The sequence below is a fragment of the Heptranchias perlo genome, chromosome 2, assembly GCF_035084215.1.
Source record: "Heptranchias perlo isolate sHepPer1 chromosome 2, sHepPer1.hap1, whole genome shotgun sequence".
NCBI lineage: Eukaryota > Metazoa > Chordata > Chondrichthyes > Hexanchiformes > Hexanchidae > Heptranchias > Heptranchias perlo.
In genome coordinates, this window is record NC_090326.1 from 126,277,791 (window position 1) to 126,349,879 (window position 72,089).

The 72,089-nt window shown below is 42.4% G+C and overlaps 1 long non-coding RNA gene across 1 annotated transcript; it reads left to right on the forward strand.

The window, feature by feature from the left end:
• Nucleotides 1-1,733: 1,733 nt before the first annotated feature.
• Nucleotides 1,734-46,108, forward strand: LOC137343326 (uncharacterized). Its single transcript, XR_010967816.1, has 8 exons — nucleotides 1,734-2,191; nucleotides 13,806-13,899; nucleotides 19,310-19,460; nucleotides 26,805-26,912; nucleotides 31,613-31,767; nucleotides 32,727-33,010; nucleotides 36,437-36,550; nucleotides 44,021-46,108. It is a non-coding gene; the product is annotated as an uncharacterized lncRNA (long non-coding RNA).
• The last annotated feature ends 25,981 nt before the right edge of the window (nucleotides 46,109-72,089 follow it).

A 72,089-nucleotide genomic window follows, 5' to 3' on the forward strand; every position in this document is an offset into this window, starting at 1 on the left:
AGACATTTGTAACTGTATTTGGAGGTCTGCTACACTTGAATACTAGGACATGGGGACATAGCCTAACATTTAGAGCCAGGACGTGCAGGAGTGAAGTTAGGAAATGCTTCTACACACAAAGGGTGGGAAAAGTTTGGAACGCTCACCTGCAAACGGCAGCTGATGCTAGCTCACTTGTGAATTCTAAATCTGAAATTGATAGATTTCTGTGAACCAAGGGTATCGAGGGATATGGGGCTAAGGCAGATATATGGAGTTAAGTCACAGGTCCACCCTGATCTGATCGAATGGCGGAACAGGCTCGAGGGACTAAATGCCACCTCCGCTTGCTGCCTCCTGATATGTGCCAGCTTCTCCTGCAAGAAAGCCGGACGTGTGTCTGGGTGATGTGCCTATCATGGTTGAATAGCTGCCAGTGTGTGTGGCCTGTGAATTGTGGGTGGGCGGCTTGCAATGGTAGTAATGTGTAAGGGTGAGAGGGTTGAGCACTGATGGAGTTTGTTGGTATGTGGGTGATGAGGTGTGGTGTGTGGAGCAGTGGATGCAGCTAATGGTGTAGTTGGTAGGAGACACCACTTGACAGTTGACCTCACTCACCTTGACCGCTTATCAAAGCATTGAACTACTTCCTGTACTGCATCCATGTTTATGATGCTGTGCACCTGGCATTGACTTCATCCCCTACTACCTCCCACTACCTTTTGAGTGTATGTCTGGACGACCTCTTGCTTCCCCGCCCCCCCCCCCCCCACCGACCCTGGTGGATATAAGATGTCCCTCCTTCTGTCCACCTCTTGCACCACCAAGGCCTCCAGTGCATCAGCAGAGAACCTTGGTGCACGGAGTCTCAGATCGGCAGATTGGTGAGGTCTGGCATGCAGATTGGAGGATGTGGGATTTAGTGGTGCGGAACCTTTATTCAATGTTTTAACATATCTCATCAGAATGTAAAAATAGGGATGAGACCTGCATCTGTGCTTTACGTGTGCGATGTCTGATCTCTGTTCAGACTCCATGCAGACAGCAGGCTGTTATATTCAGCAAATAACAGGAACCAGCTACCTTTAAGAGATTTCTAACAGACAGCCTGCCTTTGAGATTGGAGCTCCCCCTGCTGGTCGAAAGTGCAAATCGCATGGAATCCTTGTTCAATGCTGATTTCCAATGCAGATTGCAGGTAAGTCCTCAGGCCTGACGAAAATCTCGTCCTGCTTGCGCAGGGACTATTGGGCGCGGGGTAATAGCAGATCGTGCTACTCCCGCCCAAAAACAGGCCCTATCCAATTTTTCCCCCACAATCTTTACTTTTGATTGCTGAAAAATGCAACCACCATGCATAGGTCATGATGATCCCTTACCATTAGTGCCCACAGAAGTTCACAGTACCATGAATTCTTAATTTGAGAAAAGTGCAGTTTTGAATGAAAGCTAAGGAAATTATAAATTTTCTCTGATGCAAATGTAATTATTTTAGATTGTTCTAAACTATAAATGTGAAGGTTGTTTGGTTGATTTGAGTGGACGTTGTTACATTCTCACAGATGTGTTTACGTGTCAATGGGCTGGATTTTGCTGTGAAAATAATTGAGGCTAACGATGCTCACCGTTATTCATGTGCAAATCGGACAGTAACTGCTGGCGACCGCACACGCACAGCTAAACGCGGAAATTTTGGTAAGTGTGGGAGTTTGGTGAAGTGGGGGAAGGAGGTGCTCTTTTGCTTTGCCTTGCTTTTCCTAGCTTTCTCTGCAGAGTGGCAGTGAACCTGAGCAGCAGCAGACCGAGGCCCGAGAGCGTGGATAAAAGGAGCAGCAGACCGAGGCCCGAGAGCATGGATAAAAGGAGCAGCAGACCGAGGCCCGAGAGCGTGGATAAAAGGAACAGCAGAGCGAGGCCCGAGAGCGTGGATAAAAGGAGCAGCAGACAGAGGCCCGAGAGCGTGGATAAAAGGAGCAGCAGAGCGAGGCCCGAGAGCGTGGATAAAAGGAGCAGCAGAGCGAGGCCCGAGAGCGTGGATAAAAGGAGCAGCAGAGCGAGGCCCGAGAGCGTGGATAAAAGGAGCAGCAGAGCGAGGCCCGAGAGTGTGGATAAAAGGAGCAGCAGAGCGAGGCCCGAGAGTGTGGATAAAAGGAGCAGCAGCAGACCTGCAACAAGAGGAGAAAACTGCAGTGTGACGTCACAGGTGAGGCAGGTAAGTGGTAGTAACTGTGGGCTAAGTTTTAAGTTAACATATAGCATATAACTAAATTTTAAAAAAACAAAACTTAATTTAATTAATAAATTAAACGAGGTAAATAATTTAATTCACACTAAACTAATTAATTAAATAAACAAATACAATAATGGGAGGACAGGAGCGTGTTGCTGCTGCAATATGTGGGAGCTTGTGGACATTTTTGTCCAGGGCGACTACATCTGCAGTAAGTGTCTGCGGCTCAAGGAACTTCGGCTCCGAGTTGAGGAGCTGGAGTCTGAGCTGCGGACATTGCGAGACATCAGGGAGAGAGAAAGCTACCTGGACCTTTTGCTTCAGGAGGCAGCCACACCCCTTAGATTAAATACCTTAGAATTGACACGTAGTCAGGGACAGAAGGGTGTGACTGCGAGTGAGGCAGCTGTGGGGATCCAGGAGGTAGTATTGCAGGAGCCTCAGTCCCTGCACTAGTCCAACAGATTCAAGGTACTTGCAACCCTTGTGGACAAGTGTGGGGACTGTGGGGAGGATGAGCAAACTGACCACGGCACCTTGGTACAAGAAGCCTTTCAAGTGGGGGGAGTATAAAGGAAGGTGGTTGTAGTAGGCGACATTAAGGTTAGGGGGATAGACACTGTTCTCTGCAGCCAGGAGCATGAGTCCCAAAGGCTATGTTGCCCACCCAGTGCCAGGGTTAAGGACATCTCCGGGCTGGAGAAGAACTTGAAGTGGGAGGGGGAGGATCCAGTTCTCGTGGTCCACGTTGGTACCAACGACATAGGTAGGACTAAGAGAAAGGTTCTGCTGAGAGTTTGAGCAGCTAGAGACTAAATTAAAAAGCAGAACCGCAAAGGTGGTAATCTCTGGATTGTTACCTGAGTCACAAACAAATTGGCATAGGCTCAATAGGATCAGAGAGATGAATGAGTGGCTCAAAGATTGGTGTGGGAGAAGTGGGTTTCAATTCATGGGGCACTGGCACCTGTACTGGAGACAGAGAGTTGTTCCATTGGGACGGACTACACCTGAACCATGCTGGAACCAGAGTTCCAGCGAATCGAATAACTAGGAAGGTCGATAGGGCTGTAAACTAAATAGGGGGGAGGGTCCCGGTGGAGAGAAATTTAGAATGCTAAAGACAAGGAAGCAGTGCAGGAAAGTGATTGGGATAAGGATAACCAGATTGTGTCAGGAAGGGACAGAGCGTACAAACAAGAGTGCACTAACAAATAGGGTCCGGGTAAGAAAAAATGGTAATAAGACAAATAGGGCCATAGTACAAAAAATGTTAAGATGTCTAAAAATGATAAGACAAATCTAAAGGCACTGTATCTGAATGCACGAAGCATTCGTAATAAGGTAGACAAATTAACAGTGCAAATAGATGTAAACGGATACGATATAATTGCGATTATGGTGAATATCCAAGGGTATTCGATATTTAGGAAGGACAGGCAAGAAGGAAAAGGAGGTGGGTTGGCGTTGTTAGTAAAGGATGAAATCAGCAATAGTGAGAGGATATTAGCTCAGAAAATCAAGATGTAGAATCAGTCTGGGTGGAGTTAAGAAGCACCAAGGGGCAGAAAACACTGGTGGGAGTTGTCTATAGGCCTCCAAACAATAGTGGTAATGTAGGAGATGGGATCAAACAGGAAATTAGCGATTCCTGTAACAAGGGTACTATATTAATCATGGGTGACTTTAATCTACATATAGACTAGCCAAACCAAATTAGCAATAATACTGTGGAGGATGAATTCCTGGAGTGTGTACGAGATGGTTTTTTAGACCATTACGTTGAGGAGCCAACTAGGGAACAGACTATCCGAGATTGGGTATTGTGCAATGAGAAAGGGTTAATTAATAATCTTGTTGTGCAGGGTCCTTTAGGGGAGAGTGACCATAATATGATAGAATTCTTCATTAAGATGGAAAGTGAAGTAGTCTAATCCGAAACTAGGGTCCTAAATCTAAACAAAGGAAACTACGAAAGTATGAGGAGTGATTTGGCTATGATAGATTGGGAAGCTTCATTCAAAGGCATGATGGTGGATAGGCAATGGCTAACATTTAAGGAACAAATGCATGAATTCCAACAGTTATAGATTCCTTTCTGGCACAAAAACACAAAAGGAAATGCAGCCCAACCATGGCTAACAAAAGAAATTAAGGATAGTATTAGATCCAAAGAGGAGTCATATAAAGTTGCCAGAAAAAGCAGCAAGCCTGAGGATTGGGAGCAGTTTAGAATTCAGCAAAAAAGGACCAAGAGATTGATTAAGAGGGGAAAAATCGAGTAAACTTGCAAGGAACATAAAAGTGGACTGTAAAAGCTTCTATAAGTATGTAAAAAGAAAAAGATTAGTGAAGACAAATGTAGGTCCCTTACAGTCAGAAACAGGAGAATTTATAATGGGGAACAAGGAAATGGCAGAGCAATTAAACAAATACTTTGGTTCTGTCTTCACAGAATGCTAGGGAACCAAGGGTCTAGTGAGAAGGAGGAATTAAAGGAAATTAGTATTAGTAAAAAAAAAAATTAGTCCTGGAGAAATTAATGGGAGCTGAAAGCTGATAAATCCCCAGGGCCTGATGATCTGCATCCCAGAGTACTAAAAGAGGTAGCCATGGAAATAATGGATCCATTGGTTGTCATCTTCCAAAATTCTATAGATTATGGAACAGTTCCTGCAGATTGGAGGGTGGCAAATGTAAACCCACTATTTAAAAAAGGAGGGAGAGAGAAAACTAGTCGGGAAAATGCTAGAGTCTATTATGAAGGATGTGATAACAGGACCCTTAGAAAATATCAATGGGATTAGACAAAGTCAACTTAGATTTATGAAAGGGAAATTGTGTTTGACAAACCTAGGGGAGTTTTTTGAGGATGTAACTGTAAATAAGGGAGAACCAGTGGATGTAGTTTATTTGGATTTTCAGAAGGCCTTTTGATAAAGTCCCACAAGAGTTTAGTGTGCAAAATTAAAGCACATGGAATTGGGGGTAATATACTGGCATGGATTGAAAATTGGTTAACAGACAGGAAACAGAGTGTAGGAATTAAATGGGTCTTTTTTGGGGTGGCAGGCAGTGACTAGTGGGGTACCGCAGGGATCAGTACTTGGGCCCCAGCTATTCACAATATAGATCAATGATTTGGATGAGGGAACCAAATGTAATATTTCCAAGTTGGCTGACGACACAAAACTAGATGGGACCGTGAGTTGTGAGGAGGATGCAAAAAGGCTTCAAGGCGATTTAGACAAGTTGAGTGAGTGGGCAAATACATGGCAGATGCAGTATAACGTGGATAAATGTGAAGTTATCCACTTCGGAAGGAAAAACAGAAAGGCAGAGTATTATTTAAATGGTGATAGATTGGGGAATGTTGATGTACAAAGGGACCTGGGTGCCCTTGTACAAAAGTCATTGAAAGCAAACATGCAGGTGTAGCAAGCAGTTAGGAAGGTAAATGTAGGCCTTCATTGCAAGAGGATTTGAGTACAGGAGCAAGGATGCCTTGGTGAGACCACACCTGGAGTATTGTGTGCAGTTTTGGTCTCCTTACTGAAGAAAGGATATACTTGTCATGGAGGGAGTGCAGCGAAGGTTCAGCAGACTGATCCCTGGGATGGCAGGACTGTCATATGAGGAGAGATTGGGTAGATTAGGCCTGTATTCACTCGAGTTTAGAAGAATGAGAGGGGATCTCATTGAAACATATAAAATTCTGACAGGGTTAGACAGACGGGATGCAGGGAGGATGTTTCCCCTGGCTGGGGGGTCTAGAACGAGGGGTCAATGTCTCAGGATACGGGGTGGAACATTTAGTATAGAGTTGAGGAGAAATTCCTTCACTGAGGGTGGTGAGCCTGTGGAATTCTCTACCACAGAAGGCTGTGGAAGGCAAGTCACTAAATATATTTAAGAAGGAGCTAGATAGATTTCTAGACACAAAAGGCATCAAGGGGTATGGGGAGAAAATGGGAATAAGGTATTGAGATAGAGGATCAGCCATGATCATATTGAATGGTAGAGCAGGCTCAAAGGGCTGAATGGCCTACTCCTGCTCCGATTTTCTATGTTTCTAAATCCAGATGTTGCTGGCTGAGTTGCGAAGTGCCTTCGAAAGCTACGCGAAAATGGCATTTCGCTGTCTGGCTCTCACAATGTGAAGTTCCTTTACTAACGTCATAGATAGAGACTAAACTTGCCAAAAAAAGTTAAGTCATGTCATTTCAAGTCTCAATACCATTTTAACAATGTGATAAATCTTAATTACTGCCAAACAACCTCTCTGCCACTGAAAATTAACTTTCACAAGTGTGGAGTCTCATTCCTTCAGATTTTAATTATTGTTGGATATTTAAAAAAATGTAATACTTTTTTAAAAACTTTTTCTTTCTGTCTCTTTTATCTGTCTCTTAATTGAATCTTTCTTACCCTCTCTTTATTTCGCTTTCAGTACCTGATTTGATATTGAATTCACTATTCTAACATACACTTCCTGGTTCTGAATCTGCACTTTTATTAATGATGCTTCAATCTGAGTGGTTAAGGAGATACACAGCTGCTTCAAAAGCAAAATACTGCAGATGCTGGAAATCTGAAATAAAAACTGAAAATGCTGGAAATCCTCAGCAAGTCAGGCAGCATCTGTGGAGAAAAACAGAGATAATGGGCTTCATTTTAGCACCCGCTATTGGGTGCGTTCCTGGCGGGGGGGCTCCGAAAATCGGGGAATCCCGGAGCGGGTTTGGAGCCCGGCTCCAACCCGCCCACTTCTGGGTTCCCCACAGACGCACTGACGTGCGCGCGCAGCCCCCGCATGTGGGACGCCCGCAGGCAATTAAAGCCAGCGGGGTGCCGCTTAACAATATTTATCTAGCTATTTCAGGTCATTAACAGACCTGATTAAGTGAATATGTCAGGAGGGGTGGGATTTTAGAGCAATCTGGGACTGTTTCCCATTCTGGGGAAAACACTCCCAGTTCAAATGGACGTGTTGCAGCTGTCAGCCTGTGGCAGCTGCAAAGGTCCATTTGACAGGTGGGGGGGGGAGGAGACCCTCACTCATTGCAGGAGGCCACTCTGTCACTTGGAACAAAGTTTGGCCTCCACCACCCTCCTCCTAACAATCAAATTCACCAACTTGCACACTTACCCCGGGGTCCAGACACCTGTACCTACTTTGCGGACCCCCTCAGATGTACATCTTCTGGATGGGGGCCACCGTAGCTGCAGTCATGACCTCCTCAGAGGGTGAACAGCATCACCAGCCTCGCCGGCCACGCCATCCACCTCTGACACATGGAGCTCCACAACAGAGTGCTGTGACACATCCACCTGCACAGCAGGAGGGAGGGCAACCGCAGAGAGAGATGCGTCGCAGAGGGCACTACCCTCGCCACAGGGTCCACAGACCGAGGCTCAGCTTCCTGGACCTCTCTGAGCAGCAGTGCACACGGAGGCTCAGGGTCACTCGACATGTAGTCGTGGACATCTGCAGCCTCCTTCATGCCGAGCTGCTCCCGGTTGGCCAGAGCACCATCTTCTTACCTGTCGCTCTCAAAGTCACCACTGCCCTCAACAACTTCTCCTCCGCATCCTTCCAGGGTGCCACCGGGGACATCGCCGACGTCTCTCAGTCGTCTGCGCAAAAGAGCCCTGCAAATACACCTACACCCACTCTGCAGTGACACAATGGGTGGCATCAGTTGTGGGTCTTCATTGTGATCCTCAGGAAAGGGCATTATTGCACTAACCAGACAAAATTCGCAAAGACGTGGCAGTAGTGGTGCCAATATAATATGTGATGTGAGTTGGTCAGAAATTAAATATAAGTAAAAACCATGACAAACCCTCAAACACCCTTGTGCATCCCCTTCATGCTCACAACACGTTTGCCTTACGCTTCCTACTGCACATATGTGATGCATGCCCTGTGGCTGCAGCACAGGTAGTGGCAGGTTGAGTGAGGCTGACAGTGAAAGAGATGCATGAGAGGGTGAGTATGAGATAGAGCCATGAGATTGTATGAGGATTGGGTTGAGTGGTAGTGGCGGGATGAGTACTGGCGAGGTGAGTAAGTGAAGGTAAGATGAGGATGAGGTTTGAGTGGGTATGAGGGGTGATGTGACAGAGTAGTGTTGGCAGTGCAGAAGATGATGTGGGGTGGGGGTGATGATGTGGCAGACGGAGTATAGGGGAATGAGTAAGTGTACTCACTTTGGCTGACCTACTTAGGTCATTGCAGCGCCTCCTGCACTGTATGCAGGTGGGCGATATGATGGTGGTGCAGGTGACCTCCTCTGCCACCTCGAGCCAGGCCTTCCTGGTGGCAGAGGCAGGCTGCTTCCTCCCACCCGCCGGGGGGGAAGATCTCTGTCCTCCCCCTCCTCCTCACCCCATCCAATGATACCTGTAGTGAGGCATCATTAAACTGGGAGAAGCCTTCCCCCTGGGCTGCTCTATGCTGTAATTTTTGCTATTTTCTGCAGCATCTGTCAGTGGAGGACTGCCCCTTTAAATAGAGCTCCTCCAGCTGACAGAGCTTACTGTGCATGCGCAGCCCGCCCGACGCGCAGATCAGCAGTGGAGAACCCAGAAGACCAGGTAAGTGGATCCAATTAAGCTGTGATCGCAAGGGGGGCAGACTGATTTCGTCGGGCGCGTTACCCATGCGCCCAATAGCCCCCCCCGCCACGAACCCGCAGCCTTGGTAACATCGAGCCCAATGGGGGCTGATTTTTGGATGGCCGAGCGGATGTGTTGGGGACGGGGGGTCTGCTAAAATGGCAGAATCCCGTAGCGGGTTCGGAGCCCGGCTCCAACCTACTGACTTCTGGGTTCCCTAGTGATGCGTTCGGGTGCGTGTGCAGTTCCCACATTTAAAGCCGGTGGGATGCTACTTTACACAGTTATTTAGATACTTGAGGTACTTGACAGACCTCATTGAGTGGAGATTTTGGCAGGGGTGCAATTTTGAAGGATCCTCAGCGTGTTTCCTGTGCTGTGGGAAACACTCCCTGTTGGAGCAGATGTGTTTCAGCCAGCAGCCAATGGGAGATGCAAAGGATTATTTGACAAGTGGGGGGAAAACCTCATTTATTGCAGCAGGGCACTCTGTCACTTCAGACAAAGTTTTGGCTGCAACACCTTTATCTTTCCACTCAAAATTCTTAATTTATACCCTAAACTCTGCTGTGCAAACACATTTAACTACTTTGCGGACCCCCTCAAACTCTCAGTCAGGATGGGGGGGCACCATGGCTGCATTCATCACTTCATCCGAGGATGAGCAACATCATCAGCCTCGCCAGGCACGCCGCCCACCTCTGTCACATGGAGCTCCACAACACAGTGCTGTGCCACAGGCACCTGCACAAAATAGTCGTGCAACTAAACATACACCCACTGTAGAGTGACCCAATGGGTGGCATCAAGTGTCGGTGTTCATGGTGAACCTCATGAAAGGGACTAATTATACAAGCCAGCGAAGAATGGCCAAGACGTGGCAGAAGTGGTGACAATAATAATAAATGTGCCATTAACAAAAATCAAATATAAATAAAAAACATGACAAATCGTCAAACACCCTTGTGCATCCCCTTTGTGCCCACAAAACTTTCGCCTTACGCTTCTGGCTACTCCTACATGGTGCTTCCCCTGTGGCTGCAGCAGAGGTAGTGGCAGGTTGCTCTTGTTCATACCCTGACTGATTTGATGCTTTGGGCCTACGCCCTCTAGGTTTCAGTGCCTGTGAGGGCCCCTCCAAAGACTGCTCCACCTGCACCTGTGCAGGGGCAGACTTGGCCACCTGGAGAGGAGGCAGCATTGCGGGTACTGGTTGAGACGGCGGCAATGGGTGAGACGTGGGAGCACTTTGAGTGGCATCCTCACTTCCATGTCCCCTTTTGCCATCATCCCTCCCCTGGGCCAGGCCCACATCACTCCTACCACCCTGCTGGACAACAGTTTGGAGGACATGTAAGGCCAGTGCCAGTGTATCTGTCTGCCTGTTTAAGGCGGCAAAAAGTTGCTCACCCTGTTGTCAGGGCCTCAGTGGACTCATTGAGCCGTGCTTGAAGCTCGATGGAGGCTAGCCTACCCTCCATCGCAGACGTTCCCGCACTCACCCGCGACACAATCTGAGATGCCCTCACGTCCCTGTGACAGTATCTGAGATTCCCTCCTGTACCTGTGCCACCATACCACTCATGCAGGAGTTGGACTCCTCCATCCTCTGCACGATTATGGAGAGTGCGCGTGGCACCTGTTCCAGCACCTCGCAAATGTGCTGCTGCCCCCCGATCATTCTCCTTTTAAAGGATGGCCCCCAGGGTTCAGCATCCATGTCCAGCTGGGCAGAGCCTGGAGAAGAGTGCTCCCACACAGCTGCCCCTTCCACCAGTCTCTGCTCGTGCTCACTTGTGTGGTGACTCACCAATTGTGACCGCAACTAAGTGAGGACAGGGACCCACCAAGGTGTGTATCTGCGCTGGTGGATGGCTCGCTCAGATATGGTGTCCCCTCAGAGGCTGGCAGGTCCTCTGAAGATTCGCCCTGCTCCGTCACGGTGGTCGCTGAAAGCCCTGTAAGAGAACAGAAAGCAATATTAAGCATGATGACAGATGTTGAAGTGCTGAAGATAACAAGGCACGTTAACATCATTTTCTGTTGTGAGTGCTGAATGTTAAAGTTCTGTCACCAGCCGTTTGTCGGTGCCAGTCTCGGTGTCCCTGACGGACAGGCACTCAAGGGTACGACTTAGTTCAAGAGCATCCTGCTCCTTATCCATGAGGGCGACCAGATGTTGCAGCCCCCCTCCGATCTTCGCCCACTCCCGTGCATTCTGGACTCTCTTCTCCTATAAGGGGAGAAAGTAGAGAGGCGTGAGTGAGGGATGGTGATGTGGCCAACTGCTGAATGCAATGGTTTGGGTGAGGCTGACCGTGAAAGAGATGCATCAGAGGGTGAGTATGAGACAGAGCCATGAGATTGTATGAGGATTGGGTTGAGTGGTAGTGGTGGGATGAGGACTGGGGAGGTGAGTAAATACAGGTAAGTTGAGGATGAGGTTTGAGTGGGTGTGAGGAGTGATTTTGCAGAGTAGTGTTGGCAGTGCAGAAGGAGTTGTGGGGTGGGGACGGTGATGTTGAAGATGGAATGTAGGAGAATGAGTAAGTGTACTCACTTTGGTTGACCTAGTTAGGTCATTGAAGTGTTTCCTGCACTGGATCCATGTGCAGGAGTCGTTGCTGCTGGTGACCTTCTGGTGGCAGAGGCGGGCCACTTCCTCCCTTCCGCTGGGTAGAAAATATCCCTCTTCCTCCTCCTCCTCCTCCTCCACCCCAGCGGGGGGCGACTGGACGCGTGGGTAACCCGCCCAGTAAAATCCGTCCATTCCCCAGGTTTCCAGGTTTCCTGTAGTCAACCTGCGCAGCGGGCGGACTGCGCACCCGTATCACAGGCTGTCAGCTGGAGGAACCCTATTTAAAGGGGCAGTCCTCCAATGCTGCTCCTGCAGCAAAGAACCAAAATTATAGAATGGAGCAGACCAGGGGAAAGGCTGCTTCCAGATTTACCGATGCCTCACTCCAGGTCCAGCTGCCACAGGCTGATAGCTGTAACACATCCCTTTCAACTGGGAGTGTTTCCCCCAGTACGGGAAACAGTCCCAGTTGTTTCTAAAATCCCACCCCTCCAGACATATTCCCTTAATCAGGTCTGTTAATGACCTGAAATAGCAATGTAAATATTGTTAAGTGGCACCCCGCCGGCTTTAATTGCCTACGGGAGTCCCACATGCGGGGGCTATGCGTGCACATCGGCGCGTCTGTGGGTAACCCGGAAGTGGGCGGGTTGGAGCCGGGCTCCCGACCCGCTCTGGGATTCCCCGATTTTCGGAGCCCCCCCGCCAGGAACGCACCCGATAGCGGGTGCTAAAATGGAGCCCATTAACTCTGTTTCTTTCTCCACAGATGCTGCCTGACTTGCTGAGTATTTCCAGCATTTTCTGTTTTTATCACACAGCTGCTTGCCCTGTTCACACAGGTCCCAGATGCCCTTAGAGGGTGGCGCGCTTTTTGGCTCTCTAATTTCCAGGAACTTGACGTGCAAATGCTCATGGTTGGCAAGTGCAAGTCTAACAAACGGCTGGAGCCATTTGCTCACTGCTCAGAGCAAAATCCAGCCCTATGACGACAACAGTCTGCCACCAGTCCCCCACCTACACCATCCAAAGGTTCAAATATAAGGAGTATTTACATAAACCAAGCTTGTATTCCCTGGAATATAGGAGGTTAAGGGGAGGATTTGATTGAAGCTTTTTGGATTTTGAAAGGAATTGATGGGGTAGATAGAGAGAAACTTTTTTCCCTGGTGGGGGAGTCTAGGACAATGGGACATATCCTTAAAATCAGAGCCAGGCCATTCAGGAACGAAGTTAGGAAACACTTATTCATGCAAAGGGTAGTTGAAGTGTGGAACACTCTCCCACAAAAAGCAGCAATTAATAATGTTAAATCTAGCTCAATTAATAATGTTAAATCTGAGATTGATAGATTTTTGCTAGCCAAGATTATTAAGGGATATGATGTCAAGGCAGGTAAATGGAGTTAGGATATTGATCAGCCATGATCTCATTGAATGGCAGAACAGACTCAAGGGGTTGAATGGCCTACTCCTGTTTTGTTTCTATCCTCATCTGTTGCTCCAAGGACCCGCCAGGTTTGATTTTTTTAAAAATTCAAATTAGGAATAGAAATGCAAAGTGCAAGCATTGAAGCATTTTCAAAAGCATTTATCTGAACTCTATCTTTTGAAGACTATAGAGGCAGCCAACCACGTGGAGGCCTCATTTAGCTGCCCATAGTGGAGCTGGGAATAGCCTTTTCATGGTTGGCTAATTATATGTGAGAAAGGAGCTAAGATGAGAAGAACCTTTCAACAATTCACTTGGTTTTGGCATTTAGTTAAGAAAATGTGGTCTATTCAAGTTCTGTGTAAAGCTGCTCAGAATCATTTTACAATATTCAAAATGAGCATAGTTGTGAGGAAATTTAATTTCAGATTTTATATTATGTATTCTTCTTAGCCTAGAGCTGTTTTGTAGAGTGGATATGCAAATAACTTGGGACATATGAGAGGTGCACTGTTGTACACTACATTGCTTGGACTACAGATAAAAGTACAGACTGTGGATGCTGGAAATGCACTGATTGCATCCAAAAGAGAAATATAGATTAACATCTGCGGTATGATTACACAGTTCTGATTAGGGTTCCCACCTGAAATATTAATCTGTTATTTGGACTGCTGTTAATTTATGCAGGACACTTTGTGACAGCTTAATGGGATTGGATACCTGCGCTGGCTGGAATCTACTAGTTGATATAATGAGATGTTAAACTGACCTGAATGGATGGGTTAAAGGACAGATAGATTAGAATTTCCAGTGGTGAGAATTCAGGGTGGTTGTTATCCGTTGGTTAAATATGAATTAGCCTGCACTGGCTGACTCCAAAACTAAAAATGGTTTGTTAATATGCTTTAACAGAGTTCAAAAGTTGTTCTTAATTATAACTCTATTGCTTCCCTTTTTTTCCAGAGTGATCATTTCTTCTGTAAAGGTTGTCTGCATCCCAACCAGTTCCTATTTTTAATTACTGTACTGAATATCCACTAGGAGATGAGGAACCATGGTAAGTACACTGACTGTCAAATATATATCATTGGCTATTCTGAACATTTGAGGGATGGAAGGGAGGAAATATGGCCAAAATTACACAAGAATTAGTATTTAAAATTTCTGTGAAATATTTTAAAAGATCATATTTAATCTACATAAACAATAAAGGGTAGGATGACAAAAGTGAAAATGATGAGTTTAGGAAAGAGGTACAAAGACAATGAGGAAGGCAAAAAGGAAATATGAAATGAAAATATCAAAGAATGCAATAAAATTACCAGGACTCACTGAAACCAGTTGCTTAGAAGACCACAGGCATTACTTCAAAGAAAAGAGAACTCAGTGTGATAGATTTTGACATTTGGGTGGCCGAGAACAGGGTTATTATACCAAGTGGTATTAACAGTGATACTGACTGATCAGCATTGAAGCACAGGGAGGAGGTTCAGGGTCTGGCAACACTGGGATGGGGTCTCAGAGTCTTGCAGCATTTTGAGGAGGGTCCCAGGGTCTGGGAGCACTGGGAGAGAGGTCTTGGGATCTTCGAGCATTGGGGAGGGAAGTCTCAGAGTCTGGAAGCATTGAAGGTTTTTCTGGGATCAGAGAGCACTTGGAGTGAGCTTTGAGAAAAGGGTCTGGGAGTGAGGAAAAGTCTGGGGAAGAAGGGTTCTGAGGTCCAGCAGGTTTGAAAAGGAGGCTTCAGACCATTTAGCGGGCTAGAGTCTGGCAATATTTAGAGATCGCTGGGACCCGGCATTATTAGGTGATCAGGGCTTAACAGCCTGGGACTCGGGAGAATGGGACCCAAACTGCCCAACTATCAGGGTACAAGCCCTCACCTCGTTTCCACCTATTACACCCCTCCCTGACCTGTCTGCACCTGCTTTTGCAGCCCCAGGTAGCACCCCCACCCAATTTCCTGATCATCACTTGGTTCCTGTCATTATGTTCCTGCCTTAAAGCGTTTAAGGGTATATTTTCTGTTGCTTAAAAATTAATAGATGACAAATCACAGGTTAGGGGTGTACAGTTTCCCCATATGCCTCTTGGCATGCGTCAAATGGTGAGGCAAAACATTTATCCTTTAGTGCACCATTAGACTACTGATTTATACACATTTAAAAAAAACATAATTTTTGTTTCTTTATGAAAACCTATCTCACAAAACTCAAAAGTTCATTCTTCACTGTTTTCCAATGCTCTCCTGCCTGTCCTCCCATCTTCCACTCTCCATAAACTTGAACTCATCCAAAATTCTGCTGCTCGTAGCCTAACCCGCACCAAATCCCTCTCAACCGTCATCCCTGTGCTCGCTGACCCACATTGGTTCCAGGTCCACCAATGCCTCAAATTTAAATTCTCATCCTTGTGTTCAAAGCCTGCCTTATCTCAATCTCCTCCAGCCCTACAATCCTTCTTGAAGGTTGTATTCATAGAATCATAGGGTACAGTGCAGAAGGAGGCCATTTGACCCATTGAGCCCATGCCGGCTCTTTGTAAGAGCAATCCAGTTAGTCCCATTGCCCCGCTCTTTCACCGTAGCCCTGCAAATTTTTTCCCTTCAAGTATTTATCCAATTCCTTTTTGAAAGCTACAATTGAATCTGTTTCCAACACCCTTTCAGGCAGCGCATTTCAGATCTTAATTATAGAATCGTAGAATGGTTAGGGCACAGAAGGAGGCCATTCTGCCCATCGAGCATGCGCCAGCTCTCCAAGAGCAATCCAGCTCGTCCCACTCCCCCCCCGCTCTTTCTCCGTAGCCCTGCAAATTTTTCTCCTTCAGGTACCTATCTTATTACTTTTTGAAAGCCACAATTGACCCGGCTTCCATCACCCTTTCAGGCAGTGCATTCCAGATCCTAATCACTTGCTGCGTAAAAAAAAGTTTTTCCTCATGTCGCCTTTGGTTCTTTTGCCAATCACCTAAACCTGTGTCCTCTGGTTCATGACCCTTTCACCAGTGGGAACAGTTTTTCTTTATTTACTTTGTCTGGACCCTTCATGATTTTGAGCACCTCTATCAAATCTCCTCTCAACTGTCTCTGCCCTAAGGAAAACAATCCCAAATTTTCCAGTCTATCCACGTAACTGAGGTCCTTCATCCATGGAACCATTCTAGTAAATCTTTTCTGCACCGTTTCTAAGGCCTTCACATCCTTCCTAAAGTGCAGTGCCCAGAATTGGTTACAATACTCCAATTGGGGCCGAGTGTTTTATAAAGGTTCAACATAACATCCTCGCTTTTGTACTCTCTGCCTCTATTTATAAAGCCCAGGATCCTGTATGCTTTCTTAACCACTTTCTCAACCTGTCCTGCCACCTTCAATGACCTGTGTACATATACCCCCAGGTCTCTCTGTTCCTGCACCCCACTTTAGAGTTGTACCCCTCAATTTATACTGCCTCTCCTCGTTCTTCCTATCAAAATGTATCACTTCTCACTTCTCAGCATTAAATTTCATCTGCCATGTGTCCGCCCATTCCACCAGCCTATCTACATCCTCTTGAAGTAAATCACTATCCTCCTCATTGTTTATTACACTTCCAAGTTTTGTGTCACCTGCAAATTTTGATATTATGCCCTGTACACCCAAGTCCAAGTCGTTAATGTATATTGAGAAAATCAGTGGTCCCAGTACCGAGCCCTGGGGAACACCACTGCATACCTTCCTCCAGTCTGAAAAACAGCCTTTCACCACTACCCTCTGTTTCCTATTGCTTAACCAATTTCATATCCATGTTGCCACTGCCCATTTTATTCCATGGGCTTCAATTTTGTTGACAAGCCTATTATGTGGCACTTTATCAAATGTCTTTTGGAAGTCCATCAACACCACATCAACTATATTACTCTTATCAACCCTCTGTTACCTTATCAAAAAACTCTATCAAGTTAGCCAAACATGATTTGCCTTTAACAAATCCGTGCTGGCTTTCCCTTATTAATCCGGACTTGTCCAAGTGACTGTTAATTCTGTCCCGGATTATTGTTTCTAAAAGCTTACCTACCACCAGGGTTAAACTGACTGGCCTGTAGTTGCTAGCTTTATCTTTACGTCCTTTTTTGAACAAGGGTGTAACATTTGCAATTCTCCAGTCCTCCAGCACCACCCCCGTGTCTAAGGAGGATTGGAAGATTGTGGCCAGTGCATAGGATGCATCCCATCCGAACCTGGTGATTTATCTATTTTAAGTACAGCCAGCCTTTCTTGTACCTCCTCTTTATCAATTTTTATCCCATACAGTATCTCAACTACCTCCTCTTTTACTGTGGCTTTGGCCGTATCGTCTTCCTTTGTAAAGACAGATGCAAAGTACTCATTTAGTACCTCTGCCATGCCCAATGCCTCCGTGTGTATATCTCCTTTTTGGTCCCTAATTGGCCCCACCTCTCCTCTTATTACCAGTTTATTATTTATATGCCTATAGAAGACTTTTGGATTCCTTTTTATGTTAGCTGCCAGTCTATTCCCATACTCTCTCTTTGCCCCTTTCATTTCCTTTTTTGCTTCCCCTCTGAATTTTCGATACTGAGCCTGGCTCTCACTTATATCAACAACCTGACATCTCCCATACGTACCATTTTTCTGCTTCATTTTGATCTTTATCTCTTTCGTCATCCAGGGAGGTCAGGCTTTGGTTGTCTGACCTTTCCCCATTGTGGGAATGTACCTTGACTGTACCTGAACCATCTCTTCTTTAAAGACCACCCATTGTTCAATTACAGTTTTGCCTGCCAATCTTTGAATCCAATTTACCTGGACCAGATCCGTTCTCAACCCACTGAAATTGACCCTCCTCCAATTAAGTATTTTAACTCTAGTTTGCTCTGTGTCCTTTTCCATCGCTACTTGCTGCGTAAAACAGTTTCCCCTCCTGTCACCTTTGATTGTTTTGCCAATCACCTTACATCTGTGTCCTTTGGTTCTCGACCCTTCCTTCAATGTGAACGGTATCTCTTTATTTACTTTATCTAAGCCCTTCATGATTTTGAACACTTCTATCAAATCTCCTCTGAACCCTCTCTGCTCAAAGGAGAACAACCCCAGCTTCTCCAGCCTATCCACATAATTGAAGACCCTCATCCCTGGAACCATTCTGGTAAATCTTTTCTGCACCCTCTCTAAGGCCTCCACATACTTCCTAAAGTGCGATGCCCAGAATTGGACACAATATTCCAGTTGTGGCCGAACCTGTGTTTTGTAAAGGTTCAACATAACTTCTTTGCTTTTGTACTCTAAGCCTTTCTTTATAAAGCCCAGGATCCTGTATGCTTTTTTTAACCACTTTCTCAACCTGTCCTGCCATCTTCAAAGATTTGTGCATATATACCTCCAGGGCTCTCTGCTCCTGCACCCCCTTTAGAATTATACCATTTAGTTTATATTGCCTCTCCTCATTCTTCCTGCCAAAATGTATCACTTTGCACTTCTCTGCTTTAAATTTAATCTGCCATGTGTCTGCCCAGTCCACCAGCCTGTCTATATATGCTATATTACTATCCTCCTCACTGTTTACTACACTTCCAAGTTTTGTGTCATCTGCAAATTTTGAAATTGTGCTATGTACAACCAAGTCATTAATATATATCAAAAAAACTTCCTTCAACTCTGGCCTCTTATGTATTCCCTATTCCCTTTGTCTCACCATTGGTGGCTGTGCCTTCAGCTGTGTAGGCCCGAAGCTCTGGAATTTCCTCCCTAGACTTCTTTGCCTCTCTCACCTCCTTCAAAACTCTCCTTTAAAATATACTTTTTTGATCAAGCATTTAGTCATCCCTCTTAAAGCTCCTTCCTTGGCTCGGTGTCAATTTTTGTCTGATTACACTCCTGTGAAGAGTCTTAAGATGTTTTCCTACATTAAAGGTGGTATATAAATGCACATTGTTGCTCTTTGTTGTTTTACAAATGTCATCACTTGCCAGATGACTTGAAGTAAGAGCTTTAAGGATAGTATTAAAATAAATTAAATTTACTTTGTGAGTTATCTTTTATCATATTATTGTGAAATTTATATTAAAATTTTGTTTAAAATTTTATTTTGGACAATAGACATTTCAGTTACATAGAAACTATGACAATTTATTTTTCAAAAACCATTTTGAGTAATTTGATTGGTTCATCAACAGATTGTTAAGGTAAATTATTGATACTGGTTTTTCAATTCTAAATGTTTATGTGGGCAATTTAAATGTGATATATTGACAAAAAAAGTAAGACTCCAAATTGTGGCATAGGTAGTAAGCTTTGTGGACAGGAAGTTCTCACCATACACAAGATTATTAAGCATATATAGATATATTTGTTATATCCTTCGCTCTCATTTTATCTCTATTTCCTGATGTGATGACCACTATGATAAAAAAGCATTAATAATTGACTTTGCTTCATAAGCTACAAACATTCTCATTTTTCATTCTAGTTTTCCTTTTCCCATTTTATGATGCCGAGGCTGGGAGCCTCGGTTAAACTGAAGATGGGTTTTAATTCTCAGACTATAGTCTTTCAAAACAACAAAGAGCCAGTGGAATGCTGAATATACCAATGGGGGCGATATCCAGGAGGATTACAGGGTAAGCAGAGGAACAAAATAATTGTAAAGTTGAAAGGCATATTGTGCACAAATAGATTTATTTGTTAACCTAGAAGTGGAAAATTGATAAGCAAACACTGTTCAGTCCCCCTGGGAGATTTGCCATTCTAATATACGAAAACATCCCCTGGGTGAGCGTAGGCGACTGTAGACAATTTATTGGTATGCTTTTAATTTTTTTTTTGTTCATTGCTCTCTTTTTGCTGTTGTCTGGTGCATCATCATAAACACTGCAACAGTTGACAATACTGTAGAGTAAATGAGATTCACAATTACTTTTTGGGTAACAGAGTTTATGGGCTCCACAGAATAATTTTCCAAGTGAGGTGCCTTGAGCACCACCAGCATGTATTAGAAAAGCACACGGCAATGCACCCAATCTTCAATTATGCACTGCCTGTGGGTAAGGTAACTCAGCACTGTTGTCAACTTGGAAAATTCAGGCTCATGAGAGAGTTTTTCCAGAAGTTCATAGTTATTCTATATCATATGCCGCCTCTAAATGACAAAAACACATTGTACTCAGAAAAATAATGAGAATTCAATTCAAAGATCAGTTTGTGACATTTCATAGACCTTAAGGCTATAGAAACTAAATATTCAGGTAAATGGCAAGCATAAAATTAAACATTTTATATTTTATACTGAAGCTTTTAGAAATCTCAAAGAAAAGTACTTGATTTCTGGATTGGGATTCAAATATGCCATCTGTGCACACGCTTGTGGGGTTGATTTTAACTTGCCAAAATCGGCGTTCACGGAGTGGTGTCGACATCAAAATGGGGGGACTTACCACCCCATTAATGCCAGTAATCGACCTGCTGCCTGTTTCAGGTGATAGACCTCTTTAACTATGCAAATAGTTGGGATGTCTTGTTGAAGTTGTACAAGACATTAGTAAGGCCACACTTGGAATACTGTGTACAGTTCTGGTCACCCTATTATAGAAAGGATATCATTAAACTAGAAAGAGTGCAGAAAAGATTTACTAGGATGCTACCGGGACTTGATGGTTTGACTTACAGGGAGAGGTTAGATAGACTGGGACTTTTTTCCCTGGAGAGTAGGAGGTTGAGGGGTGATCTTATAGAAGTCTATAAAATAATGAGGGGCATAGATAAGGTAGACAGTCAAAATCTTTTCCCAAAGGTAGGGGAGTCTATAACGAGGGGGCATAGATTTAAAGTGAGAGGGGAGAGATACAAAAGGGTCCAGAGGGGCAATTTTTTCACTCAAAGGGTGGTGAGTGTCTGGAACGAGCTGCCAGAGGCAGTAGTAGAGGCGGGTACAATTTTGTCTTTTAAAAAGCATTTGGACAGTTACATGGGTAAGATGGGTATAGAGGGATATGGGCCAAGTGCAGGCAATTGGGACTAGCTTAGTGGTATAAACTGGGCGACATGGACATGTTGGGCCGAAGGGCCTGTTTCCATGCTGTAAACTTCAATGATTCTATGATTCTATGATTCAAATAGGGGTCCTACGACATACATAAGAACCTGATTGCCATTTTAGGATAGAACTGGTTGGAGTGTGTGTTTTGCTCAGAGATGAAGAGGCCATGGAAAGGTAAGTTTAAAAGCTGCTCCTCCAGGCCCAATAAAAATAATCTGGGCTGCTGCCACCCCAACTACCCTCAGTCCTCCTCCATGTTGAGCACCACTTGGAGGAAGCACTGAGGGTAGCAAGGACACAGAATGTACTCTGGGTGGGGGACTTCAATGTCCATCACCAAGAGTGGCTCGGTAGCACCACTACTGACCGAGCTGGCCGAGTCCTGAAGGACATAGCTGCCAGACTGGGCCTGCAGGAGGTGGTGAGCGAACCAACACGAGAGAAAAACCTACTTGACCTCGTCCTCACCAATCTACCTGTCGCAAATGCATCTGTCCATGACAGAATTGGTAGGAGTGGACCACCGCACAGTCCTCGTGGAGATGAAGTCCCGTCTTCGCACTGAGGAAACTATCCAACGTGTTGTGTGGCACTACCACCGTGCTAAATGGGATAAATTCAGAACAGATCTAGCAGCTCAAAACTGGGCATCCATGAGGCGCTGTGGGCCATCAGCAGCAGCAGAATTGTACTCGAGCACAATCTGTAACCTCATAGCCCGGCATATTCCTCACTCTACCATTACCAACAAGCCAGGGGATCAACCCTGGTTCAATGAGGAGTGTAGAAGAGCATGCCAGGAGCAGCACCAGGCGTACCTAAAAATGAGGTGCCAACCTGGTGAAGCTACAACTCAGAACTACATGCATGCTAAACAGTGGAAGCAACATGCTATAGACAGAGCTAAGCGATTCCACAACCAACGGATCAGATCAAAGCTCTGCAGTCCTACCACATCCAGTTGTGAACGGTGGTGGACAATTAAATAACTAACGGGAGGAGGAGGCTCTGCAAACATCCCCATCCTCAATGACGGCAGAGTACAGCACGTGAGTGCAAAAGACAAGGCTGAAGCGTTTGCAACCATCTTCAGCCAGAAGTGCCGAGTGGATAATCCATCTCGGCCTCCTCCCGATATCCCCACCATCACGGAAGCCAGTCTTCAGCCAATTCGATTCACTCCACGTGATATCAAGAAACGGCTGAGTACACTGGATACAGCAAAGGCTATGGGCCCCGACAACATCCCAGCTGTAGTGCTGAAGACTTGTGCTCCAGAACTAGCTGCGCCTCTAGCCAAGCTGTTCCAGTACAGCTACAACACTGGCATCTACCCGACAATGTGGAAAACTGCCCAGGTATGTCCTGTCCACAAAAAGCAGGACAAATCCAATCTGGACAATTACCGCCCCATCAGTCTACTCTCAATCATCAGCAAAGTGATGGAAGGTGTCGTTGACAGTGCTATCAAGCGGCACTTACTCACCAATAACCTGCTCACCGATGCTCAGTTTGGGTTCCGCCAGGACCACTCGGCTCCAGACCTCATTACAGCCTTGGTCCAAACATGGACAAAAGAGCTGAATTCCAGAGGTGAGGTGAGAGTGACTGCCCTTGACATCAAGGCAGCATTTGACCGAGTGTGGCACCAAGGAGCCCTAGTAAAATTGAAGTCAATGGGAATCAGGGGGAAAACTCTCCAGTGGCTGGAGTCATACCTAGCACAAAGGAAGATGGTAGTGGTTGTTGGAGGCCAATCATCTCAGCCCCAGGACATTGCTGCAGGAGTTCCTCAGGGCAGTGTCCTAGGCTCAACCATCTTCAGCTGCTTCATCAATGACCTTCCCTCCATCATAAGGTTAGAAATGGGGATGTTGGCTGATGACTGCACAGTGTTCAGTTCCATTTGCAACCCCTCAAATAATGAAGCAGTCCGAGCCCGCATGCAGCAAGACCTGGACAACATCCAGGCTCGGGCTCATAAGTGGCAAGTAACATTCGCACCAGATAAGTGCCAGGCAATGACCATCTCCAACAAGAGAGAGTCTAACCACCTCCCCTTGACATTCAACGGCATTACCATCGCTGAATCCCCCACCATCAACATCCTGGGGGTCACCATTGACTAGAAACTTAACTGGACCAGCCATATAAATGCTGTGGCTACGTGAGCAGGTCAGAGGCTGGGTATTTTGCGGCGAGTGACTCACCTCCTGACTCCCCAAAGCCTTTCCACCATCTACAAGGCACAAATCAGGATTGTGATGGAATACTCTCCACTTGCTTGGATGAGTGCAGCTCCAACAACACTCAAGAAGCTCGACACCATCCAAGATAAAGCAGCCCGCTTGATTGGGCTTGTTGAAATACTAGAGAAATCCACAAAGGGAATATTGTTTTATTTTACCTTAGCCATAATTCAATGAGTTCAACTAATAAGTAGATTGTGGATTAGGTGGTACAACTTCTAACAAAAATATGCAGCTTCTAAAATCCTGTGAACCCTTTTGCTACACAAAAATGTGTACATTAAGCATGATTATGCAATTTTACACTGAGTTGCTAATATTTTTTTGACAGAAGTCATTATTGGTACTGTGCTGCCAACATAGTGTAAAATAGTGGAATACTCTCCACTTGCCTGGATGAGTGCAGCTCCAACAAAACTCAAGAAGCTCGACACCATCCAGGACAAAGCAGCCCGCTTGATTGGCACCCCATCCACCACCCTAAACATTCACTCCCTTCACCACTGGCGCACTGTGGCTGCCGTGTGTACCATCCACAGGATGCACTGCAGCAACTCGCCAAGGCTTCTTCGACAGCACCTCCCAAACCCGCGACCTCTACCATCTAGAAGGACAAGAGCAGCAGGCACATGGGAACAACACCACCTGCACGTTCCCCTCCAAGTCACACACCATCCCGACTTGGAAATATATCACCGTTCCTTCATTGTCGCTGGGTCAAAATCCTGGAACTCCCTTCCTAACAGCACTGTGGGAGAACCGTCACCACACGGACTGCAGCGGTTCAAGAAGGCGGCTCACCACCACTTTCTCGAGGGCAATTAGGGATGGGCAATAAATGGAGCCATAGGTTTTAACATGGCACACTAGCATGTACACTGCAAGCCAACAGTTGGTCAACCCCTGCATTATGGGCTCAGTCGCTATTATCCCATGGCATAATTTTAGGGCCCATACTTTAGAATGCCATTCTGGAATGAAGAACCCCATTGTTCATAGTGCAATTATCATCAGGTGTTAATAAATTATGTTAAAGTGCATTACACTAAATTTGATATATTAAATCCATGGTGTCCATTGGCAGCCGTGCCTTCAGCTGCCTAGGCCCTAAGCTCTGGAAGTCCCTCCTTAAACCTCTCCGCCTCTTTCTCCTCCTTAAAACCTACCTCTTTGACCGAGCTAAATCTCTGTGGCTCAGTGCCTAATTTTGTCTGAAGCGCCTTGGGACGTTTTACTACGTTAAAGGCGCTATATAAATGCAAGTTGTTGCCTTAGAAGATCACAATTTTACACCCGAATGATTAGAAACAGGTCTTACACTTTTCCATGGCTAAAGAAGGAGGGGCTGAGAAGCAACAGGCAATAATGAAGGGAAAGGGAATACAGGATGCAGCTATGAGTCTGGAGGCAAGTGGCTGAGGAGCCCAGCACCTGACCCTCTGTTTGATGGCCGTTGAGGTGGAAATGCTGCAGGAAGAAGTGGCTGCAACAAGGGATGCCCTCTGTACCACTTATGGCACCACTCCCATAGACCAGTATTGCAGCACGTCTGCAAGGAGATGCAGCCAAGTTTCAGGCTGCAGCTGACGGTTACTGTGTGTGCCAGCCCTAATTTATATAAATGGATGGAAAATTGAGCAGGCTTCCTTGCAGGTGAGCAACCATCACCACCAGATTGTCCTCACCCAGGTGACATAAGGGGGTCGATATTTACCCCCCCATGATGGGTGGGAGAGGGTCGGGGGTTAAAAATGAAAAATCGCAACCTCAACCCGCCACGTACCAATGCTATTTTAACGTGGCAGGTTGCGAGCCGTGTTTGTGTCCCACTCTCGAGAGGCGGGACACGTCATTGTAATACTTAAATCAGGCTCCCACAGTGCAATTGGAAATTGCACATGATGCAAAATGGGGTGGAGATTACAAGCTAATGGATCTTTGTCCATTTTTCCAATTACATAAGAATTCAAGAAATAGGAACAGGAGTAGGCTGATCTTCGACCTCAGCTCCACTTTCCCGCCCGATCCCCCGAATTGTGATCGAACAATTAATTGCTTGCCAATTGGATGATCCTGATTAGAAAAGACCCCCCCCCCTCCCCTTATATATTTGAGATAAAAGATAGATTATCTACAAAGCATATTTATAAATAGTTGTGACGACCTCTTGTAATTATCTTGTTGTCTTTGTTAGTAATACAGTTGCTCACCTAACTATGCCAGCTGCAGAGTCAAGTTATTTAGTTATTAATAGGCACAATCAGAATCAAACTTTCTGTTTCACTTGGAACTGAGTTCAAATTGACATCACTTAAGTGTGTCTCATTGATTATAGTGGAAATATAACAATGCACAGTAATAAACTCAAACTGAGGTGGTAACTCTGTTCATCGCTCATCAGAAAAAGACTTTAGTTATGCTCAGCTTCAACAGAACATTAAGGGCTTTTCGCTTCCTTTGGTAGTGCATTGCTTAGCACATCCTCGTAAAAATTCTTCTATGTGCTGTTTTAACAGTTATTTCAAATGGGTTAATTGCATTACAATAACTCACAAAGGAATTGTACATGACCGTATTAAGCAGTGTGCTACCAGAGAAAATTATACCTCTTGAAGTCTGAATTAATGATACATATTTATCCATTCTCCATCATTCTCTTAATAGTCAATGATACAGCACAGAAAGAGACCATTGGGCACATTGTGCCTGTGCCGGATAAATGATTTGTTAATAAATGATGAAAATAAAGTCTTGTAATGTAATTGGAGCATACAGTATACCTGCAATCAAATGCAAATCCATCTGTGTAAATTGGAGTAATATCAACATCTTTATTCCCTTGTGTGATTGCCATGCTGCACTACTGACAGCTTACCAAAGCTACATGGAGGAGACTAAAAGAGTGGCACTTCAAAACAACATATATGCAAATGACCTCTGCTTCCATGTACCACTGCTACTAATAATGAGGAATTATTAACTATTAACTTGACTAGATTACAGCACATTTACAAAGCCAACCTCTAGACTTGAGGACATGAGGAAAATTTTTTTTACGCAGTGAGTTGTAATGATCTGGAAGGGTGGTGGAAGCAGATTCAATAGTAACTTCTTCAAAAAGGAATTTGATAAATACCTGAAGGGAAAAAATTTACAGGGCTATGGGGAAAGTGCAGTGGAATGGGACTAAATGGATAGTTCTTTCAAAGAGCTGGCACAGACACAATGGGCCGAATGGCCGCCTCCTGTGGTGTACCTACTGTGAGACTTACAACCATAGCTGTATATGATAAAACTGAAATATGTAATAACACAAAGAAGAATGTTCAGATGTTATAAATAGCAGATAGGAAGGGGTGATTTCCAGTGTAATTTAATTCTAGGGGTTCAGGTGACAAGTATAAAGTCCATTTTTGTTTGTATGGATTGGGCTGTTATCTGAACTTCCCATTTCTATTACACATTAAAATCATGATGCAATCCATTATTCTATATTTATATTTGTTAAACCGAGTTAAATTATTCCTCAGTACTGTGCATATTGTTACATTTGAACAATTACATTGTAAACATCAACAATTCTAATTATTGTAATAATTTTAATAGACAAAGTAGTATCTTAAAAAGTATGAGAATAATGGAAGTGAAATAATTACCATTGATTTTTCTGAAAATTATAGTTTGTGCTTTGCCAAGACTGGAGACAGACAGCTTCCCTTCTGCACCAGATGAAGTAACGGTGGATGATATTTCATTTAAAAACTGTGGCCTCACCTATCAGCCACCAGGTGGGGTACCTGCATTTCTTTGAAGATTTTGGGATAGAAATTGGTCACCATTGTGCCTGTTTACTGGTTGGAAAATGGGGGGCAAATAAAACTGCCATATTGGCCTTGGACGATTTTTAGACTTCCAGGGCGGCTGCCTAAAACATATTTAGACCCCTTGCATATACTAATGAGCCTAATGCCTGTTTGAGGATGCTTCAGGAAAATTGGGCTGCCCTGAGAGCAGCAGGTGTTGGGCCTACTCTGCTCAGGTTTTCCAGGCGTGGATACGGCCTAGCAAGCGACCACCACAAAAAAGGCAAGTTTAAAAAAAAATGATATTAATGTTTTTTAAAAATTCATTCTGTCGCTGCGATCGGTCCTTCTCCTGCTGTCTTCCCCCCCGCCCCGTACTTACCTGAGGGCCACTGCTGGCGAAGCAATCGTCCCGAAATTCATTTTCTGAATTGAGCGAGCTGCTTGTGGAGGCACGACAGGTGCCAGCAGCTCACCAAACTTATTGAAATGAAGGCCAAGTCTCTAGTTGGAGTGCGTGCTGCCCGTGCAATGCTGATTCTGGGCCTGAAAATGTGCACAGACAAATTTCCACCACTGTACATTAAACGAAGACAGGTTTTACTTGATTGTTGAATTTTTACAATTCTATTTGCACCTTCTTTAGGACGTTTATTATTTCCTGTTCTCTTTATTAAAACAACTAATTCACCATTTGTTATACTTAATTTTAAAGGCAAATCTGGATGATGGTGTGTTGGCATAGAGCTATGGGTTGCAGGTTTACAATCCTCACCTAGCAAATTCCAAATCATCACTGGACCACCCTCCCCTGCCCCCACCCCCAAAATAAAAAGGGAACAATTGGAATAACAATTGATACGCTCACTCATCTGCTGTGACTGATGACAGAATAGTATTAACAGAGACCTGCGGCTGCTTGTCCCTGTCATAGTGAATGAGGGCTGGTGAATAGCACAGAGGAATGTATACAGAAGACAAAATAAGGTTTTAAAAAAGAGATTTAAATATTTTTAAAGAAGCTACCTCATTTTAAATGGATACAATTGTCTGTAGATAATCCCGATCCAAGCATAATTCCAATATCACCATAGGATCTCAGCATATTGAATCAATTCCCATTGAATCCTGTTATAGAATTCCCAATCCTTCCTCCTCCCACTTTGGTGTCGCTTAATGTTTCTTCTTGATTGACTTCATCTTCTCTCCTATTCTTTTCAGCTTTGGTGTCCTGCTCCATGGTCCTTCACTGTGGGTTTCTCAATAAAAAAGAACAGTAATCTCATATAAAATCCTGATCCAAGCATAAGTTGTTCTTCAATTATAAGCACTTTCATTGCCCAGCACATTGAATACCATGTATCGTTTTCACAAACATTGAACTTCTGTAAAGATTCTTATTTTCCATAATATATTTCAATTTAAATTCAGTTACAGCATGATTGAATATGATGTGGAGATACAAATCTTGTATTTCAAATTTTCTCTGAGGGATCTATAAGAAAACCTGACCCAAGCATAATCCTGACATAATCGTAAAACATTTTGGCAAGTTAGATATCCATTTATCAGAACTCAGTTGTATGATGCTTTTGAAGAAGTGTAAATTTTAACCATTGGAAGTGTACAAAAACAATATCAGTTTCTTGAACGACAAAAGGTCATTTTAGTTATTAGGTAGAATTTTCTTTAGTGTGAATTGTACCATTTTACTCAATATGGATTGTGTGTTTATTCTAATGTATGATATGTGTTATTCACCACTTGTACATTATGTTACATGTATGGGATATTTGCATAATGTTTACTGGTGTGCTGTACTTTATAGACAATATTTATACCTTGTTTTAGTTCCTCTGAGCTAACAGGTTTTTAGGTTGAGGCACATACCTTACATTCCATTTTTTTCTCAAGATTATTATTCAGTTACAATACCATGTTTACATCCAGGTAATTGTAATTGAACAAAATCACACCATGTATCTATAAAACTGAAAAATCAATGGAATTACTTTGTTTTTGAATTTCTAGTAAAGGCCAATTTGTTTTGATTGGTAACTGTAGTGGATATTCAAACAAAGGGTAGTGAGTTTGAATCCCAGCATTAGCTTTTGAGCCCATGTGCTAGGTCTTTGATTAAGCTGCAATGGTAAAATACCAGCTTTTATGGAGGAGCAAACTGCAAGTATCAGTCCCAAGAGATAATCCTGTTAATGATCGTGGAGTTGAGTTGAAGTAACCATTAAAAGAGCTTATGGGTCAGACTTTGCTTTACCACAAGCTGAAGGAGGAAGCATAAAAGAGGTAGATAAACAGACAAATAGGAATAACGGGAATTATAGTGCAATTGAGTGTGCTCTATTCAAATCTATCCCAGGATGAGTGCACAGCCTCTGATTGCTATTAAAATCTCCAAGTTAATTGTATTTGATCTTAGATTTTAATGGATACAAATCTACAGCACAAGAATACCGAAAATTCAGCACTCATCACAAATTGGGTAATTTTCACTGAGAAGTTGATTCATTAGTGAGAAAAAGATTGACAAGGGACCTGATTCAGATTTTTTAAATGCTGAGAGGAATAGATATTGTAAATGCAATCAAAATGTTTAACTTGGACTGTGAGCACAGAACCAAAGGACAAGTATACAATTAACAAGCCTCAAGAATGGTTTAGAAGGATTTGCTCTTCCCCACACCCCACAGAACTATTGCTGTGTCGAACAGCCTTTCAGCTAAAGCAGTGAGTGCTGTGTCAATTAACACCATTTTAAAAAAAAATTAGGATAAATATCTAATTAGGATCAGGGATGAGAGTTACAAGGTAAAATGTAGACAGTGATGACTGAAACCCCTGCAGAATGTGATGATTTCCAATGTGTTTCCCAGCTGTGGAAATCTGTGTTCAATATTTCCAGACTCTCTTGTGTCAGGAACTCCTCACTTCTGCCTTGATCAGCTGATCCTGGCAGCTGCTGTGCCTTATAAATCTCAGTCTTATTACATGGTGTGCATTAGGAGAGTACAAACAGGTAAGTGGGAGCTGAAATAAATAAACTTTGTTCTAATCTAGTTTGGGTGTTGTACATTGACAGTTCCAATCTGAGGAGGGTAAGTGATATGGTATGGCTGAGGTCATCCCTTTTAGCACCAACTAGGCCTGAAGGATACTTTATGGCATTCTGGTATCATATGGATAGAGCAACAATTGGTACTTTAAGTGTACATCTGGAAACAGAGCAATTTAAAAGCACAATATTGGTAAGATTACATATTCTGTCGACAATGATAAGAACAAATTAATTTTTCAATATTAACCCAATCGAAAAATCAGCTGATCAAGGCGGAAGTGAGGAGTTCCTGACACGAGAGTCTGGAAATTACTTCAGTTTAATACAGCTTTTACAAAATAAAGATAATCTTTCACAAAGTGCTTTCCCTATTCCCAGGACACCCAGTGTGCTGAGTATTTCAACATCATTGCAAACATAAATTGGACAAAAAACCTCCATGTCCTCATTAAACTCTTGACAATTGTAAAGAATTGTGCAATTTTACATAGTACAATTTCTAAAGATGAAGTTGCTAAATAATTGCTTTAAAAATTGGTATAAAAATTATGTAGTTATTGGAAATTATAGTTGGTTTGTGGAATTTTACAGCAGCTGTTTTCAGTTATTCTGAGAAACACGTTAATTTATTGAAGTGCATAAATAAACCTTCATATATGAAATCATTAATTTCCCCTGAGATAACGACTGCATAAAACACAAAATCAAGATATCTGTGCAAATAAAATGATCAAAATTTGGAAATCGACCAGTCCTTAAGGATTTTGTTTTTAACTCTAGTGTCTGGTCTCTATTTTCTCCCATTCTCTTCCTTTATTTCACATGAACCATGTGTCAACCATAACCAAAAGGGCCAGGAACCTGCTGGCTACCAAACCTCTGTCATTGGAGTTGTAGCACCAAGCTGCCCAACTATTAAAAACCTAAAAATCTAAAAACATAGTAGCATTATAACTTGGTTTATTTATCTCCTTAGTTTATTTATTACATCAGCTTTCTCCTTTGGTGAGTTTTATTTTTTTACTCTTTCTTGGTCTCCATTCACATACCATCTTCAAAGCTTGACAGTCTGTAGGCCTTTGTTAATACAACTGTTAGGAGGTGTATGAAACATGCCTGAGATTGGGAACTCATGAAGTGGGGAATTATGAGGGCAAATATTGTGTTAAAGCTGCAACATGCTGCAAGGCCACCATCTTCCACATTGAATTAAATATATATGGAAATCTACTCTGCTGTTTTATTTTACTCTTTAAGGTTAACGACAAAGGTGCTCTGATGATGCTTAATGCACGTATTTTCAGATTGGCAGCACTCAGATTCACCCTGCCATTCCCCAATCTCAGCCATAACATTAATGGAAGAAATGATGGATACCAGGCACTAGAAGGGTGGATCATTCCAGGCCTCTTTTGTGTATCTTCTAGTTTTATTCAAGGAAAATGAGAAATGTTGTAAGGACCTAAAAACAAAAGGCTGGGAACAATGTTTATTAACAATAATAAGAAAAAAAAGTTGTCTTGTGTACGTGCTTAATTTAACTTGCCACCCAAAGTTTTCAGACTCAAGTATTCTTATAAATCATATTTTGCTGCTTTCGGGATCTTCAAAGGTCGAACAGAGGAGAGGAATATTTGAAGACTATTTGCACGAAGCCCATCCTACAGGATGTTCATGAGATACTTATTGATGCAACCACTAATGCAGAATCTGGTGACACAGCTATTGACAACATTATATTCTCCAATGGGTCCTGCTCCACTAAAGGTAAGGAACATTGATATCATGCTTAACTTTCTGGTTGCAAAAAATTAACTCCACCTACAAAATAATAGCAGAAATAGTCTTAATTTATGTCACTATCTGCCTTATCTCCAATTATCTAGTCACTGCCTTAACGCTATCCTTCTGAGGATTGCATGTAATTTAACAATTTTAAAATATGGACTTTTTAAAACTAAAATCTCCCTCGCATGGAATTTCAATGATATGTTGGTGTAGACTTGATAGGATGATAGAAGAATTTGTCTGCTCAACCCTACCTTACTTGCTATAATCTAGTGACTGTATTTGTTTACTAACATTCAACTTGGTTATCCCTAAATATTACGAGCAGTGATAACTGTTGGTTTTCCTTGATAAAACATACTGTAATAACTATTGGTTATCCCTGAATAATACAAGGCAACGTTTCATCCATCTTGTGCGAACATGACCACATCCCTACAAACACCAGCCTGCTCTATATATTGCTTCAGATTGTTTGCTCACTTGCACAACCTTGTAGTGAATGATACACTGACAGAAATTGGCTCTCAGACAACTACTGCTACCCTCACATAGGAAACACCCCACCTAGCTATGGATTTCACTGTCAACCCTGCCGAATCCATCATGTTGCCAGTGTAGCCGTCATCACCAAGTCTCACCTTGGCCTCTACCACTACTCCTCCATATCTTTCCCTCCTCACTATGTTTCACCCTTCCTGTCTCTATCTCACATCCTTTTTTTTTAACCACATCCCCAAGCCCCATATTGACTTCCTTCTCAAGATTTCTACCCTTAAGGGTTTCATTTGAAGTCTCAGAAATCTCAAGCCACTTGCTTCCCACTCAATGCCTCCCTATTCTCCTAGCATATTGCTTCTTCCTCTTCTCAGCTTATGCACTACACATGTGCACTTACCTTCTCAATAGCCACTCATAATTTTCTTCTCTTTCTACAGGAGAAGACAGCACACAACAGGGAAAGAAATAACACAAGGGTAGAGCAGCAGTCATCATGGCCCTTGCCCAGGTGGCACAGAAGGCTCTGGAAATAAGTGGGACAGCAGTGGCAAGTAGCATTCGGGATGGCGCTAGCATGGCAAGGCCCCTTGGCCCAGCAGGAAGCAGGTCGTCTTGAAGGAAGTTGGAGGTCAGAAACAACCTACCTCGGGAAATGCAGCCTCCAAAAGTACTGCTCCTCAGACATATCTAGAAACGTGACCCTTGGCCTATAGACCCTGAGGTGAGTAAGGCCTTCTGCGAGCAGTTCCCTCATCTGTCTTCTCAGAGGTCCACCTGCATGTTGAGGTCATTGCTCCTGCTATTGTTGCTGCTGCTCCTCTTCCTCCATCTCTATCCAGTGGAGTGCAGCAAAAGCACCATCCATCATAATCTTTCACTGCTTATTGAGGGTGACTAAACAAAAGAAAGTGTAACAAATAATATGGAAGGTGCCAAATCACTCCAACTCCAACAAGCTCATTAGCACACAGATGCCAATGATCTGAGTGCCTGGAGCTCATGACCTCTTTAAATCCTGTGTCTCTGGAGCCAATTCCGCTAGGTTTTGGTCAGTACTTCTGAATTTCTTTTGTTAAGATCATGTTGAGGTTCTAATTGCATCATAGGACCCTGATTTGCCTGCCTGTAGCTGGAGCCTCAGCCCTCTGGAAAGTGCACACTGTTAAAATGGAACCTGGCTGCCAAGTCAGCGGCAATGGGCTGGTAAGCACACCCGCCCGATATTTACCCTCGCTGCCCTGTTCCCAAGCAGCAGAGGCGGGGGTAAAATTCCCTCCGATAAGCCTCTCTGCAGTAATTTCAAAGCAGTTCTCTAATCTCAGGGTTAAGACAAAAGTTATAAATTGCTCAGCCCAACACACTCTGATGTCCTCTGCATACTTTCATTACATTAGAGCCTTTTAATTCACCCCGGATATCAATTATTCTCAATTTATTCGATGAGTTATTAATATTTCCACAGCCCAGCAACATAATTAACTGCAGTAAAAATGAGTGCAGTAGTCAACCATAGCTAATTATAATTTAACAGTGCACACCATGTAATGAGTTGCAGAACACACATTGGAATGAACGCATTGAATAAATAGAGCATTGCACCATGATGGTGCATTGCAGTTCCTTCACTTGTGTGACACACCATCAGTAATGCACTTATGCTTATAGCACTTAAGATTTATGAATCTTTTTCAATTTTTAATTTCCCATAACAAACCTTTTATTGTAGAAATGGCCAATATTAATGATTCAAAACCAGTTGCATCTTAGATTCAGTACTAGATCCTTAGACATAATCCACATGACACAGTGGGGCCTCCTGCCCGGCAGAAGCGGGATGAGGCCACCGGGAAAATGGTCAAGAATGACTAACTGGCCTGTTCCCGTTGTCGCTGGGCTGTTGCCATCTTTCCCTGGGCCGAGCAATGGATGGCCTAAGAGTCCACCTGAGTCAGGTGGTAGGCCCTTTCAATATGCAAATCAGGGTCCCATGACATAGCTAGGACCCTGATGTCATTTTAGGACATTACTGGGCGGAATGTGCACCGAGCATGCTATACCCAATGCCAGCTGCTGGTTCAACAGAAGAGGTGCCCACGGGTAGGATTTACTATATTTTTATGGGGCGGAGAAGAGCAGGAGTGTTCCACAAAAAAACAGCTGGGCCTACTGCTGTACCAGCTCCCCACCGCTGCCGAGATTGCACTCCCCATCCCCTCCCAGACTTACCTCCTTTCGGCCTGGAAGTTGCCAGGGCTGGCTGATATTGTGGCAGCCCAGTGGGCGCGGGCTGTCCCGGGGAGCTCGTTTTCTGCCTGCCAGCCGAATGCTAATAAGTCCTGACCATAAAAATGTACCAGGCATTCCTGGTGGCTGGTGGGCCCAAAGTCTGAACTCGGGGAAAATCTACCCCAGTGGTTCTCCTGCTGTTGAGACTGGAAGAGGGCATGTTACCTGTGGACAGCACAACAGGGATGAAGAGTGGAGGTGAAAGAATGTTCTGGAGTTGCGGCTGATTAGATTTGGGGATAAGGCGGTACTTATTGAGAATTTTAGTTCAGAAAATTAAATGGTTGGGGTAGATTGTATATGGTCTGTGGAAGGAGCAAGGTGGATGGACAAAATGATTTATTTTTGTTGTGTTTTCTTAATGCTATTTCAAATAGTCTTGGATGCTGAGTTTAATCAATTTTAAGTTTTGGTGCTGATGTAAGGAAGGGATTCAATCGGGAATTCAGGAGCAACTTATTTACCCAAAGAGTGATAAGAATGTGGAATGCCCTACCACAAGGAGTAGTTGAGGCAAATAGCGTTTAAGGGGAAGCTAGATAAGCATATAAGGGAGAAAGGAATAGAAGGATATGCTGATAGGGTTAGATGAAATAAGGAGGGAGGAGGCTCATGTGGAGCATAAACACCAGCATAGACCAGTTGGGCGGAGTGGTCTGTTTCTGTGCTCTAGTTGAGAATATGGTTTAAAACAAGCATAGAAAATAGGACAGCAAAGGTCCGCATCTCTGAGGAAAGTAACAAGATTCACGAGACAGCGTGTCCTAACCTAGTAAACATACTAAGACCTGATAACAGTAAAAGGCTACATAAATACCAAGATATTAAACAATTCTTGGTGGTTTTTGGAGAGTCAGCACAGTATGATGGTTTACGAACAGGAGATAAGACCAGCGATGCATACATACAGAACGCAGCCGAATAGTATAAAGATAGGGCACGCTCCCCCCAAAAGTTAGAGCTCTCGAGGGGACGGTCAGAAGTACACTGCCACGGGCAGTCCGTGAAGGCTAAGTCTGATCAACTTGGGTTCGGCAGACAGATCAAGTTTTATTGGTTGCTTGTCATTAATGTAATCTGTAGACAGTTGTATTATAATATAACTGTTCAAGACAGTTTTGGTACAATGCTGTGAAAGTCAATCTGTTAAACTTGCTATTTTATAACCACTCGGGCTAGAATCAAGCGGAGGTTATTGTTGATGGATTAACAACCCATAGTTGCAACAGTAAAGGGAGAAATCCGCTAACCCAATGGTGTCCCTGGATGGGCCTTAGTTTTAAAGTTTTGAGGTAGCTAGTGTTAAGAGAATTGATGATTCTGAGGAGATGGGGGGATATGGTTCTGACCAAGTGAGATAGCCGCACCTCAGGCTTGTGGGAGAATAAACTAAGGCGAGTGCACCAGATGGTTTACGCTCAACAGTCCACATGTACATGGAGAAGTCAAGGTTAGGGTCATGCATGCCCTTGACAGAATAGGAAAAACATTGTGCAGGAGGATGAGGAGTTAAAATAAGAACTTCTGTAAACTGGTAAGGGCGAAGGAAATTAAAAAGGAGGAACAAAAAGAAAGATGGAGGGACCTTCACAGCAGACTTGGATGAGGATGCAGACTGTGAGCTTGAGGCTTTGAGTCGATACAGAATGGGGTTAAGTCACAAACATCAGAAATTGAAATTTGGTTTAAGTAAAAGAAAGGTTAGTCTATGATGGAATCAAGAAGGAGAAAGAGAGGATCACAAGCTTTTATGTTCTTTTGTCTTCAGTGTACTGTCTCTTTAAAAAGCCTGTCCTCATTGTGAGTTTTTCTTTTCACTGTGGCGGGCTTTTAATGCTTGTTATGTGTTTTCCTCTTTTAGGTTATGTAACAAAGATTTTCTGTGAAAGCAGTTATTTCCAGTATTTTCACAGTTTTTGGAAAGGTGCGCCTGAAGAAGAATGAAACGAAAGACAATGTAATTTATTGGGTTTTGGTAAGCATGTGCTATATTGATGATTTTATCTGTTTTGTCATATGTTTAATTTTGATATTGCTGAATTAAAATTGGAATTACTGAGGTTAACTAAAACTAACCTATCAAATTGTGGAAACCAGACTTTTATTGTAGCCACAGTAAAATTCTGGTTCTTATAAAAATGTGAGAATCTCATGTCCGGAGTTTGAGACTCAACTGAAATTTAATCTGTTTGAAGCTGTGTTGAATATTGGTGGGTGTGAACTGATCTGATTGGAGTTGTGTTGAGTATTGGTGGGTGGGAATTGATGTGTAAGGAGTTAGTGTGTAACTGTAAATTGAAGAACGATATCTTGTTATCGAGTACAGGGCATCAGTTTTGATAATTTTGGGGTAATCATCTTGGTTGTACTAAAATGTGATGGCTGTTAACAAAACTAACAGCACCCTTTTATCTGTGGTCAGAAAAGGTGACCGACAAACAGAAAAGATTAAATAAAGGATATCTCGTATCTCCTTGATAGAAAAAGCAGAAAACCTAGAACAGCTAGAAGAGTTGGTTAATATCATACCCATGAAAAGCATGCGGAAAAGGAAAATTGGAAAGCTATAGTTGTGTTATGGCAAGGACCAATTGCAAAACTTAAATTAGAAACTGAGGGAGTCCTCAACAAAATGTTGATGGAACAAAAATTAGAGGTAAAAATCAATTAGCTCATACAACAGCTTACAACCCGACTTTGGCTGCATCAGTAGATTACCATAAAACCAAAGGTATAAAATAGAGCCTGAAAACTTGTAACATATAATGCCAAATTACAACAACAGGAAGGTCAGAATAAAATGTGATAAAAGTAGGTAGATGAGTTAAGTAGTGCCCTACCAGGAATTCTAAGTCAAAAACCAGGACGACCAGCACAGTGTAGTGGGAGCGGGAGATCATACACAATGAAAAAAGAAAATACCGGAGCTGGAGACACTCGGAGACAGGGGATGACATTTTTGAAGAAGAGCTTAGATCATTCCGATCCTACTCTTCCCCAGCATTTTCCTTCCCCCACCTCCCCACAAAGTGTGGAAGTATAAACAGCTCAGCACCACCCCATGAAAATCAGGGCCAGTGGGATTTGGAGGAGATATGGGGAAGGTGGTAGAGATGGAAGTCACAGTAGGTGATCTAAACACTGTAGCATGGACTCAAACAACAGGAGACACAGGATGGCATCTTAGGAGTAGATTGGATGGGATAAAAACAATGTGGTAGTGGACATGGATGCAGACTCTCCACAAGGAGGGCTGCTGATAGGGATACAAGGTCAATCACAAATGGAGAGAATTTGATCAACTGCTAAAGACCACCCCTGTTGGGCATAACATAAGAATGAGTGAGGCAGAATAGAAAATAGTGCAGATTGACCAGAGAGTGCCAGTATAAATTTGCTTTCACCCTACGGGAGCAACAGTATACCTGGACCTGTTTATCACAGGGATTTCACAACTCCCCAACCATCGGTGGAACAGATATTCACGGCCTGTGAGAAACACCTTTTTAAACTGTCTACTGGGTCACTAACAAATTTGCCTATATCACCGGATTAGATAAAGTCATACTTATGACCGCCCACACTCCCACCAAGTTGTTACTGTCAGGTGCATTGAAGAATTTAACTGGAGGCTGATCAGCATAGCAAGCTGAATTAGCCACAGTGACCTATGTCCTCTAGATGGATGTAGAGGAACGAGCCCTGATCATTTTCTCAGTCAGCCATTTTAGTTGTTTGTCACTGACATTATTTGCCTATCTGGGAGAAACGAGGGTTTCATAAAGGGAAAAAGAGTAACTAGGGAGAGAGTAGGGCCTGTTAAGGATCAACAAGGTCATCTATGTGCGGAACCACAAGAGATGGGTGAGATCCTAAATGAATATTTCACATCGGTATTTACGGTTGAGAAAGGCATGGATGTTAGGGAACTTGGGGAAATAAATAGTGATGTCTTGAGGAGTGTACATATTACAGAGAGGGAGGTGCTGGAAGTCTTAACGCGCATCAAGGTAGATAAATCTCCGGGACCTGATGAAATGTATCCCAGGACGTTATGGGAGGTTAGAGAGGAAATTGCAGGTCCCCTAGCAGAGATATTTGAATCATCGACAGCTACAGGTGAGGTGCCTGAAGATTGGAGGGTAGCAAATGTTGTGCCTTTGTTTAAGAAGGGCGGCAGGGAAAAGCCTGGGAACTACAGACCGGTGAGCCTGACATCTGTAGTGGGTAAGTTGTTAGAGGGTATTCTGAGAGACAGGATCTACGGGCATTTGGAGAGGCAGGGACTGATTAGGAACAGTCAGCATGGTTTTGTGAGTGGAAAATCATGTCTCACAAATTTGATTGAGTTTTTTGAAGGGGTAACCAAGAAGATAGATGAGGGCTGTGCAGTAGACGTGGTCTACATGGACTTCAGCAAAGCCTTTGACAAGGTACCGCATGGTAGGTTGTTACATAAGGTTAAATCTCATGGGATCCAAGGTGAGGTAGCCAATTGGATACAAAATTGGATTGACGGCAGAAGACAGAGGGTGGTTGTAGAGGGTTGTTTTTCAAACTGGAGGCCTGTGACCAGCGGTGTGCCTCAGGGATCGGTGCTGGGTCCGCTGTTATTTATATTAATGATTTGGATGAGAATTTAGGAGGCATGGTTAGTAAGTTTGCAGATGACACCAAGATTGGTGGCATTGTGGACAGTGAAGAAGGTTATCTAGGATTGCAACGGGATCTTGATAAATTGGGCAAGTGGGCCGATGAATGGCAGATGGAGTTTAATTTAGATAAATGTGAGGTGATACATTTTGGTAGATCAAATCGGGTTAGGACCTACTCCGTTAATGGTCGGGCGTTGGGGAGAGTTATAGAACAAAGAGATCTAGGAGTACACGTTCATAGCTCCTTGAAAGTGGAGTCACAGGTGGATAGGGTGGTGAAGAAGGCATTCAGCATGCTTGGTTTCATTGGTCAGAACATTGAATACAGGAGTTGGGATGTCTTGTTGAAGTTGTACAAGACATTAGTAAGGCCACACTTGGAATACTGTGTACAGTTCTGGTCACCCTATTATAGAAAGGATATTAGTGCCGAGAGAGTGCAGAAAAGATTTACTAGGATGCTACCGGGACTTGATGGTTTGACTTATAGGGAGAGGTTGGATAGGCTGAGACTTTTTCCCCTGGAGAGTAGGAGGTTAAGGGGTGATCTTATAGAAGTCTATAAAATAATGAGGGGCATAGATAAGGTAGATAGTCAAAATCTTTTCCCAAAGGTAGGGGAGTCTATAACGAGGGGGCATAGATTTAAGGTGAGAGGGGAGAGATACAAAAGGGTCCAGAGGGGCAATTTTTTCACTCAAAGGGTGGTGAGTGTCTGGAACGAGCTGCCAGAGGCAGTAGTAGAGGCGGGTACAATTTTTTTTTTTAAAAAGGATTTGGACAGTTACATGGGTAAGATGGGTATAGAGGGATATGGGCCAAGTGCAGGCAACTGGGACTAGCTTAGTGGTATAAACTGGGCGACATGGACATGTTGGGCCAAAGGGCCTGTTTCCATGTTGTAAACTTCTATGATTCTATACCTCAGCGGATGGAAAGCTGTTACCCACTGCTGACCTCTTACAAAAAAACCTTTGAAACTGTCCCAAAATCAAACACATTTGGTAGTTAATATAAAAATAAAGGCACATTTGATATATACATTGGCACGTTATCAGAACCAAATGATCATCCCCACCGATCTCAGAAAAGAGATTGTCCAATGGACGCACACGTTCAGCGGACATCAGAGGGAAGAGAGCTTGGTCCAATGATGGCTTGAATAAGTATTATCTTAAATAAATGTTGGAAATGCTTTAACAACAATTGGAATTTGATCTGCAATGTTTGTAGATAAAAAGGTTTGAACATATCTGCCAAAAGTAATTTTGTTTGGGCTAAGTTAAACTAAATCTTCCGTCTCTATGACAACAATCTGGAACTTTTTTTTATTCGTTCATGGGATGTGGGCGTCGCTGGCGAGGCTGGCATTTATTGCCCATCCCTAATTGCCCTTGAGAAGGTGGTGGTGAACCGCTGCAGTCCGTGTGGTGAAGGTTCTCCCATAGTGCTGTTAGGAAGGGAGTTCCAGGATTTTGACCCAGCGACGATGAAGGAACGGCGATATATTTCCAAGTCGGGATGGTGTGTGACTTGGAGGGGAACGTGCAGGTGGTGTTGTTCCCATGTGCCTGCTGTTAGACTAACTAAAAACTAAGATGAACAAACTGAAATGCTATCTCCCAACACACAACGTTTTTTAAAAAAATTACATAAAAACGATGCAGAGGAACACTGTGAACATTGATATGTTGTTTTGTTTCTGCAAAGAAGTTGACACCTTCCAAGGACACCGACATCTATTTTTAATTCACCAAGCAACAACTTTTGCATTTTATTTAAAATAATTTGCATAATTTAGTTGGATGGAGCCCCATGGTGATGGAATGAAATCCTGAATTGACAAATTAACTCCTTGGGCTCCCAAGAAGAGCCACAAAAGATTGTCTTTTTTTTAAACAGAGACCATGAGTTTTCAGGACCGCATGAGTGTTGATGGTGCAGGATTACCAAGAGTAGTTCTTTGACATAAAAATGGCTTCACAAAATCAGGGAGCAACCTTTGCTAGAGAAATGTTGGTGCAGAAAACATCCAGTGATGTGAAGAATTTAAGACATTATTTGCAGACATCGGCAGATATCAAATGTCACAGCTTGGTGACATTTTAGACTAAGTCTTAAAACTTGGATTTCGATAATTCAGAATTACATAGAGGAGGAAAAGCAATCATCAGTCTTAATCCAAGTTGTTGTTCCTCTCTTGAAAAAGTTTTGATTTGTTTTTAACCCATTTATTTTCTGAGACAGAATGCTTATAGGATGGGTGGGGGTTACTATCCAAGAGTAATTACAAGCCCTTCTAGCTCTACTGTAAAACCACAAAGTCTAGACATAATTTGTTTCTGAAATTGGAGATATATATATATAGATATAATTTGCTGTTCAAACACTCGAAGGGAAAATTTACCTGTAGTTTAAGGGGATAATCAAATTATATTTTAAAATAAAAGTCCAGTCTAAATGGTTCCTATCTGATCATAGAAAGTTACGGCACAGAAGGAGGTCATTCGGCCCATTGTGTCCGTGTCGGCCAAAAAAAGCTATCCAGCTTAATCCAATCTTTTCTCATAGCTGAAATTCTCCAGCCCATAAATCTCCCCTGTACCCTCTCTAGTGCAATCACATCTTTCCTGTAATGTTGTGACCAGAACTGTACGCAGTACTCAAGCTGTGGCCTAACCAATGTTTTATACAGTTTTAGCATAACCTCCCTGTTCTTATATTCTATGCCTCAGCTAATAAAGGAAAGTATCCCAAATGCCTTTTTAACCACCTTATCTACCTGTCCTGCGACCTTCAGGGATCTGTGGACATGCACTCCAAGGTCCCTCTGTTCCTCTACACCTCTCAGTATCCTTCCATTTATTGTGTACTCCCTTGCCTTGTTTGCCCTTCCCAAATGCATTACCTCACACTTCTCTGGATTGAATTCCATTTGCCACTTTTCTGCCCACCTGACCAGTCCATTGATATCTTCCTGCAGTCTACAGCTTTCCTCCTCACTATCAACCACATTTTTGTATCATCTGCAAACTTCTTGATCAAGCGCCCACACAGACAAGTCCAAATCATTAATATATACCACAATAAGCAAGGGACCTAATACTGAGCCTTACGGGACCCCACTGGAAACAGCCTCCCAGTCACAAAAACATTCGTCAACCATTACCCTTTGCTTTCTGCTACTGAGCCAATTTTGGATCTAACTAGCCACTTTCCCTTGAATCCCATGGGCATGTACTTTTTTGACCAGTCTGCCATGTGGGACCTTGTCAAAGGCCTTACTAAAATCCATGTACACTACATCAAATGCGTTACCCTCATCAACCTTCCTTGTTACCTGCTCAAAAAATTCAATCAAGTTTGTCAGGCACACCTTCCCTTAACAAATTCATGCTAACTGTTCTTGATTAACCCGTACCTTTCTAAATGACGATTTATGCTGTCCCTCAGAATCGATTCCAATAATTTTCCCACCACCGAGGTTAGACTGGCCTATAATTACTCGGTCTATCTCTTTCTCCCTTTTGAAACAATGTTACGATGTTAGCAGTCCTCCAATCCTCCGGCACCACGCCTGTAGCCAGGGAGGATTGGAAAATGATGGCCAGAGCCACCGTTATTTCCTCCCTTGCTTCTCTTAAGAGCCTGGGGTACATTTCATCCAGGCCTGGTGATCTATCTACTTTCAAAGATGCTAAACACCTTAATACTTTCCCTCTCACTATGTTTATCCCATCCAATATTTCACACCCCTCCTTAACTAGAATCTCTGCATCGTCCCTCTCTTTTGTGAAGGCAGACACAAAGTATTCATTAAGAACCATACGCACATCTTCTGCCTCCACATATAGGTTATCTTTTTGGTCTCTAATAGGCCCTACGCTTTTGTTAGTTATCCTCTTGCTCTTTATGTATTTATAAAACATTTTGGGTTTTCCTTAATTTTACTTGCCAGTATTTTTTCATGCCCTCTTTGCTTTTGTAATTTTGTTTTTAATTTCACCCCAGCACTTTCTACACTCCTATAGGCTTTCTGACCCAATGCTGTGTATCAAGGAAGAAAGTATTTTTGGGGGGCAATAAAATTATACATTGACAAGTCCTGTCAGCCCAGACATACTGCTCTCGAATTTGGATAAATAAAATAATTTAAGTAAAACAAACAAAAAAAAATTAAGATATTGGACCAGACTGTAAATATTGTATTGGACAGTAAAGTTCCTCCAGGGCTCATGAATGAGATGAAATAGTAATATAATGGGATGTGTAAAATTGGCTGAGAGGAAATGATTGAGAATATAAGAGAGAAACAGGGAAATTACATCACCAAATGGGAATTTTTCTAAAGTCATCACCCTGGGTGATTATGGATAAATGAATCACCTGGGCATGATTTACTAAAATACATCAATCTGGTATAAATGTGCAATCTAGTGAAGTCAGGAAAGTGTAGTTGAGAATAGTAAATTGACCGTTTTCTCTTGGAGATATTTGTGTTGTTGCCGATACTGAACAATGAGGAAAACTGTATTTGATAGCCTGGCCACTACCTGAGACATCAGGACCAGGCAGGGGTCGATAAGCACAGACCTCCAGGCACCCCCTGATCTTTTGGTAAGATAGCCTGAAAGCCCAAGAATGGCTACAATGGACATGAAAGAGACAAATGTATGTTGCCATCAATTGGAAACAGAGACCAGGATGAAGGATATAGGATATGATTACAAAGACCTACGGCCTGGTGAGCTATTGGAACCACTCTTTAAACAAAGCAGTTGCTCTTACAGGATTGAATCTTACTGGAGATGACGTGTGCCATGGAAGACACATTCGGAAATACCATGAGGAGAAAGAAACTGGCCAGCAAAAAGTTAATATCCTGTGATATGTTGCGTGTGAGGCAACTAGTATGCGGAAATGTGTGGTGAAGAGGCACTGAAGAACGGGTCTCAGACATGTTCAGTTACTTGACAATGGCACATGAAATGGTTAATGTGACTCAGGAGAGTGAGAAAACCTTTTAAACAAAGCACTAACACATGCTCCATAGAGAAAGAAAGACTTGCATTTATATAGTGCTTTTCACAACGTCCCAAAGCGCTTTACAGCCATTGAAGTAGTTTTGAAATATAGTCATTGTTGTCATGTAAGAAACGTGGCAGCCAATTTGTGCACAGCAAGCTCCTACCAACAGCAATTTGATAATGACCAGATAATCTGTTTTAGTGATGTTGGTTGAGGGATAAATATTGGCCGGGACACCAGGGATAACACCCCCGCTCTTCTTCGAAATAATGCCATGGGATCGTTTACATCCACCCAAGAGGGCAGACAGGGCCTTGATTTTAACATCGCATCCGAAAAACGGCACCTCCAACAATCCAGCACTCCCTCAGTACTGCACTGGAATGTCAGGCTAGATTTTGTGCTGAAGTCTCTGGAGTGGGACTTGAACCCACAGACGTACTGACTCAGGCAAGAGTGCTACCAACTGAGCCACAGCTGACACCGACTAATTAATGAAACAATCAGGAAACACTGGTACCAATCAGAGGGATTAAAATGAAAGAAAAGAGGGAATAGTAAGTTGGATTTCCAAAATTCAGGGTTAGGTTCCCTTCAGTTCACAATGAAATTGGGCTAGGGAGAAATAATACTTAGCAAAAATATCCACAAGATGGATATTAGTAAAAGGAGCACTGGAGAATCTTTTTAGTCCATGATTTCTTGATATTATGATACCCTGTAGGTTTCTGTATTAACCAAATGAAACTTAGAAGCAATATGTACATGTGTGTGTGCTTATGTAAAGTCAAGATGATCTTAGGCAAGACTAAAGAGATAGTTGAAGGACAAAGTGAAAATTGAACCTGGGTGGAACCTGGAGCCAAAAATGGTCAATATCCCATCTCGCATAGCTCGCATAAAGCTCCCAAACGTTTAACAAGAGGGTGGTGTTAATAGGAGTGGGGGGGGAAGTCATATCTTGGTTTATCAGAGACAGACCATGCTGACACTTCAGAATTATAAACACCCATAGGTCCATTTCTAGATGCTATAATTGAACCAGAGTGGTTCCAATCAGGTTCAAGCGGAGGGAATGTAAGAATATGGTTTAAAATAAGCATAGAATATAGGAGGGCAAAGGTCCGCATCTCTGAGGAAAATAACTTACAGAAACCTAAAAGGTCATTGAAAGAGTGCTGAGGCATTGAATAGTGAAAAACACTAAGATTCACAAGACAGGGTGTCCTAGTATAAACATACTAAGACCTGATAACGGTAAAAGGCTACATAAACACTAAGACATTAAACAATCCTTGGTGGTTTTTGGAGAGTCAGCACAATAGGATGGTTTACGAACAGGAGATAAGACTAGCAATGCTTATGTACAGAACAACGCAGCCGAATAGTATAAAGATAGGGCATGCTCCCTCCCAAAAGTTAGTGTTCTCGAGAGGACGGTCAGAAGTCCACTGTCACGGGCAGTCCGTGAAGGCTAAGTCTGATCAACTTGAGTTCAGTGGACAGATCAGGTTGTATTGATTGCTTGTCATTAATGTAATCCCCATAGACAGTTGTATTATAATACTGTTGAATGTAATGTTGAAGACCGCTATAGTACAATGCTGTGTAAGCCAATCTATTAAACTTGCTATTTTATAACAACTCGGGCTAGAATCAAGCGGAAGTTATTGTTGATGGATTAACAACCCATAGTTGTGACAGTAACGGGAGAAATCCGCTAACAGGCTGAATGGCCTGTTTTTGTGCTGTTGCTTTGATGTAATGTAACTCAATGTAAGTTGATATAAGACTGCACAAGATTGCAAATACCAAGCTGTAAGTACCAAATAAACAAATCTTAATTTGAATTTCTTGTAGGGTATTTTATTTATATGTTGACAATTACCAAGGTAGACCTGGAGATAGGACCTTGCTTGCTAGTGAAGTCTTTGGGGTAGATATTTACTTGGGCCACCTGCCGTAAATAGGGTGATAACTGATGGAAAGTGGCTGACTGCCCCATTTATGTCAGTTGTCCAGCCTTCACCATCCTCAAACGGGCCTTCCACTGGACAGCCAGAGTGCCCACCTGTTTCAGGTGGTCGGTCCGTTTAATATGCAAATCAGGATCCAATGATGTGCATAGGTCCCAGATTGCAATTTTGATGGACAATTAGGCGAAGCATGAGCTGTGCACACTCCGTCCACTTTATTGGGCAGAGCAACAGAAAAGGCACCAAAAATGCAAATTTAAAATTATTCTTTTGGGGCCAGGAGGAACAGGATAATGTGAAATTGTGGGCTGTTGCCGCCCCGGACTCCTCCCACCCCCCTCTTACTCCCAGAATCTACCTTCCTGATGGTTGGGTTGGCCTTCGGGCCGCCTAACATTGGACCAGCCCAGAGCTGGTGAGCTGTCGTGCGCGCCTGTTTGTTGTCCGCAGCTTGATGGTGGCATGGTAATGTGGCCTCCTGCCCGCAGGATCAGACAGTTGGACAAATCTATCTCTTGGCGTCTAGCCTGGGAAGACACCGTCTGCTCTACTGGTATCACATATATGTCCAAGATATTGGAGTACTTAACCTTTACAGTCAGAACAGGTATTATTCAGCATTTGGACAGCTACATGGGTAAGATGGGTATGGAGGGATATGGGCCAAGTGCAGGCAATTGGGACTAGCTTAGTGGTATAAACTGGGCGACATGGACATGTTGGGCCGAAGGGCCTGTTTCCATGTTGTAACTTCTATGATTCTATACCACTTTAATTTCTTATGTGTGATATTCAGCTGGAGAAAATGTGCAACCGCTAAAGTTACCCATGGGTTAATGCATCTGTTAAAATGTTATATACAAGCTCATTATGTGTTTGTAAACTAATATCTCACTGCCTAGTTGCAGGGCCTTAATCTCATGTTCTTATTTTCCATTATTAATTTTTAGTTTTACTAGATTTAATTTTTTTCTGATTTTAGTATTTTGCTAAATTTCTCTTTTTTTATTCTTTCTCCATAATCAATGATCAAATACATGAACAGGCTGCTTGGAGCCAACAACACAGTTAATAGATATTCTAAGGGATTGAATAAGCATAACCTAGGAAGGACTGGGCCAAAGGCATTATCATGCAAATATGACAAACACTAGATTTTCTCAGAAGTTTTGATGTTTGCTTGAGGCCTAAAGAAAATCTGCTGAAGGACTACTGTTGCTACAGACAGTAGGAGGTATTTCAGAAGCAGGAACAAGAAAAACATACTGACAAGAATGAAAATGCCAATATCTGATTTAGCAGAAAAAAAATAAGTAGGAGAACTATTTTATTAAAGATTTTTAAAATAGCGATAGGTGATTTAAAGAAGGAAAGAACTTGCATTTATATGTTGCCTTTCCCGACATCAGGATGTCCTAAAGCACTTTACAACCAATGAAGTACTTTTGAAGTGTAGTCACTTTTGTAATGTAGGAAACGCCGCAGCCAATTTGCCAGGTTCCACCATCTTCCCACTCATTTTACAAAATAATCATGAAAGCTGCTGGAATATTCTTTAGTAAAGGGAACCTTCCCACCCCTACCCAGTCTGACCTACGTCTATTTCCAGTTCCATACTAGATGGCTTTTTCTTAATACCCTCAGAGAAACTAGGCATGGCAATCAATGCTACCATGTCTGTGTGGCCGACATCCAAAGAACAAATTATCAAAGACATATTTCCTCTCATTATTATGAATGTTAACCTACTAATTGGTTTAGTTTATCTTTCCAATATTTATTAATTACTAGTATCTGGTCGAGTTAATGTCACACACTACTTCAGAGATCCTTAAACTGTCGTACTATAAGATGTATATAAAATAGTAACTTTTTTAAACACACTTTCTGATATAGCATATTTTGTACAAACTTTGATAATGTGTTTAAAGAGTGCTATATTTTTCTTTCATATTGTCTAATGGTGTCATATTAATCTGTTGCAAAATTGCACTCTTATTCATTGCATTCAGAAGGACCACATTACAAGCACAGCCAGAGGTAATTTGAAGCCATCAAATGTTTCTTTCTTTAAAGGCCAGACACAAACATGTGATCCATAGAATCATAGAAAGGTTACAGCACAGAAGGAGGCCATTCGGCCCTTTGAGTCCGCGCCGGCTCTATGCACGAGCAATCCAGCCAGTCCCACTCCCCCGCCCTATCCCCGGAGCCCTGCACATTTTTTCGTTTCAAGTACTTATCCAGTTCCCTTTTGAAGGCCATGATTGAATCTGCCTCCACCACCCCCTTGGGCAGTGCATTCCAGATCCCAACCACTTGCTGTGTAAAAAGGTTTTTCCTCATGTCACCTTTGGTTCTTTTGCCAATCACCTTAAATCTATGCCCTCTGATTCTCGACTCTTCTGCTAATGGGAACATTTTCTCTCTATCTACTCTGTCTAGATTCTTCATGATTTTGAATACCTCTATCAAATCTCCCCTCAACCTTCACTGTTCCAAGGAGAACAATCCCAACTCCTCCAGTCTATCCACATAATTTAAATCCCTCATCCCTGGAATCATTCCAGTAAATCTCCTCTGCACCATCTCTAAGGTCTGCACATCCTTCCTAAGGTGCGGTGCCCAGAACTGGACACAATACTCCAGGTGTGGCTGAACCAGTGTTTTATAAAGGTTCATCATGACTTTCTTGCTTTTGTACTGTATGCCTCTCTTTCTCAACCTGCCCTGCCACCCTCAACGATTTGTGCACACATACCCCCAGATCCCTCTGTTCCTGTATCCCTTTTAGAATTGTGCCCTCTAGTTTATATTGCCTCTCCTCATTTTCCCTACTGAAATGCAGCACCTTGCATTTTTCCGCGTTATACCTCATCTGCCGCTAGCCTGTCTATATCCTCTTGCATTCTATTGCTATCCTCCTCACTGTTTACTACCCTTCCAAGTTTTGTGTCATCTGCAAATTTTGAAATTGTGCCTTGTACTCCCAAGTCCAAGTCATTAATATATATCTCAAGGAAAGCAGTGGTCCCAGCACAGACTCCTGGGGAACACCACTGTACACCTCCCTCCAGTCCGAAAAACAACCGTTCATCTTCATCACCACTCTGTTTCCTGTCATTTAGCCAATTCTGTATCCATGTTGCTATTGCCCCCCTTTATTCCATGGGCCACAATCTTAATAGCGAGCCTACCTACTATCAAACGCTTTTTGAAAGTCCATATACACCACATCAACTGCATTGCCCTCATCTACCCTCTCTGCTACCTCATCAAAAAACTCTATCAAGTTGGTTAAACACGTTTTGCCTTTAACAAATTCATGGTGTCATTAAGTGCGTAGAAGGTCTCACATTTGAAGTTTCTTTGCTGACATTTGCTTCTAAGCTCTTCTCTCTCCATGTTCTGCACAGGCCCTACAGTTGATGACTGTAACTTTGAAGCTGACCTGTGTAGCTGGTATCAGGATCAGGATGATGACTTTGATTGAACAAGACAGTATGGGGCATTAGGGTCTGTTTCTGCAGGGCCAATATGGGATCACACTACAGGCACTGCCACAGGCAATTCAAAGGCTTAGTCAAAAATGAGAATGGATTCCTTTTTATTAGACAAAGTGTCCAGTGTCATACAAACCACAAATCAAGTGGAAAGATATATCTCCTAAATGAAAAGAAGTAATCATAAATATATCAACATTATAGTAAGTTACAGCCATAGAGATTGACTCTTTGGCTTTGAACAAGTAAGTTCAAAACATTATGTTGATTTTTTAAAATGCAGATTATAGGCAAGACTTCTTGTTACCAGGCCTTTTGTTTTATAGAGAGCAGGTTATTATCTTCCAAACAAATTAAGATTTGCTGGGTTCATTCCCAGAATTCTTTTAATAAATTTTATAGCTTGTACAATTGAATTGATTTAATTATAATCTCTGCTGATTGAGCTTCGTGTATAACGACACTGGAGGCTAGATTCATGATCAGTACTCTATGGATGTCACCTTAAAGGATTAACATTGTAGGACCACTATTCCTCTTCCTCTCTGGTTGCTAGTGTGGTACAATCGAATAAGAGTCAATTTAGAGAATAATTTCCTCTGGACGCTATGTATTAGTAACCTTGTAAACAAAGCAGGAAGATTTCCTGTGTTTATTATTTCTACCAAAATTGTACAAGAAATAAAGGGCTAGATTTTTGTCATCTTTGCTTGGGCAGTAATTTTGCAGAGTATATTGCCTGTCCTTTATAAACATAGAATCATAGAAAGTTACAGCACAGAAGGAGGCCATTCAGCCCATCATGTCCACGGCGGACGAAAAAGAACTATCCAGCTTAATCCCAATTTCCAGCACTTGGTCCGTAGCCCTGTAGGTTACGGCACTTCAAGTGCACATCCAAGTACTTTTTAAATGAGTTGAGGGTTTCTGCCTCTACCACCCTTTCAGGCAGTGAGTTCCAGACCCCAAGCAATCTCTGGGTGAAAAAATTTCTCCTCAGCTGCCCTCTAATCCTTCTACCAATTACTTTAAATCTATACCCCCTGGTCGCTGACCCCTCTGCGAAGGAAAATAGGTCCTCCCTGTCCACTCTATCTCGTCCAGTCATAATTTTATATACCTCAATTAAATCTCCCCTCAGCCTCCTTTGTTCCAAAGAAAACAACCCCAGCCTATCCAATCTTTTCTCATAGCTAACATTCTCCAGCCCTGGCAGCATCCTCGTAAATCGCCTCTGTGCCTCTCTAGTGCTATCACACCTTTCCTGTAATGTGGTGACCAGAACTGTATGCAGTACTCAAGCTGTGGCCTAACCAATGTTTTATACAGTTTGAGCAGAACCTCCCTGCTCTTATGTTCTGTGCCTCGGCTAATAAAGGGAAGTATCCCGTATGCCTTTTTAACCACTTTATCTACCTGTCCTGCTAACTTCAGGGATCAGTGGACATGCACTCCAAGGTCCCTTTGTTCCTCTACACCTCTCAGCATCCTCCCATTTATTGTGTATTCCCTTGCCTTGTTTGCCCTCCCCAAATGCATTACCTCACACTTCTCTGGATTGAATTCCATTTGCCACTTTTCTGCCTCCGACCAGTCCAATCTTCATTGAATGCTTGATCTTCATTCCTTTGAAATCGATGGAATGAAAATTGGGCACGTTCTATAAAGGGCAGCTTCTCCCCTCTGTGATTCAGCCCTGCTGCTAGATAGGGAGTTCCAGGATTTTGACTCAGCACTGATGAAGGAACGGTGAAGTCAGGCTGGTGTATGACTTAGAAGGGAAGCTGGAAAGGTGTTTTGGGACGGTCTTGCAGGATGGGAGAGGGGTGGTGTCTGGGGACAGTGAGGCTACAACTTTCCTTGTGGGGCTTGGAGGATGACTCCTGCTCCTCGTGGCCCCATTTTTAGAAAAAAAAGTAGAACACTTACACAGAGGGCCTCTTCTTCTTCCAGGACGGGTGTTTTTCCTAGATGCTGGTTCATTGAGGTGATGGTAATGCTATATTTTGCTTTACACATAATGCAGTTCAATAATACTTAACAAACACTGCAGATCTGACAAAAATATGCTTTGCCATTTCCTGCTGCTTTGGTATGATGATTTGCCATCATTAATGAAGCGTATTGCATATTAGAATAAAGAATAATGCACTTTCCACATTCTTTTATAATGATTTCTCCAGATACACAATGGTTTCAAACATGATAGGTGCGTTCAGGACAAATGGGGATTTTTTTTTAAAGTAATGTTTATGGGACTGAGTGGTGTAGTGAGTTTGAAGATTATTTGTCTTTTTACCTCTAGGATCTGTGTTTGAATGTAGTCCAGATTGATAAGATAAAAGCATGGATTTTCCAATTGGTGTTAATTAATGCTGATGTGAACATATTTATTTTCAATAGATTAATGCCAGAATTAAAGTAACACTGATTGGCAAACCAGGTCAGTCTCCTACCACTGTGTTGGAGTGTAATAGAAGAGGCGGTTACTATCCTGTTCTGATAGTATGGTTACAATATATATCCTATTACCTCACCATTTCTGCTGTCTGCTAGTAAGTGGGGGTAAATTCTCATCCTCAGTGGAATGAAAATTAGGCAGTTTCTATAAAGGGGCAGACAATTTGTCCTGCCAGATTACCACCCATGCGGTGAAGATGAAAATCAACCCTGATGTGTATATAACTGCACTTTTATGTTCCGCTTCTCTATAGTTCAGATTGTGGAAGAGTAACATCTATAATCTGGCTTCCTGCCCTTACATTGCTAACACTGGCTCCCTTATCCTAATGGCAGAATCACACACCAGAAAGGGAGCCATTTCATGTTAAAGATCCTTTGGCTCTATTTGAACAACTATTTGAACAAATGTTTCCTGCTCAACATTCCTCTCACAACCAACACCATTGGAAAAAAAATCATCTTATTACTGTTTGTGAGACCTTGCTGTGTGCAAAATACTTACCATTTCACCAATGTAATGACAGTGACTACACTTCAACTTAATTCATTGTGCACTTTGGAATTTTTCTGAGGCACATGATAAGATGCTCAATAAATCCAAGCTCTTTCTCGAAGAACCAAATTTAGAAGTGCCTCAGGGAAGGATCCTGTCTTGTCCTTATATTGAAGAATCATTTCTACCAGACCCACTGCCTAATTTATATTAGTGTTGCTCTCAGGGCTGGGGCTGTCTCTGACAGCAGCACTGTAATATAAATGCAGCATTAGAGACACCGCTTTGGTTGAAAAAGCAATTTCCAGTTTGCAATGGCTCGTGACTGGTATCGTTTTTACTATTCAGATTCACTGCACAATTTAGTGGATCTCTCAACACAGATTTTCCAGAGAGCACCCTCCAATATCACGGTTAAATGGGATGCCAGTTGTAATAATTTTTATAGTCAGCTTTTATTGAAAGGTTCTTTGGGGTAGAGTTTCCGCTTTGGGCGCAATTGGGAAATTTAGCCCAAAATGCGCTCAAAATTGTGCCGGTTAGGTTACAGTTCAACTTTCTGCCAAAATTCATTTGCATAATCACAAATGTAAAATCTTCCATGAACCAGCGCAATCAGGCAGCGTAATAGAACATAATCATTTTTTTTTTCTTTCCATTAAAAAGTATTCCTTGATGTAGTGAAGAGTGGTAACCTGGTGTAGTTTTATTAATACAACTGAAAATGGGTTCATCACCAAAAGTGAGCATTTTTAATAAGGGTGTCCAATCTTTAAGCTGTGAGTAACCTGATTTACAATCACTGAAAATGACTTTAAAAAACTACACTGAACCATTTACTAGTTTTATTGGTGTACACTAGTCAGTTTCTTGGTAAATTAAATATTTTTTGATATGAAAAAGCTTTTAAAACGTGCCCACTAGTGCTTGTGCACCTAAGAGAATGAACGCAATTTGAAAAGCCTTCCCAAACCAGCAAAATTGGCGGATTCTCGCATTTTCGACCTTGGGCCAGTTTTGTGGGTGGGGCCTGATCCGAGCGAATTGAACCTTAAACCAGTGTAAAAGATCATGGAAAATACCAATGACAGTGGTTTTGGGTGTAACTCACTTATGTTTAAAATTCCCTGATCTTTTGCGCTGGTTGGGTCGATTTTGCCCGGATTGCACTGATATTACTGGCGTAAAAGAGCAGAAACTCAACCCCATTGTTTATAATTCCAGTTCTGGGAAACAGAACAGACATTGGCTCTCTCAACATTTACCTGAAAAATTGTAACTCACTTGAAAAATCAATTTGGAACACAATTGGAAACCATGGCAACGACTGACATATGGCTCTTATAAACATTAATAGCCCCAGGTAAAATAACCATTTGTATTCTAAAGAGATTGCCCCATCTATATAAAATTCACTTCTAACAAAGAGCTATTATTTCTCTTTGAAAACATTAGAAGGCGTTGTTAGTTCTAGTATGAGAGAGGTATAGCTTTTGATAATATCAGCCTGCAAGAAAGCTCTTGTTTACCAATTGGATACTGTGATTTGAAAGTTGATACCTGCAGCTAGAAAAATGAAGTAAACTTGAGCAACTTTGACTGGGAGGGACATGCTGGGCACATTTCTCAAGCACCCTATGAGCCTGGAATCGATCATACTCCACAAACAACTTTTGGCAAGTATTGCAATTGAGCTTTTAAAATATTGCTTTCTTTCTGAAAAGTTATAGATGCAGTTCCCAAATATGGACTTCTGCCCTATGGTTTTAAAATTCTCATCCTTGTTTTCAAATCTCTCCATGGCCTCGCCTTTCCCTATCTCTGTAACCTCCTGCAGCCCTGCAACCCTCCAAGATCTCTGCACTCCTCCAATTCTTGCCTCTTGCGCATCCCTGGTTTTAATCGCTCCACCATTGGCGACCGTGCCTTCAGTTGCCTAAGCCTGAAGCTCTGGAATTCCCTCCCTAAGTTTCTCCACCTCTCTGCCTCGCTCTCCTCCTTTAAGATGCTCCTTTAAAACCCACCTCTTTGTTATTTTCTTAATCTTGTTATGTGGCTCGGTGCCAAATTTTGTTTGATAACACTCCTGTGAAGCGCCTTGGGCTGTTTTACTGCGTTAAAGGCACTATATAAATCAAATTGTTGTTGAGGATGAAAGCCAACTCTCAGTGAGCACAGGGGTGATGGGTGAATGGGAATTGATGCAAGTTAGGATGCGGGCAGCAGAGTTTTGGATAAGCTCAAGTTTATGGAAGGTAGAAGATGGGAGGCTGGCCGGGAGAGCATGGGAATAGTGAAGTTAAGTCTAGAGGTAACAAAGGCATGGATGAGGGTTTCAGCAGCAGATGAGCTGAGGCGGGGGCGGGGGCGGGGACGGGCAATGTTCCAGAGGTGGAAGTAGGTGGCCTTGGTGATGGAGCGAATATGCGGTCGGAAGCTCATCTCAGGGTCAAATAGGGAGGCCAAGGTTGCGAATGGTCTGGTTCAGCCTCAGACAATGGCCAGGGAGAGGGATGGAGTCGGTGGCTAGGGAATGGAGTTTGTGGTGGGGACAGAAGACAATGGCTTCGGTCTTCCCAATATTTAATTGGAGGAAATTTTTGCTCATCCAATACTGGATGTTGGACAAGCAGTGTGACAAATCAGAGACAGTGGAGGGGTCAAGGGAAGTGGAAGTGAGGTAGAGCTGTCACCAAGGTAGAGATTTTTCCACTGTACAACAACGGTTCAACAACGATATCACCTTTATCATCAGGTTTGGGGATGATGTTGGGGTTAGAACTGAGGGATAGAAATGCTACAAGTTCAGAGGCAGATAGGGTGAGTAAGGGTGGTGGAAAAACTGAGACAGCCAGTATCAAGATGGCCGTTCTTGATTAAAAGATTGAGAAAAGGCAAGGGGCCAGGGGCGGATCCAGGAAGATAATGATAGCTGGAGACAGGAGAAACCTAAGGGATCATGTGTATTATTTAAAAACTTATGGAACTCAAGCACATACACAACAACAGGAAACCAGAGATGTGTCAGTAAAAAAAACCCCATTTCACAAGGTTTATCATCTGTTATCTTACAATACAACGGCTTTTTTTTAAATTGGGGTTTATCCACATATGCAGTTCTCATTATGAATATAAAGAAGGGTTTAAGAGGCTAGATAAACCAGAAGGTAAATCCAGAGATTGTCACCGATATCTTTAAGTAGATTGGGCCGGATTTTTTTCTGAAAGTAACGGCGAGGCACAGCAACTTTCAGCAACTGCACATGCGCAATTAAACACGGAAATCCAGAAGTTTCTCCACAAGATGCCCTGCTCCTCTGTAAGCTTCGTGAGAACTGCATCTCGCCAGCTGACTCACCATTAAAATGAATGCAACAGCGTGAAGTTCCTTTACTGCCCTGATGGAAACGAAGTAATCACACCAAAAAAAGGTACGTCAAGTGTTTTAAGTCTAAGCAAACTTTTAACACTGTGATAAGTCTTAATGACTGCCAAACAATCTCTCTGGCACTGAAAATTTACTTTTATATTAGAGTCTCATTACTTCAGATTTTAATTGTTGCTGGACATTTAAAAAAAAATTAATTTTAGTTTACTTTTTCTTTGTCTCTTTTCTCTGTCTTTTAATTCAATCTTTCTTACCTTCTCTTTATTTTGCTTTCTGTACCTGATTTGACATTGAATTCACTACTCTAACTTACACTTCCTGGTTCTGACTGCGTGACTTATTAAGATGCTCAATCTGTTTGGTTAAGGAGATACACTGTTGCTTGCCCTATTCGCAAAGGCCCCAGATGCCCTATAGAGGACTGGATTGAGAGCCCCATGAGAGGAATTTGCCGTGCAAAAGCCCATGAAAAGTATATGGGCAAAGGCGAGTCTACCGAATGTCGGGTGTCACTCGTTCACCGCTCAGAGCAAAATCCGGCCCAATACCTTTATTTTCTTAGGAGCAAGTGGTATTACAGAAGTATTTATTGTGCCGTCTTTGTTTAACTTTATCTCCTGCAAGTACTCCTTCATAATTGGAGCATTTAGTTCCCAGGTAACTAAAGACAAAGCCTGACCTCCATCATCAACCTTGGATACCTCAGTTACCCATTGCCTGACCTTCTGGTACTACTTGTGGGTAAGTTACTAAGCAACTTTTTGATATTACTTTCAATTTTTGGAAAACCACTAACAGAATTTGCATCTAATTTACACAATTTTATGTTGTTACAAACAAAATTGTACTGGAATTATAAATGAGTGGTGCTAGTGGATTAAAAAGCTTTATTTTCATCTCCGAGAATTGCCAATAATTTTTTGCTGATGTGAGTGCACTGACTTTTTCACTCACAATCGCAACTGGAGGAAACTGGATCAGACCGAGGGGTTGAGAATGACCTTTTTGCTGGTATAAAGGTCCATGTCGATTTTGAGATCCTAGTGGTTCTGGGTCCGTGACACAGAGGTGTTGACAAATTTGAAACAAATTGACAGTCTCACTCAGAAAGGTCATAAGGATGGATAAGACAAAGGAAAATCACACTGGTGCAGTAGAGGATGCTCTTTGATGGTCAGAACTAAGGTAAACTGCTCTGGCAAAGTAGAAAAAGCTTTACTCTGTAGCTCGATATGTTATACCTGACCTGGGAGTGCTTGATATTGATACTATATGCTAAAAGTGGGAAAGAACTCAATTCTCTGGTAACGATATCCTTAAAAAAGAAACAGAGGATTATTTACTGATCCACACTGCGAAAACAAAAATCAGTATTTATTTTTTCAATAAATTTTCTGATTAACCTTTGCTACAATTCAAAAAGCTACAGTTGAACATTAATGATTAACAAGCCCTTCTCCCGACACTATTTTTGTTTCATACACTTTGCATCATGCACCGTGTTTTCATTGGTTTTGAAGTCAGCATTGGCTGTGATTGTATTCCACCATCTCGGGCAATCTGTTGCTGCTTCTTCCCAGATGTCTGATATCTTAGTGGTTCAGCATTGTCTTCAAAACATCTGTTTCTGTTGTTGCACACATCATGCAGTTTCCTGTAGTAAATGTGTTTTTTTTGCCATCCATTTGGATAATGTACCCTGACCATACTATTACTGCACCCTCATCACCATCACCTGTATGCTAGCCATGCTGCACTTGTATGTCTCTTTCGTGTTCTTGCCATGGGATTCGCAGTAATGAACAATACAGGTACATGTTTTTTGATGTGGTAACAGAAAGGGTTGATGAGGGCAGTGCAGTTGATGTGGTGTATATGGACTTTCAAAAAGGCGTTTGATAAAGTGCCGCATAATAGGTTTGTCATCAAGATTGCGGCCCATGGAATAAAGGGGGCAGTAGCAGGATGGATACAAAATCGGCGAAGTAACAGGAAACAGAATAGTGGTGAACGGTTGTTTTTCGGACTGGAGGAAGGTATACAGTGGTGTTCCCCAGGGGTCGGTACTAGGACCACTGCTTTTCTTGATATATATTAATGACTTGGACATGGGTGTACAGGGCACAATTTCCAAATTTGCGGATGACACAAACTTGGAAGTGTAGTGAACTGTGATGAGGCTAGTGATAGGCTTCAAGAGGATATAGACAGGCTGGTGTAATGGGCTGACACGTGGCAGATGAAATTTAATGCAAAAAAAATGTGGAGTGATACATTTCAGTAGGAAGAATGAGGAGAGGCAATATAAACTAGAGGGCACAATTCTAAAAGGGGTACAGGAACGGAGAGATCTGGGGGTATATGTGCTCAAATTGTTGAAAATGTCAGGGCAGGTTGAGAAAGCGGTTAAAAAAGCATATGGGATCCTAGGCTTTATGAATAGAGTACAAAAGCAAGGAAGTCATGATGAACCTTTATAAAACACTGGTTCGACCACAACTGGAGTATTGTGTCCAGTTCTGGGCACCACACTTTTGGAAGGATGTGAAGGCCTTAGAGAGGGTGCAGAAAAGATTCACTAGAATGATTCCAGGGATGAGGGACTTTAGTTACGTGGATAGACTGGAGAAGCTGGGGTTGTTCTCATTGGAACAGAGAAGGTTGAGAGAAGATTTGATAGAGATATTCAAAATTATGAAGGGTCTATACAGAGTGGATAGAGAGAAACTGTTCCCATTGGTGGAAGGGTCAAGAACCAGAGGACATAGATTTAAGATGATTGGCAAAAGAACCAAAGGTGACATGAGGAAAAAAGTTTTTACGGACTGAGTGGTTAGGATCTGGAATGTGCTGCGGGGGAGGGGGAGTGGTGGAGGCAGATTAAATCATGGCTTTCAAAAGGAAACTGGATAAGGACTTGAAAGGAAAAAAGTTGCAGGTCTACGGGGATAGGGCGGGAGAGTGGGACAAGTTGGATTGCTCTTGCGTAGAGCCGGCAGGGACTCGATGGGTGGAATAGCCTCCTTCCGTGCTGTAACCTTTCTATGATTCTATGAGAAATTTTTATTTCTGGTAATAGCCTATGTCTTAGGCCCATACACTATTTGGATAGCATTGTAGAACAGCTTTATGTTGTGTCTTGTCAATGTATGCTTGCACTTCTTTAGCCTTCCTCTTCCACTGCTGATCTTTGATCTTTCTCTATAGGAACAGGAGTAGGCCATTCAGCCCCTCAAACCTGTTCCGCCATTCAATTAGATCATGGCTGATCTGTATCTTAACTCTCTCTGTTATCTCCAGGCTGTATGACTGATGTCTGTCCATTTGTTCTTATTCTCTTAGGATGTTTAGTCAGCTGTTGTGAACCACGCACTTACTATCTAGGGTAATTGGTTTCCTATTCTTAATTCTGTGCAAAAAGTGGAATTTATATTTAAGTGGAATAACTTCTTTCAGTAATGCTAAGACTAGAGTATATGAATTTTTTTATATTTAGGTATCGGCAAAAAAAAATCACTTATCACAAAGTTAAAGACAAAGGTTATTTTATTAATCCAGGAATTTACTGTTTGAAAGAGAATATTTTATGCTTAGTTTTGTTTTTTCTGTACCTACCATAACTTATTGGTCATTTCTGTTCATTTCTAGAGGGATAGAATTGAAATGCTGAGAAGTTATGTTAAACTTGTATAGAACCTTGTTTAGACCACACTAGGAGTATGGTGAACAGTTCTGGTCTCCATATTATAAAAAGGATTTAGAGGCACTGGAGAAGGTGCAAAAAAGATTTACTAGAATGATACCAGAACTGAGAGGTTATACCTATCAGGAGAGATTGAACAGGCTGGGGCTCTTTTTTCTAGAAAAGAGAAGGCTGAGGGGTGACCTGATAGAGGTCCTTAAGATTATTAAAGGGTTTGATAGGGTAGACATAGAGATGTTTCCACTTGCAGGGGAGACCAGAACTAGGGGCCATAAATATAAGATAGTCACTAATAAATCAAATAGGGAATTTAAGAGAAACTCTTCACCCAGAGGGTGGTTAGAATGTAGAACTCGCTACCACAAGGAGTAGTTGAGGCGACTAGCATAGATGCATTTAAGGGGAAGCTAGATAAACACATGAGGGAGAAAGGAATGAAAGATACGTTGATGGGGTTAGATGAAGTAGGGAGGGAGGAAGCTCGTGTGGAGCATAAACACCAGCATGGGCCTGTTACGCCGAATGGCCTGTTTTTGTGCTATAAATGCTGTGTAATTCTATGTAATTTATTTTCTAATAACAAAGTTAATATCCATACTCCAATGTGATTGAATAGTTCATATCTACAGTCCTTTGTGGTACGATAAGCTTATCTATAATTCAGTCAAATTCAAAAAAAATAAATGTGACTGCTCCTTCATATAAAAAAATCATTGAATATAATACCCTACAGTCTGTCAAAGCTTAGAGAAGGCACTAGTTAATACTCTTCAGTCAATCAGAATGGTAATGATTAAAATGATAAAAAGTGTAGTTGGCTCTCCAAGGAATCCGTTGTGGTAAAAGTATACTTGGAAGCACAAATCAATGGAAGGAGCAATTCTAAAATGCCAACAACATTTTTGCAGTAGTTCTCTAATAATTCTGGTGTTTTGATCTGTGAAATTTTCAACAATCTTTCCTGCAGTAATACATTCAAATCTGCTGCAGGGCAATACATTTCACGTAGGAAAAAACAAATGGTCTGAAAGATTTGGTAGCTGAGGTGATGCAGCATAAGGCCAAATTATTTGATGCTGACTCACAGTATCCCTGAATCAGCATGTCCTGTTATTGCTGCACACTTCAATTCCTTCAGCGATGGATTTTTCTCCTGCATTATTCAGATCATGAATATGTCTTCCACTATTAAGTAGAAGAATGATGAGGCTAGAAATTGCTGTTAATGATAATAGACACATGCTTAATGTTTCATACGACACTTCTTTCTTCACTATTTTAATGGAGGCATTGAACTGTTTAAAATAAATAGGCTAATGCCTCTATTAAATTAGCGGACAGGTAAATTTCAGGTGAACATGTTAAGCATTCATCCAATATTAGGTGCCAGCCTTGGCTCAGTGGTAGTTCTCTCTCTGTCTCTCTTCCCTGTATCAGAAGGTTGTGGGTTCGAATCCCACTCCAGAGGCAAGCACAATTCAACTATCCCCAAATAAATTGGCAAGATGAGATAGGGAAAGGGGAATGGAGTTTTATAGTGTGTGCAGGACTCCTTTCTCACCCAGTTTGTGAGAAGCCCACAAGAGAGGAATCATTGCTGGATCTAGTAATAGTGATCCTAACATAATGAGGTTTAAAATAATGATTGAGAAAGACATAAGTAAGACAAAGACCCAAAGTAATAGATTGGAAAAAAGCTAATTTTGAGGGAATGAGAATGGAACTAGGGAAGGTAAACTGGAAAATTTTTTTTGACAAGGTAGAACAGCAGTGGGAAACATTTAAAACGGTGATCAATAGAGTTCAGAAGAAATATATTCCTCTTAAAAAAAACAAGAACGAACTCATCAATAATGAAACACCGTGGATGAATATAGAGATAAGGGTGTAGTCAATTTTGTGTCTATGTTCAATGTTTGAGACTGACACCATAATGGTCAATAGTTATGTGACTTTATTTAGCACAGTAAGAATCAATACATTACAGTATTTAAGCAGTCGTTTACAAAGTATAATTGAGAATTATATTACCCCCCGTTATCCTTTGGGTAGAAACTGCAACTTTGTTCTCTGTTCCTTCATGCACGTACTCTCGTTCTCATTTACCTGCCTGGTACTTTCTTTTTCTGTCCTCTACCCTGAGTCTGATTTGGGGCTGGCTACTTATACATTGAGTTAACCCTTAGTCCCCCTTTTCACTGCAGCAAATTTAAGCCATTTATAGGTGGTTCCCTTATCAGCGCTTTTATTCTTCCTTTATTCTGGAATATAGTTGCTTACCGACATGTTCGGACATACAGGCTCATCCTTTGTTTCACTGTTTTTGCCTCAGATAGCATAGTTGTGTGTTTTTAAGCACGAGTATTACTGCACGAAGGATGGATCCTGTTGTTTTTCACCCATAACCCCATCAAATCTAACCCTTTGAATTCCTCATGCATTTGTGTGAAAACGATATTTCTTTACAGTCCCAACCTTGAGGCAGAGAGAGTCCTCACACTAATCCTATTTTCCACTGAGCAAAGCTGCAGTTTTGTAAGGTCTGCAGTCTATGGTTGACTTGCATCAGGGTCCACTTCACACATAATTAGTATTGTGATTAAAACGATTATCATGATCCCCAGGACTTGCACAAAGCCATATGAGAGCAAACTTACCCATGGATTCTGCTCGACATTATACACCGTGTTCCATCATGCACGATTCGAAAGGGTAAGTGTTCCCTTTTCAATGTCAACATAGTGTTGTTTCATTTCAGTCTTTCAATTGTAATCTCCAACAGCCCCTGATGACTTTATCTAATGTTCTCATCTTGTCAGCATCGCATTCCTATCTGAGCCATTTGCTCTTCTGGTCCAAGTGGGCTGTCAACTTCCAACTGTCCCAAGAGCTCTAACTTTTGGTGCAGAGTGTCCTATCTTTATACTCTTCGGCTGTCAAGGTTGCACATACGCATCTCTGGTCTTATTTCCTGTCGGAAATGATCCCACTCCCATGCTGACTCTGTGTTAAACAACTTCAGATGAACCATACCACGCAGCGTGACTACTTCATCCTTTATCTCCTGACTTACAACTTGCTTTTCTTCACACACAGACAGCAACTTTGTCTCCCCCAGCACCATCCTCTTGCTAAATACCTATACGCCACGTGAGATGGGATACTTGACTATGCTCAATTTAAACCATATTCTTACATCTCCCTCCCTGTGAACCTGAATGAAACCTTTCTGGGTCAATTTTCACCTTGCCCCGTAACTTACTTCTTGGTCTTGTCGAAGATCACCTTGAGTTACATTTTATTACATAAACGCACATAGAAATATACATATTGCTTCTAAGTTTCATTTGGTTAATATTACTCATTGTGATGTGTAATATTACATATCAGGGAAAATCATAATACATGGGACAGAAAACTACACTGTACCATATTATCAAGAAATCATGGACTTCAATGATTCTCCAGCTCTCCTTTTATTAATATCCATCTTGTGGATATTTTTCCTCAGTTGTCCCAATTTCATTGTTAACTCAAAGGAACCTAACCCTCAATTTTCAAAATCCAAATTTCTATGCCCCTTTATTTTAATTTCAATCCCTCTGATAGGTGCCAATGTTTAATTCTATCCTGATTATTTCATTAATTAGTTGGTTTCTTTAGGGAGCATGTGTCAGTGCATTGCTTAAAAGGTTTTCTCACTCTCCTGGGCCGCATTAACCATTTCATGTCCTGCTGTTGTCAAGTACCTGAGCATGTCTGAGACCCGTTCTTCGGTGCATCTTCTTCATGTATTTCCACATAACGGTTGCTTCACATGCAACATATCAATATTAACTTTCTGCTGGCCAGTTTTTTTTTCCTCATGGTATTTCTGAATATGTTTTCCATGTCACATGTCCAGTAAGATTCAATCCTGTAAGAACAACTGCTCAGTTTGAAGAGTGATTTCAATAGCTCACCAGGCCGTAGGACTTTGTAATCACCCTGATCTCCGTTTCCATTTGATGGAAACATAATTTGTATATTTCATGTCCACTCTAGCCATTCTTGGGCTTTCAGATTATCTTATCAAAAGATTGGGGGGTGTCTGGAGGTCGTTGCTTCTCTCCTCCTGCAGGGTCCTGATGTCGCAGGTAGTGGCCAGGCCATCAAATACAGTTTTCCTCATTGTTCAGTATAAGCAAGGATACAAATATCTCCAAGTGAAAGCGATCAATTAAGCATTCGCAACTACACTTTCCTGACTTTCACTAGATTGTAGATTTATACCAGATTGATATCTTTTGGTAAATCATGCCCAGGTCAATGACTTTAGAGAAATTCCCATTTGGTGGTGTAATTGCCCTGTCTCTATCTTATATCATCAATCACTTCCTCTCTTCCAATTTTACACATCCCATTATATTACCATTCATGAGCCTTGGAGGAACTTTACTGTCCAATACAATATTTACAGTCTGGTCCAGTAACTTAATACATTTTATTGTTTATTTTACTTAAATTCTTCTTGAAAAGCTTTTCATTATCCCTATTCGAGAGAGCAGTACTGTTGGACGTACAGGACTTGTCAATGTATAATTTTATTTCCCCCCCCACCCAAAAATACTTTCTTCCTTGATACTCAGCATTGGACAGGAACCATTTAGACTGGACTCATTTTATTTTAAAATATAATTTGATTATTCCCTTAAACTACAGGTAAATTTTCCCTTCTCGAGTGCTTTTTTTTTATTCGTTCATGGGATGTGGGCGTCGCTGGCGAGGCCAGCATTTATTGCCCATCACTAATTGCCCTCGAGAAGGTGGTGGTGAGCCGCCTTCTTGAACCGCTGCAGTCCGTGTGGTGACGGTTCTCCCACAGTGCTGTTAGGAAGGGAGTTCCAGGATTTTGACCCAGCGACAATGAAGGAAAGGCGATATATTTCCAAGTCGGGATGGTGTGTGACTTGGAGGAGAACGTGCAGGTGGTGTTGTTCCCATGCGCCTGCTGCTCTTGTCCTTCTAGGTGGTAGAGGTCGCGGGTTTGGGAGGTGCTGTCGAAGAAGCCTTGGCGAGTTGCTGCAGTGCATCCTGTGGATGGTACACACTGCAGCCACAGTGCGCGGGTGGTGAAGGGAGTGAATGTTTAGGGTGGTGGATGGGGTGCCAATCAAGCGGGCTGCTTTATCTTGGATGGTGTCGAGCTTCTTGAGTGTTGTTGGAGCTGCACTCATCCAAGCAAGTGGAGAGTATTCCATCACACTCCTAACTTGTGCCTTGTAGATGGTGAAAAGGCTTTGGGGAGTCAGGAGGTGAGTCACTCGCCGCAGAATACCCAGCCTCTGACCTGCTCTCGTAGCCACAGTATTTATATGGCTGGTCCAGTTAAGTTTCTGGTCAATGGTGACCCCCAGGATGTTGATGGTGGGGGATTCGGCAATGGTAATGCCATTGAATGTCAAGGGGAGATGGTTAGACTCTCTCTTGTTGGAGATGGTCATTGCCTGGCACTTATCTGGCGCGAATGTTACTTGCCACTTATGAGCCCAAGCCTGGATGTTGTCCAGGTCTTGCTGCATGCGGGCTCGGACTGCTTCATTATTTGAGGGGTTGCGAATGGAACTGAACACTGTGCAGTCATCAGCAAACATCCCCATTTCTGACCTTATGATGGAGGGAAGGTCATTGATGAAGCAGCTGAAGATGGTTGGGCCTAGGACACTGCCCTGAGGAACTCCTGCAGCAATGTCCTGGGGCTGAGATGATTGGCCTCCAACAACCACTACCATCTTCCTTTGTGCTAGGTATGACTCCAGCCACTGGAGAGTTTTCCCCCTGATTCCCATTGACTTCAATTTTACTAGGGCTCCTTGGTGCCACACTCGGTCAAATGCTGCCTTGATGTCAAGGGCAGTCACTCTCACCTCACCTCTGGAATTCAGCTCTTTTGTCCATTTTTGGACCAAGGCTGTATTGAGGTCTGGAGCCGAGTGGTCCTGGCGGAACCCAAACTGAGCATCGGTGAGCAGGTTATTGGTGAGTAAGTGCCGCTTGATAGCACTGTCGACGACACCTTCCATCACTTTGCTGATGATTGAGAGTAGACTGATGGGGCGGTAATTGGCCGGATTGGATTTGTCCTGCTTTTTGTGGACAGGACATACCTGGGCAATTTTCCACATTATCGGGTAGATGCCAGTGTTGTAGCTGTACTGGAACAGCTTGGCTAGAGGCGCAGCTAGTTCTGGAGCACAAGTCTTCAGCACTACAGCTGGGATGTTATCGGGGCCCATAGCCTTTGCTGTATCCAGTGCATTCAGCCGTTTCTTGATATCACGTGGAGTGAATTGAATTGGCCGAAGACTGGCTTCCGTGATGGTGGGGATATCGGGAGGAGGTAGAGATGGATCATCCACTCGGCACTTCTGGCTGAAGATGGTTGCAAAGCTTCAGCCTTGTCTTTTGCACTCATGTGCTGGTCTCCGCCATCATTGAGGATGGGGATGTTTGCAGAGCCTCCTCCTCCTTCTGTTAGTTGTTTAATTGTCTGCCACCATTCACGACTGGATGTGGCAGGACTGCAGAGCTTTGATCTGATCCGTTGGTTGTGGAATCGCTTAGCTCTGTCTATAGCATGTTGCTTCCGCTGTTTAGCATGCATGTAGTCCTGAGTTGTAGCTTCACCAGGTTGGCACCTCATTTTTAGGTACGCCTGGTGCTGCTCCTGGCATGCTATTCTACACTCCTCATTGAACCAGGGTTGATCTCCTGGCTTGTTGGTAATGGTAGAGTGAGGAATATGCCGGGCCATGAGGTTACAGATTGTGCTGGAATACAATTCTGCTGCTGCTGATGGCCCACAGCGCCTCATGGATGCCCAGTTTTGAGCTTGAACAGCAACTCATATCAATTTATCTTGTCAATTCCAATTTCAGAAACAAATTATGTTCAGGCTTTGTGGTTTTACAGTTAAGACAGAAGTGCTTATACTTTTGGCAGAACTTTTTCAAAAGAGGAACAGCAACTTGGTCAAGGCTGATGATTGCTTTTCCTTCTCTATGTAATTTTGAATTTTCAAAATCCAGGTCTTAAGTCTTAGTCCAAAACATCACCACGCTGTGACATTTGTTATCTGCTGATGTCTGCAGATAAGGTCTCAAATTCTTAGCACCATTGGATTATTTCCTGCACCAACACTTCTCTAGCAAAGGTTGCTCTTTAACTTTGTGAAGCCGCTTGTGTGTCAAAGAACTACTCTTGGTAATCCTGCACCATCAACACTTAAGCGGTCCCAAAACCACAGTTCTCTGTGTAAAAGAAAAGAATAACAGGAAATCCATTGTGGCTCTTCTTGAGAGCCCAAGGGATTGATTTGTCAATTCATGATTTCCTTCTATCACCGTGGGGAAATATCCACTTAAATTAAGAAACTTAGAAATCTTATATACGTAACTAAAGCATTGCGGCAGAAGAACATGGGAAAGTCTATCTCCCAAGTTTCCTCCCCCTCTCATTAAGGGACAATAAAACATGCTTGGAAGTTCAGGAGGAGAAGTGGAGGAGTTAATTACAATAGCAGTTTTTTGTAGCTGTAATGTCATTAAAACAAAAATGCTTTAAAGAAGTTCAAATTGATCTTTTTCCAAAAAATCTTTGTGCTATTAGAACAGTAATAACTTGCACAAAGATCCTAATATAATTAAACTCTGGATAATGAATTTCAGCTTCTCTGACTTCCAATTTTGAAAACATGAGCTATGAAGGCACAAAAGATTTACCAATTTTTATTCATCCTTAGTAATTGAAAATCCGTTAAGAACTGCAGAGATCAATAGTATTTCCTTCTCTTAACTTTAAACATTCTGTGAAATAATTCTGCAGTACAATCTAACTACTCCAGATCATTATCACAGAGATGGCAGAGATCCTGTAACCGTGTATTTTCTTCTTCACGATCACTTTGGTTTGACCACCATCAATGAAAAGATCAAAGGGTCAGTTTGCTAACAGTGATCACATTTAAGAATACCTTAAAACAAGATTAAACATATCGAGTTACTTCAAAATGTCCCAATATTTTAACACATCAATTCACACTCACCAATACTCAACACAACTTAAACTTCAAATCACTTGACTTTTACTTCAAGTCATTAAACATTTAAGAAATTCAAAATGCCAATTTTTAATGTGATAATCTCATGTCTGGAATTTGAGACGATCACATTTTTTATAAGAACCAGAATTTTACATGGCCACAATAAAAGTCTGGTTTTCACAATTGATAGGTCAGTTAACCTCAATAACTCCAAAGGTAGGGGAGTCTATAATGAGGGGGCATAGATTTAAGGTGAGAGGGGAGAGATACAAAAGGGTCCAGAGGGGCAATTTTTTCACTCAAAGGGTGGTGAGTGTCTGGAACGAGCTGCCAGAGGCAGTAGTAGAGTCGGGTACAATTTTGTCTTTTAAAAAGCATTTGGACAGTTACATGGGTAAGATGGGTATAGAGGGATATGGGCCAAGTGCAGGCAACTGGGACTAGCTTAGTGGTATAAACTGGGCGACATGGACATGTTGGGCCGAAGGGCCTGTTTCCATGCTGTAAACTTCTATGATTCTATAATTCAGCAATATCAGAATTAAACACAAGATAGAACAGTTAAAGTTATCAATATAGCATGTGATTACTAAAACCCAGTAAATGATATTGTCTTTCGTTTCATTCGTTCTTTAGGCACGCCTTTCCGAAAACTCAAAGTACCGAAAATAACTGCTTTCACAGCTAAACAAAATCTTTGTTACATTACACAAAAGAGGAAAACACATAACAAGCATTAAAAAGGGTTAGACCGCAACAGTGAAAAGAAAGCACTCACAATGAGGACAGGCTTTTTAAAGAGACGGTACACTGAAAACAAAAGAACAAATTCTGTAGCTTGTGATCCTCTCCCTTTCTCCTTTTTGATTGCATCATTCTGTACCAACTCAAAGTCTCAAGCTCACATTCAGTGTCCTCACCCAAGCCTGGTGTGGTGAAAGTCCCTGCATCTTTCTTTTTGTTCTTCTTTCCTCCTCATCTTTCCACCTACCCTTCCGAATTTCAACTTCCTCTCTCAACTTCCCCAACTTCTATGGCTGAAACAACAAAATGCCTGCTTTCCAATCCTCTTCAATTTCCCTCTCTCTTACCAGTTTCTTCATCTGAGTCCCCATCTCACACAAAGTCTGACAGATTTTAACTAATACAGTGCAAGTTCCTTTGTTCTCCTTATCCTCATGCACCACCTTACCCTCAGTTACTTGACTTTTAATCCGTTTTGTTGCCTTTTGACACGAGTCCCCTTCAGGACTAGTCAAAAATGAAACTAAATCTGTTACACATAATTTCTCAAACTTTTTATTTCGGGCTGTCTCAACATCGGTTCAGCTAGCCATTCTTCCGACATTAAAGTATTAATGAACCTTGACTATACTACTGATAGGTCACAATATCCTACACTCCCCGAAGGATCCCTTCCTTAACTGACTAGGCGATATCAGTCCACGTCAATCCTAGGACCTTGCTTACACCAAATATGCCAAAGGCTATTGACTCAGTCTCCTGGCTGGCTCACCAATTTGTAGTTAATTTTGACTCTCTGCTTAATGTTCAACACTGACACCATAATGGTTAATAGCCATATGACTTTGTTTGGCATAAGTAAGAATCAATACATTACAGTATTTAAGCAGTAGTTTACAAAGCACAATTGAGAATTATATTACCCCGTTGTCCTTTGGGTAGAAGCCATGATCTCCTTCCCTGTTCCTTCATGCACGTACTCTTGTTCTCGTTTACCTGTCTGGTACTTTCTTTTTCTGTTCTCTACCCTGATTCTGAGTAGGGGTTGGCTACTTATACACTGAGTTAACCCCTAGCCCCCATTTTCACTGCAGCAAATTTAAGCCACTTATAGATAGTTCCCTTATCAACACTTTTAAGGACCCATCAATCGTTCTTCATTGATTCTGGAATGTAGTTGCTTAGCGACATGTTCGGACATACAGGCCCATCCTTTGTTTCACTGTTTTTGCCTCAGATAGCAAGATTGTGTGTTTTTAAGCACAAATATTACTGCATGAAGGCTGGTTCTTGTTGTTTCTCACCCACAACTTCGTTAAGTCTAACCCTTTAAATTTCTCATGCATTTGTGTGAAAACTATATTTCCTTACAAGGGTAAAATTAAAACTAAAGAAAAGGATGATAAAAGGGAATACAAAGAGATTAGGAAAGATGTCAAAAAATTAATTAGGAATGCAAAGATGGGCTACGAAGTTAAATTATCAAGGAAAATAAAAAAGAATAGTAAAGTATTCTACAGACACATGAATAACAAAAGGAAAATCAGGATAGGGATAGGGCCACTAAGGGATGCACAAGATAAGCTCACAGGTAATGACAGTGACATTAAAAGAAGAGATCAAAAAAGATAGAAAGTCATTTAAGATAGAAAGGAGGGAGATAATTGATAAACTAATCAAACTTAGGGAGGTTAAGACTCCTGGTTTAGATGGATTGCATCTGCGTATATTAAAAGACGTTAGGGAAGAGATAGCAGAGGCACTATTACATATATATAAAAATTCACTAGAAAAGGGAATAGTGCCAGAGGACTATTATATGTTGTTCTTATATTTAGGAAGGGAGATAGAACAAGTCCAGGGAATTATAGACCAGTTAGCTTAACTTAAGTGGTAGGAAAGATAATGGAATCTTTACTCAAAGATGTAATAGAAAAACATCTAGAAACTGAAAATATAATAAAGAAGTCAGCATGGATTTCAGAAGGAAAAGTCATGCTTGACCAACCTTACTGAATTCTTTGAAGAAGCAACAAAGAGTAGATTAAGGTAATGTAGATGTAATATATTTGGATTTTGCACTCATCCACTGCCCCATGCACTACACCTCCCATCACCCACCCACCAACAAACTTTTTCAATCAGTACTCAACTCTTCCAATCCAATGCTTTATCTCACCCTCACACATTACTACTGTTGCAAGCCGTACACTCAAAACTCACAGGTCACACATACTGGCAAGTGTTCAGCCATGACAGGCACATCACCCAAACATCATGCAGGACACTCACTGAAACACTTCCCACTTTCTTGCAGGAAAAGGTGACGCACAACAGAAGGCAGCAAGTGGCAGTGGATCCATGGAACATGAGCCTGCTGTTCTCTCTCAGGATGACAGCATTCCTGTCCCACCCCTGCCATTCCGCCAGTGCCCTTGTTGTTGCCTGTCAGCTAACCAGCCCACTCCCTGTAGAGTATTGAAACAGTATTATAGGAACATAGGAACAGGAGTAGGCCATTTAGCCCCTCAAGCCTGTTCTGCCATTCAGTGAGATCATGGCTGGTCTGTGACCTAACTCCATATACCCGCCTTAGCCCCATATCCCTTAATACCATTGGTTAACAATGATCTATCAATCTCAGATTTAAAATTCACAATTGAGCCATTTGTGGAAGAAAGTTCCAAACTTCTACCACCCTTTGCATGTAGAAGTGTATCCTAACTTCACTCCTGAAAGTCCTGGCTCTAATTTTTAGGCTATGTCCCCTAGTCCTAGTACTCATGTATAGGAGAACTCCAAAAACAGGTACAAATGCATCAACAGCCTGATGCAATAATCCAGCAACTAACCTGTAGCTCCTACATGATCCCTTTAAATAGTGCTGATGCATGGGTCCTCCATGCCATTTAAGACATGTTCAGCTGTGCAAGGTTAAAACAGTGCATTGGCTGGAGTGTGGAGTTCCAAAATAGCAGTGGTCCCTTTAAATCAGCCTGCAGCTTTCCTCCTCACTATCAACCACACGGCCAATTTTTGTATGATCTGCAAATGTTTTAATCATGCCCTCTACATTTAAGTCTAAATCATTAATATACACCACAAAAAGAAAGGGGCCTAGTGCTGAGTCCTGTGGGACCCCACTGGAAACAGCCTTCCAGTCACAAAAACACCTGTCGACCATTGCCCTTTGCTTCCTGCCACTGAGCCAATTTTGGATCCAATTTGCTATTCCTTGGATCCCTTGGGCTTCAAGTTATTTGATCAGTCTGTCAAAAGCCGTGCTAAAATCCACGAAGACTACATCAAACGCACTACCCTCATCAACCCTCCTTGTTACCTGCTCAAAAAATTCAATCAAGTTAGTCAGACATGACCTTCCCTTAACAAATCCATGTTGACTGTCACTGATTAATCCGTGCCTTTCTAAATGACGGTTTATACTGTCCCTCAGAAATGATTCCAATAATTTGCCCACCAC